This window comes from Aquarana catesbeiana, linkage group LG09, assembly GCF_042186555.1.
Source record: "Aquarana catesbeiana isolate 2022-GZ linkage group LG09, ASM4218655v1, whole genome shotgun sequence".
In the NCBI taxonomy this organism is placed as follows: Eukaryota; Metazoa; Chordata; class Amphibia; order Anura; family Ranidae; genus Aquarana; species Aquarana catesbeiana.
Genome location: NC_133332.1, coordinates 197,822,920 through 197,877,919, shown reverse-complemented (window position 1 = coordinate 197,877,919; position 55,000 = coordinate 197,822,920). Strand labels below are relative to the sequence as shown.

General features: G+C 45.0%; 2 protein-coding genes across 2 annotated transcripts in view; both read left to right on the top strand.

Moving 5' to 3' along the window:
- Nucleotides 1-10,174, top strand: part of MED22 (mediator complex subunit 22) — a 106,700-nt gene extending 96,526 nt beyond the window's left edge. The window contains exon 6 of the mRNA XM_073599504.1: nt 9,728-10,174. Within this exon, the coding sequence (XP_073455605.1) occupies nt 9,728-9,818 (91 nt within the window). The 3' untranslated portion in view covers nt 9,819-10,174. The remainder of the gene's footprint in view (nt 1-9,727) is intronic.
- Nucleotides 10,175-19,660: 9,486 nt separating this feature from the next.
- SURF6 (surfeit 6) lies at nt 19,661-53,767 on the top strand. The gene is given in 6 exon segments (XM_073599501.1): nt 19,661-19,685; nt 33,301-33,400; nt 34,170-34,310; nt 39,596-39,675; nt 52,925-53,171; nt 53,174-53,767. Coding segments are annotated over 5 exon segments (999 nt in total). The 5' UTR covers nt 19,661-19,685; the 3' UTR covers nt 53,605-53,767.
- The last annotated feature ends 1,233 nt before the right edge of the window (nt 53,768-55,000 follow it).

Genomic DNA, 55,000 nt, shown 5'->3' with positions numbered 1-55,000 from the left:
AGCAGGATTTAGCAGCTCACCCAGACCCTCTGTAACGGGGGGTCATGGGTCTCTGGTAAGCGGCCAGGCATTCTATCTATGGTGGTGGACCCAAGCACTTATGTTTCCATATAATTGGACCTTCACTGGATTCTTATATCTGGACTCTTTAAATATATTTGGGTGTTCTTATATGGACTAATATTCACTATTTTTAAAATATTTTGCACAACTTATTGCAGCCTTTGTTGCTTACACTTTTTGTATAATATTTTATTATTATATGTTTTGGATATATGACTATATGCATATTTGTATTTTGGTTAAGGTGATGTGGATCACCTTCATAATTATATTTACTGTGTTCTGTCCAAAGCGCGAGTCACCAGTTTTTACATGGCCAACTCTGACACCCTTCTGACTGAGGTTATAGCCACCAAAAAGACCAATTTCCTAGTTAATAGGATCAAAAGAATACGCCTAATAGGTTCAAAGGGTTGACTCTGTAGAGCTGAAAGCACTAAGTTTAAGTCCCAGGAGCATAAGGGCGGCTTAATTGGCGGCCTTAAATGCAGCACTCCTTTGACAAAGGCTCGTACTAAAGAATGAGATGCGATTGGCCTCTGGAAAAAAACCGATAAGGCTGAAATTTGTCCATTAATGGTCCCTAGGGATAAGTTTAAATCAATTCCTGTTTGAAGAAAAGCAAGGATACTCCCGATCGTACACTTGCGAGGGTGCCATCTTCTCCTCTCACACCATGAGATGTACGACTTCCAGACCCTATGGTAAATACTTCTAGAAACTGGCTTTCTAGCATTTATTAAAGTAGACAGGACAGATCCTCTGATACCACGGTCCCTTAGTACCCTGGTCTCAATAACCATGCCATCAAATTCAGCGACCGTAAAGAAGGATGGTATATGGGACCTTGGGACAACAGGTCTGGACGGAATGGGAGGCACAATGGGTCCCTTACTGCCATCCTCACAATCTGTGAGTACCAAGACCTCCTGGGCCACCGTGGGGCCACCAGAATTACTGTTTTCCGTTCCTCCTGTATCCTGCGTAACAGGTACGGCAGCATCAGGATCAGAGGAAAAACGTAAATTAGAGAATACTGATCCCAGGGAATCACCAATGCATCCATCCCCACGGCAAGTGGATCCCTGGTCCTGAACACAAAGATGTCCACCTTGGCATTGAACCTGGATGCAAGGAGATCCACATCTGGCATCCCCCAACGCTGGCAGATTTGAAGGATAACTTTGGGGTGAAGGGACCATTCCCCCGGTAACAATTGCTGACGACTTAGGTAGTCTGCCCGCCAATTGTCTACCCCTGGAATATAGACTGCGGACAAAAACGGCACGTGTCTCTCTGCCCAAGTCAATATGTGATTTATTTCTCTTTGGGCTGCCCGGCTCCGGGTGCCCCCTTGGTGGTTGATGTATGTCACCACCGTGGAGTTGTCGGACTGGACTCTGACCGGAGACCCCCGCAACCTGGACGTCCAGAATATGAGAGCCAAGCGAGCTGCTCGAATTTCCAGCAGACTGATGGACAAGGTCTTCTCTACTTGGGACCATCTTCCCTGTATGGAAGCCTCTTCCATTACTGCTCCCCAGCCGAGACGACTGGCGTCCGTAGTTACCACTTTCCAGGTTACCGGCGGAAAGGACTTCCCGCTTTTCAAGTTGCTGGTCTTTGACCACCAAGAGAGGTCCTGTTTCACCCTTGGGGATAGAGACATTGGATGATCCAGGGTGAACAAACTTGTTCCAAGCCTCCAGGATAGCCTTCTGGAACAACCTGGAGTGAAACTGCGCATAAGGAGCTGCGCTCCAAGACGACACCATCTTGCCCAGCAGTCTCATGCACAGTCAAATTGAGGGTCTTTCTACCCTTTTGACTTCTCTGACCAGCTCCACTATTGAGCTGACTTTTAAGGGAGGTAAAAACGCCCTTTCCTGGGTTGTATCCAGGATCAGGCCTAGATATGTCAAGATTTGAACTGGATGAAGGGCTGACTTGTCCATATTCAGAATCCAGCCTAGGCATCTCAGATAATGAACGGTAGTTGAAACGTTTTCTACCAAGGTGGAATAGGACTTGTCCCTTAACAGAAGGTCGACCAGATATCCTACCACCGAGATCTTTTGGCAGAGGTGGGGGACTTGAGTCACATGACTTGATTTGAGTCAGACTTGAGTCACCTGTTTGAGGACTTGCGACTTGCTTGACAAAATTAAATAAATGACTCGACTTTGACTTGTCACTAATGACTTGCGACTTGACTTTGACTTGGGCTATTTGACTTGCAATGACTTGGCACCACCCCCCCCCCCCGAAAATATTACCCACACACTCCGCCCGCCACCGCCTCTGAGCCAATCAGCATTTGCCAAATGCCATTGGAGCTGTTCAGGGTAGCGGTAAGAGTTATGTCAGTCCCTGCATCAAGCGCACCTGTTGGACGTGTGTTCAGCCATGGTGGGGTGATAATGCGACCCCATCGCTCACAACTGAGCGAGAAAGTACTTTCCAATTTAATTTTTTGCAAATGCAATGCATTTTAAGTGGCTATTCTCATCACCATTCAAGTGTCCAGATGTTGGCATTGTGTCAAATTCAAACTTTGAGCTTTGTTATTTTCCCCCTCAGCAAGGACTACATTTTTTCAGGCTTGTTGGCCATTTAATTGCTGAGTGTTCTGCTCCTTGTCTGCTGTTTGGGCATTCAAAGTGTTTCTTTAATATGCCAAGAAAAAAGCACTAAGCAGTTTTGTTAATGTTGAAAATAAAACAAAACCTTTCCTGAAAACTGACTTTTAACTCATTTAAAGGTGGAAATGGGGTAGATCAGTATTTTGACTTAATTTGTGACTTGACCAAAATAAATGACTTGACTTGACTTGCTTGTCTTCTAGCAGGGACTCGGCTTGACTTACTTGCTTTTCGCCACAGTAACTTGGGACTTGCTTGTGACTTGAATGTTAAGACTTGAGACTTGCTTGTGACTTGCACATGTGTTGCTTACTCCCATGTGTGTCTTTTGGGACCTTAAAAAAGCCAACACTGAAGCCAACACCTTTGTGAAGACTCGAGGGGCGGTGACTAGACCGAATGGAAGTGCTACAAACTGGAAATGACACCCCTCTACTGCGAAGCACAGAAATCTTTGATGTGGACCAAAAATCGGCACATGTAGGTACGCATCCTTGATGTCTATGGATGCTAAAAAATCCCCTTTTTCTTAAGGATGCGATTACTGAACGAACCGACTCCATACGGAAGGTTGGGACATTTAGAAAGGAATTGAGAGACTTGAGGTCCAGAATGGGCCTTACCTCCCCATTCGGGTTTGGCACTGTAAATAGGTTCGAATAGAACCCTTTGAATTTTTCTTTGTGCGGAACTTCGATAATCACCCCCTGCCTTTCTAGCTGTTCTAAGGCTAGGAATAGGCTTTTCTTTTTCTCTGGGTCCGATGGGACTCTTGATACCAGAAACCGATTTGGGGGAAAATCCTGGAATTCTATTTTGTAACCTTGTGTTATAGTGGAAATGACCCACCTGTCCTGAATCAATTTTACCCAAGCATCTGCGAACCGCCACAGTCTGCCCCCCACCCGTAAGAGTGGGGGTGCCCCTTCACAAGGAGGACTTGGAATTGGTTTTGGCCGGTTTCTGAATCCAAGGTCTCTTTTGACCCTGAGGTTTCTTAAAGGCAGGTGGTTGAGGCCATCGATACTTCTTGGGAGAAGAGGCGCCTGGCCCAGGAGCGTTAGGAAGTTTAAAAGGAGGGCTGCTTATTCCTTCTTTTAACAGGAAGCAAGGAGCTCCTGAGATTTTTTGGATATACTTATCCAGATCTTCTCCAAACAAACGCTCCCCATGAAAGGGAAAAGCCGCGAGTAGACTTTTGCATGGCATCTCGGCTGACCAGCTCTTTACCTACAAGACTCTGCGCATATGTATTGAGAGTAGCGCAAAACGAGCCATCTGCTGGATTGAGTCCTTTAATGCGTCTACTGCAAAACATAAAGCGCGAGGACAATTTGTCAGAATATTCCTCCTGAACAGGCAGGTTCCTGACCAATCTTTTAAAACTGTCCATCAGGGATTGACAAATACCAATAGTGGCAACTGCCGGTTGCACTGCTGACCCAGCCACTGCAAAGGAGGCCTTTAGTAAGGATTCCAGCTTTTTATCCGCTGGGTCTTTAACAACTTGACCACTGGGCACTTAAACCCCCTTCCTAACCAGACCAATTTTCAGCTTTCGGTGCTCTCACATTTTGAATGACAATTACTCAGTCATACAACACTGTACCCATATGAAATTTTTGTCCATTTTTTCACACAAATAGAGCTTTCTTTTGGTGGTATTTAATCACCGTTGGAATTTTTATTTTTTGCGCTATAAAAGAAAAAAGACTGAAAATTTGGTAAAAAAAAATGAATTTTTCTTTGTTTCTGTTATAAAATTTAGCAAATTAGTAATTTTTCTTTGTAAATTTTGGCCAAAATTTATACTGCTACATATCTTTGGTAAAAATAAGTACAACTTGGTGTATATTATTTGGTCTTTGTGAATGTTAGAGAGTCCAAAAGCTATGGTGCCAATATCTGAAAATTGATCACACCTGAAGTACTGACGGCCTGTCTAATTTCTTGAGACCCTAACATGCCAGAAAAGTATAAATACCCCCCAAATGACCCCTTTTTGGAAAGAAGACATTCCAAGGTATTTGAAAAGATGCATGGTGAGTTTTTTTGAAATTTGTCATTTTTTCCCACAATTCTTTGCAAAATCAAGATTTTTTTTTTTCTTTTTTCTTTTTTTCACAAAATTGTCATATTAAAAGGTTATTTCTCACACACAGCATATGCATACAACAAATTACACCCCAAAACACATTCTGCTATTACTCCCGAGTATGGCGATACCACATGTGTGAGACTTTTACACAGCGTGGCCACATACAGAGACCCAACATGCAGGGAGCACTTCCAGGCGTTCTGGAGCACCCAGGCCAATTCTGACATTTCTCTCCTACATGTAAAAATAATCATTTATTTGCTAGAAAACTACATAGAACCCCAAAACATTATAGATATATTTTTTTGAGCAAAGACCCTAGAGAATACAATGGCGGTTGTTGCAACTTTTTATCTCGCACGGTATTTGCGCAGCAATTTTTCGAACACGTTTTTTTTTTTTTAAAAACAGTTGGGTGCTTTAAAAAAAAAAAAACAGTAAAGTTTGCCCAATGTTTTTGCATAATGTGAAAGATGAAGTTACGCCGAGTAAATAGATACCTAACATGTCACCCTTCAAAATTGCACACGCTCGTGGAATGGCGCCAAACTTCACTACTTAAAAATCTCCATATGTGACGCTTTAAAATTTTTTACTGGTTACATGTTTTGAGTTACAGAGGAAGTCTAGGGCCAAAATTATTTCTCTCGCTCCAACGTTCGCAGTGATACCTCACATGTGTGGTTTGAACACCGTTTTCATATGTGGGCGGGACTTACGTATGTGTTCGCTTCTGCATGCGAGCACACGGACAGGGGCGCTTTAAATTTTTTTTTTTTTTATTGTTCATTTTACTTTATTTATTTTAGTTTGACACTTTTTCCCCCCAAAAAATTTTTTGATCACTTTTATTCCTATTACAAGGAATGTAAACATCCCTTGTAATAGGAATATGGCATGACAGGTCCTCTTTACAGTGAGATATGGGGTCAATAAGACCCCACATCTCACCTCTAGGCTGGGAAGCCTGAAATTCCCCTCTCGCCTCCCATAAGAATGATCAAGCAGTGGAACAGTCGCTATGATCATTCTTATGGTGTAGGGAATCGCCGGCTGAAAAAGCTGATATCTGAATGATGCCTGTAGCTGCGGGCATCATTCAGATATTCCCGCACAAAGTCAAGGACGTCATATGATGGCGGGCGGGAACTGGTTAAAAATTGCAGGGTGTATTGCAGGGTGTATTGCAGAGTATTGCAGGGTATATTGCTGTGTATTGCAGAGTGTATTGCAGGGTATATTGCAGAGTATATTGCAGGGTATATTGCAGGGATGGCTGAGCATGGAGGGATGGATGGATGTGACTGCAATTGTCACTGAGCAGCGCTGTGGGCACTAGACATCCAGCCCACAGCGGTGCTACCATCCGATCCCTCCCCCTCTCCCCTCGCACTGTACCGATCGGTACAGAGAGGGGAGGGAGGAACCAGTGTCATATGATTGGTTTGTTTACATGTGATCGCTCCGTCATTTGACAGAGCGATCACATGGTAAACGGCCGCGATCAGGTGCGTGCCCCAGGGGGCGTGCAAGAGCAGGTTTCTGGGATGACGTCCATGGACGTCCACCCAGAACTAGCCGACCACGCTGCAGCCGTCTTTCGGCTATGGCCCGGTTGGCAAGTGGTTAAACCCTTGGGTATTATCCACTGGACAGGTTAAGCTTTTATTCACTGATGAAATAGCAGCATCCACCAAAGGCGTATCCCACCTTTTTTTGAACTTTTCCTCCATAGGGTATAAAAAAAGAAAACCTCTTTGGAGGCAAGTATATCCTGTCCGTGTGGTCCCAGTCAGCGTAAATCAGCTGTTCCAATAATGGATGCACAGGAAACGCCTGGGAACTTTGCTGAGGTCGCAAGGATCCCAATGTAGAACAGGAAAGTCCCGGTCCCTGTACGGGGGTAACTTAAATCCTGCTCTCACCATCTCAGCCAAAGACTGGATAAACAATTTTTGGGATTGTGAAGCCGACAATGGTTCCTCAGAACCTGAGTCCCCCCGCTGAGGATTCTTCAGCCTCTGTTTCCTCCTTATCCCTTATGGCCACCTCCTCAAAATCCTCTGCCCATTCTGGATCCAAATCATAAGGACCCAACTGGCTAAGGGAGTCCTGGTGCTCAAGTGACTCTGCACTGAGACCAGGCTCAGGAGAGGGAGATCTATGCCGTTTTTTTCCCCTCCCTGTGTTACTGAGGCAATCATACCCGCTATTTTGCCTTCCAGGCCAGCGAGGGCTGTGTTAAGTCATCCTTAGTAACATAAGCCGATGCAGGGATATTGGTGGTGGCCACTAGGCCTGACAAATGCAATGGCTCAGCCAGGCCAAATGCCGCAGGTCTTTCAGGGGAGATTGATGCTACAGTAGCCTAAGGTTGATCTCCTGTTTTTCAAGGAGTCATTTTAACCCCTGGACTAGCCCTACTCCCTGTACCTCGTTTTCTGTAAGACATTGCTTACAAGGTTTTGAGGAAAATACTCTTTGTGCTATATGGCTGTATCAGTTATAGCAATTACCACGGCCTTCCTTTAAAGCGTTGCAAATGCCCAACTCACGTGTCCAGCTCTGTGTCCCACTGCAACAGGCTCCTGGCTCTCACGAGCCAAATCTGCCAAGCACTGACACACGCAGGCGTCCGACTTCCCTCTATATGCGTGCGCCGTCACATGACGTACGCACACCCGGGAACCTTACTGCGCACGCCCGCGGGGGACACGCGGCAAGCAGACACTCCGCAATGCACGCTGCGCCGCCACCCACACACGCCAAGGCGCACGCGGGTGGAAGCAGGCGCACAGGCATGCAGCGCCTACATCCAATGCACGGGCACGCTTCCCACGTGCGCGCGCCACCAGTCAACATGGCCCCCATGTGGGAACATCTGCCTGAGTGTATCTTGCAGCCTATCTGAGACTATTACAGTGGGCAAAACAGAAACGAAAATCTGGCCATAACATATATTTAGCAACAATGTAATAAATTAGGCCTCCAGAGGAAGCACTTACCGATCCTCGCAGCAGGGCCTGAGATAGGCCCAATCTTCCCCCATCACCGCGGGTAGCGTCACTGAGGACCTTCAAGGACTGGGTCCCCCTTTGTTCAGGGTCCACACCCTTGGACCTGTAAGGCACCCTTTAGGTTTCCTTGGGCAAGTGAAAAGACCAGGAATACCATATCACAAGGGTCCAGCGCCATAAGGACACGTTACAGGCAAAACCTTGTTCTTGAACCAAGGCTCGGGTACCATCCACTTTAGCATAATGTGCCCTCCGAATGGATCTGATTATAACATCCTCACTGGGACATTATTTGAAGAATTTGAAGAGCTTCCACAGCCGTGACCATCACCTTCAAGACACTGGCAAAAAACTAAAGGTACTTCCTGTATGGGAGGGGTTATATGGGAGGAACTTTCTTACTATTGGTTGCCAGTGTCCAATCACCTAAAGGTAGCATATAACCCAGATAGTCATTACTATGGTGCTCTGTGTCCCATGATGTACGATAAAGAAAAAAAAATATATATATATATATATATATATATATAAGGTTAATGAGTTTCTGGAGTCCTGACAGACCCTTGCATCTTTCATCCAGTGCTGCACTGACATTGCACTGACATTTCTGGATTGTGAGTCATGGGGAAAGAAAAAGAATTGTCAAAGGATCTGCGGGAAAAGGTAGTTGAACTGTATAAAACAGGAAAGGGATATAAAAAGATATCCAAGGAAGATATCCAGGAAAATTGTTCGGGATGCAAAGAAAAACCCACAAATAACTTCCGGAGAAATACAGGACTCTCTGAAAACATTTGGTGTGGCTGTTTCAAGATGCACAATAAGGTGGCACTTGAAGAAAGATGGGCTGCATGGTCGAGTCGCCAGAAGAAAGCCATTACTACGCAAATGCCACAAAGTATTCCGCTTACAATACACCAAACAGCACAGAGACAGGCCTCAAACCTTCTGGCACAAAGTAATTTGGAGTAATAAGACAAAAATTGAGCTTTTCGGCCACAACCATAAACACTACATTTGGAGAGGAATCAACAAGGCCTATGATGAAAGGTACACCATTCCTACTGTGAAACACGGAGGTGGATCGCTGATGTTTTGGGAATGTGTGAGCTACAAAGGCACAGGAAATTTGGTCAAAATTGTTGGCAAGATGAATGCAGTATGTTATCAAAAAATACTGGAGGAACATTTGCATTCATCAGCTCAGAAGCTGCGCATGGGACGTACTTGGACATTCTAACATGACAAGGAAAAAGAGAGACCTCCCCCATGTCTGATATAGAGTATGGTGGTCCCATCCCTGGTGCAATAGAACAAAAGGAAATACCCCCTAAAATGGGACTTTGAAAGATCACCAACTCTGAAGCATAAAAAAAAAAGGCACTGACACCGATGAGGACCGCTGCACACAGGACCCCTATATTCACAGGACACATTGAACCAGAGATGTTTGGATATTATCCGTCCTCTATGCAGTCCACACTTAAAGCTCTAGCATTATTTTGTCCTAAGTACTTTTTATAAGCACTTACTGTTTATTGGTGGAGCCACATAGACGTTGGAAACGCATTGTATTTCAAGTCTTCTACTACCTCGGCCTGGCGTTCTCTTGACACTTCCTTTGGTTTAACTGCTTCTCTTGTTCTTTGAACATGGAATCATTCCAATGGAATTAAAACATATGTAAATATACTCAACTCTCAACCCTTGATGAAGGTATCAATATACTGGAAACGCGTTGGGTATTAGGGTACATCACCCTTCGGAGAGTACATATGTCAATTTGTTTTTCATTCTTTATATTGGTGTTTTGTTTTTTGTTTAATGTATTTATGTAATGTGTAGACGGCATACGTCTTTTTATCCTAGATCATATCCATATTGAAAGATATTTTTTTATATTTCAGAGTTGGTGGTCTTTCAAAGTCCCCTTTTGTTTCTAACATGACAATGATCCAAAAAGGCCAAGTCAACCTGTCATTGATTACAGCAGAATAAAGTGAAGGTTCTGGAATGGCCATCTCAGTCTCCTGACCTCAACATCATTGAGCCACTCTGGGGAGATCTCAAACGTGCAGTTCATGCAAGACAACCCAAGAATTTACAGGAACTGGAGGCTTTTTGCCAAGAGAAATGGGCAGCTTTACCATCTGAGAGGATAGCGCCTCATCCACAAATACCACAAAAGACTTCAAGCTGTCATTGATGTTAAAGGGAGCAATACACGGTATTAAGAACTGGGGTATGTAAACTTTTGATCAGGGTCATTTGGGTAGTTTCTGTTGTGATTATGATTTAAAAAGAGTAAACACAGTTGATTGATAATAAATGGCTTCAGCCAAACACTAACCATGAGCGAAAGAAAAGTTGTGTTATCATTCATGTTCTCTGAAAAATGGCCAAGAAATCATAAATGTCAGAGGGTATGTAAACTTATGAGCACAACTGTATCTTGGTCATGATTCGGAGGGCAGAAGTTGGATGGATTGGGGGGGGGGGGAACATGAAAGATCTTTAGCATACAAAACAATACATGTAAAAAAAACTCTAATAATCTTATAGCACAAAGGGTCCTTTCTGTCGATATAAAAAAACTTCCAGTCTGGGAAGTCTTGATCATGTGAATTCGAGGTATCAACTACCCATGTGCAGGACGGGCTGAACTTCACATAATGCAGCTGCTTCTAGCCCTCTCCCTGCTCCAGCTGAGCTCAGTAGCGACCACTCTGGGCCATTCAGACTGCACTTGTGGTCATCGCTCTCTCCTCTTGCTGAGCTCAGCTGCCTCTGTACCTCAAGACCAAAGGAACTGGTTATCTAAAATGTGACTTTACATGTAAGCTGTGTCCAAACTCCTGGAGGGCCAGGGTATTGTTCTTAATCTAGCCGGGCCACCATAAAATTGGTGGAGATAGGAACGCCCTGCCAAAGCTCTTGCCAGAATTGCTCCAAGGGTCATTTGGGCATGCAAGCCATTCCACCTCGACAAGGAATGGAGAAAATTGGGGGGGAATTGTCCTAGCGAGAGTGATTCCTGCATCATCATTTGCATTGCTTTATGTCCAAACCTAAAGTGGCATTAATCCTAAAGACAGAAATGTAATATGTTGCAGCTTAACAGTCCCTAGATGTGGTGACTGCATTTGTTTTTTTTTGGTTAAATGTATTTTTATTGAAAATATATCGTAAAAGATGACACGGCATGAGGTAGAGCAATAAATCCAAAGAAACATGACCATAATAATATTGCTTAACAAATGTCCCACCGTCATCTTACACAGATGAGACCAGTAGTAGTTCCTCACATTTGAGGAGGTCACAACTACTCTCAAGAAGTCATACCTTCACAAAGTGTAAATCATGTCACTAAGCCCTGGTTCACACTGATGCCATGCCAACGTACAAGATTCGCTGCATTTCTCTGCATCGCACTGCTTGGCAATCGCATGGAGTCCATGCAATCTGCTGCTGGTGTCAATGTTCGATTAACGACACCCCAAATAGATGGCAGAATGCAGTGCGATTGCCAGAATCGCCTCGCATGAGTGTTCACATCCATGCAAGGCGATTCAGGTGCGGGGAAAAAAAGGGTCCTGCACCATTTTGGTGTGGATGCAATTTAAACCATACAAAATGTTTGTCTCAAATCGCACCACACAGACATGTGATGTGCACAGGAATGCGGTACGATTCCTGTGCGAATCACATGGTGTTTTCCACACACCAGTGTGAATCTAGGCTAAGCCCAGGTTCACACTGCCCACGACTTTGAAGTCAGACCCCACCTGTTCACATCTGAGTGTTTTGTCTCCTGAAGCAAAATGCCTTGGGCTCAAAAAAGAACATGAGCTTCTTTTGGGGCAGATTACAGGCATTTTTCTGCTTTTTACATTGGTGACTTGTACAAAATCACTGTAAAAACATGCAACTTTAAAACGCTCAGGTGTGAATGCAGCCTAAGGCCCCTTTCACACTCGTGCGACTTGTCCTGCGACTTGGGATTGCAAAGACTACTTTGCTGTAGGCGCACTCTGAAGGTAGGAGGAGGCAGAAAAGTCAGTGGGGGACCCCAGAAGAGGAGAATCAGGGCTGCTCTGTGCAAAACCATTACACAGAGCAGGTAATTAAACATGCTTGGTGTTTTAAAAAAAAAAATCACTTTAAAGACTCTGTGCAGCATACCTCCCAACTTGTTGAGATGGGAATGAGGGACACCTATTAGCAAAAGTATGTAGGCATAGGACACACCCCCTTAAAGGAAAATAACCCCCCCCAAAAAAAATATTAGTTAAACCCAACAGTATTTTATTTTACCATTACTATTCCTTTATACTGGCTTTTGAAATTTACAAATGCAGAAATTTGGAAATTGGATGAAAGGTTTAGCACTGGGAAACACTTTTTTGAAAGAGAAAATGTATATTTTATATACAACTATATAGATCAGACCAAAATGAGGGACAGATGGGAAGGAAAGTGGGACAGAGGGACATTGTTCCAAATCAGGGACAGTCCCTCGAAATCAGGGACAGTTGGGAGCTATGATGCATCGAAGATCAGCAGCTGGACCCAGAGAAGGCAGAGGCTGATAGACTAGAGGTAATAACGGAAAATTTATATCAAATACCATATTTTTCCTTTCCTGATAGGCTCCACGGCAGCATACGTGTGGGTTGACCCCACCTCCATAATTACCCAATAGGACCCCTCCCTATAAATTTCAGCTGTGAGCTCCTAGCCATGTTTCATAACTAGCCTATTCCAAGCATTGGGAGGGACTCCTGCTGCCATGGAGCCTATCAAGAAAGGAAAATTACGGTAAGTATTTGATATCAATTTTCCATTTTCCTGACAGGCTCCATGGCAGCATATGTGTGGGAAATAACTCGCCAAACACACCCGGGTGGGCACAATGCTGAGCAAAGAAAATAAATTCATTTAACACTGTCAACTGACAGCACTTTCAAACCGAAATTAACGGATGATAAGGCGGCTGGTTCAACACAATAGTGGGAAACAAAAAGTATTAAGAGATGACCAAGAAGCCACTCTACATATAACTTCAGGTGCGACATAACGAGAAGCCGCCCAAGAGGTTGAGATACTCCGAGTTGAGTGTGCAGTCACTGCCTCTGGAGGTGCCAAGCCCTTCGCTTTATAAGCCCTTTGAATGGTCTGTACTATCCAAGCAGAAATGGATCTAATTGAGGCCCGTTTTCCTTTATTTTTTCCATGTAGAGGAATGAAAAGAAAGTCTGTTTAACTAAACGATTCTGTAACTTCCAAATATTGACTCAAAGTATGTCCCGCATTAAGGGGATGGACATCTTGACCCTATGTTGTGTCAAAGGTAAGCAACACAATTTCTTGATTTTTGTGAAAAATAGATGTTACTTTAGGGTTTGAGCCCAGCATGGGAATTAACACTGCTCTATCTGGGAAAAAAAGGTCAGGAAAGGCTCTTTAGAACCTAAGTTTCTGATTTCAGACACTCTTTTGGCTGAAGTTACTGCCACCAGGAAGACGGTCTTGAGTGTGAGGTCTTTGACTGATAGAGGTTTCTCAGGATCTGTTCCAAGTGTGGAAAGAAAATATAGAACAAGGGGAAGATCCCATTTAGGAAACCTTGGTTTTCTTTGAGGTCTTAACCTGATAGTACCCTTGAAAAATTGGCAAACCAGGGAGTGGTTGGCCCATGAAATTCCTGTAAATGCCAAGATGGCTGATATTTGTACACGAAGGGAACTCACTGCTAGAGGCAATCCAACCCTGTTTGCAGAAAGCTGAGGATATCCTGGACTTCTGGAGAACCACAAGGATTAGGTCTAGAGGACATGTGTTCTGTGATACGCTCATAAACTCTATGAGTGCTGTTCCGTCTGGCATTAAGAAGAGTCGAAATTGGCTTCTTCTGGACAATCTAAGGCTTCAAACCTTCCCCTCTCAAAACCAGACCCTGAGATGTAGATGAGCAGGGCATGGATGCAGGATTGTGCCTTGGGACAGAAGATCCGGCCTGAAAGGCAGAGGAATTGCATCCCGAAAACTGAGAAGTGTTAAGAGGGGAAACCATGGCCTGTTGGGCCAAAACAGTTTTACTGCTATGACTTCCACCTCCTCTGTTCTGAGCCTGCGGAGAAACTGGAGTATCACAGGTACCGGAGGGAAGGCATACGCCTTGTTGAACCTCCACCGATCCATGAGGGCATCTATCCCATAGGCTTGGGGATCCCGGAACCTTGAATAATACTTAGTCAGCTTGTAATTGCATGGGGATGCAAAAAGATCCACTTCTGGAGACACTCCCAGTGTCAGGAGCCATTTGAACACCTCTTTGTGTAGGGACCACTCATTGTTGTCCATTTGAACACGAGATAGAAAGTCCACCTGTACATTCTAAACCCCTGGAATGTAGACTGCCGAAATGTTGGACAGATTCTTCTGAGCCCAGATCATGATTGGCTCCACCTCTCGTAGGAGAGACCAGCTGCGAGTTCCACCTTGCTTCCTTATGTAGACCACCGCAGTTGTATTGTCCAACCGGAGCATCACTGAGGAGTTTTCTATCAGATGGTGTAAGGATCTGAGCGCCTGAAAAGCTGCCCGCAGTTCCAGTATATTGGATACAATCCCCTGAAATGGTGAGTTCCATCTGCCGTGAGCCACTTCCGATAGGCAATGAGTGCCCCGGCCCCGATTGCTGGCATCTGAGGTTATTGTAACCCATGTGATGGGAAGAATCGAGTGGCAGTTGCGGAGATTTTTCCCTTGGAGCCATCTGAGGTTATTGTAACCCATGTGATGGGAAGAATCGAGTGGCAGTTGCGGAGATTTTTCCCTTGGAGCCACCAAAGGAGAGACTCTCATGTAAGGAGTGAGGAGGATGCGCTGACTCTTGCTGAGGGAATCCCATTGTTGGAGAAACCCTTTCTGGAATGGGCGAGTGTGCCATTGCGCCCATTTCACCATGGGAATGGTGGCTGCTATTGTGCCAATCACCTTCAGACATTGAAGAGCGGACAGGTGAGATGAAGCAAGTGTTGAGCGGATCCTGTCCCGGATCACCACAATCTTCTCCACGGGTAGCGAGATGGTGCCTTCTAGCGTGTTGAAATGAGCACCTAGAAATATGAGAGACTGAGATGGATTCAGGTGACTTTTCTCCAAATTCAGGAGCCACCCAAACTCTTGGAGAGTGGCAGTTATTAGGCCTCTGTGCTCTAGAAGTTGACCCTTGTCCTGGGCTAGAAGGAGGAGGTCGTCTAGATAGTGGTGAAGACGAACTCCTTTGACTCGGAGCAGAGCAACGACAGCTAACAGAAACTCGGAGAACACCCGAGCTGATGTCGTGAGACCAAAATGGAAGGCAGGTAAACTGTAATACCCCGTACACACGGTCGGACTTTGTTCGGACATTCCGACAACAAAATCCTAGGATTTTTTCCGATGGATGTTGGCTCACACTTGTCTTGCATACACACGGTCACACAAAGTTGTCGGAAAATCCGATCGTTCTAAACGCGGTGACGTAAAACACATATGTCGGGACTATAAATGGGGCAGCGGCCAATAGCTTTTATCTCTTTATTTATTCTGAGCATGCGTGGCACTTTGTCCGTTGGATTTGTGTACACACGATCGGAATTTCCGACAACGGATTTTGTTGTCGGAAAATTTTATAGCCTGCTCTCAAACTTTGTGTGTCGGAAAATCCGATGGAAAATGTGTGATGGAGCCTACACACGGTCGGAATTTCCGACAACAAGGTCCTATCACACATTTTCCGTCGGAAAATCCGACCGTGTGTACGGGGCATAAGTGTTGTTCGAACTTTGGAAGTCTGCCGCCGCTGGAACGTGGAAGTAGGCATCTTTCACGTCTATTGACACCAACCAATCCCCTAGATGAACCGACTGTTGAATCGTTAATAGTGATTTCATCTTGAATTTTTCCTTTCGGATAAACCGGTTGAGATGAGTCAAGTCTATGACTGGCCTCCATGTGCCATTCATTTTCTGCACCAAGAATAGAGGGGAATACGTGCCTTTGCCTCGTTCGCCATTTGGAACAGGAATGCTTATCAGATGTATGTAAATTAAAGTGAATAAACAACAACCACCGGATAGTTGGATAGTAGGGGTATCACAACATGCAGCAAACCACACCAATTTCCTGCTTACCTGGGGTAGGCTCTGCAGAAGCTCAGGGAAGTCGCCGCTATGCCCACGATCATTCCCGAGATCAACAGGCTTCCCCAGGCTTTTAAATTTGGCGCTGTGTGACATCATGGCCGCGCCAGACCCGTGATCTTCGCGATCATGCGCGAAACCAGGCCTCGCTTTCGTTCCGACCCCGCGCAATGCGCAGAGCGCAGATGGAACCCGGAAGAGGGAGCGGCAGCTGGAACGCACAGGGAACCAGCCGCTGCATAGGCATAATATAAAAAGGAAAGGCAATGCAAGAAAAAACAAACTACAAACATAAACACTGCTGCCATGAAGGCGATACATGCTTACCACCACCTACGATCGATTCGGCCAGGAACGTCCGTACACACACACCGGGCTTTCAGGCAGATAATGGCCACCTGCATACTGCTAGGCAAACAGGCCTGTGCGCGCTTGTCATTCCAACGACTCCAGCTCTTCAGCGCTTACTCTGCAATACACTCCATACCCTGCTAACAGTCAAGGCTTATCGGAGGGACGTAACATCACATTGTTCAGCCGATACGATCGCAGGACATCGTCTTCAGGTAAGAGAACCAAACATATGGTCCTACGGAGGAGGACAAAAAAGGAACATGGCTAGGAGCTCACAGCTGAAATTTATAGGGAGGGGTCCTATTGGGTAATTATGGAGGCGGGGTCACCCACACGTATGCTGCCATGGAGCCTGTCAGGAAAGAAGGCATTACAATTACATTTAAAGTAAACTTTTACCAGTATTGTGCATTATATTTAAAATGATCATATCCATGAAAAAAAAAGTCTCAGCTTTTAGTACTACTCTAATATAAAAGATTTATATCTCCCTTCCACCCTTCATAGCTTCATGTCTGACTCCTAGTTAAACTGCCCATATATCCTACTTCTGGGTGTATTTATTATTATATCCAGGGCTTTTTTTCTGCCGGAACTCACCACCTCAGGCAGCCCTCTCCTCTGCAGTCTGTCACATAGAACAGAAGCCAGTAGAAGAAGTTTTCTATACCATTCACTTCCTCCACCAGCTTCTGTAATATGCTAGGCATCCAGGGAATGTGCTCCACAGCTGAATGATCAGGTTGCAGAGGCATCTCTCCCCGCCTGCTGTCAGATCAGTTTCGCACGCAGGGGCGGATCCAGAGTCTAGTCTCGGGAGGGGCACTGCCAGAAAATACGTTTTTTTGTGTGTAATTTATTGAGGAAATGGCTGGTGTTGGCGCTTCAATTATCCCAGCACCATGGTTGTTATTTCTATTAATATAAAAAGAAAAAAAACTGCGCTGAAAATAAGTGGATATGCTGCGGTTATAAGTGGGGTACACCAAATAATAATATAGAAAACAAAAAAACGCGCTTAACCTATTACATGTGAATACCACTGTAGTATAAAAAGAATGTATAACCCCTTCCCGCCGACCGAACGCATATATGCGTACTCGGCTTTCCGGGGTTATACCGGGATGATGCCCGCAGCTGCAGGCATCATCCCGGTACCGTTGTTTTCAGCGGGCGATCGGCTACCTGAGTATAACAACCGATGCGGCTAAAAGCCGCTCGGTTGTTATACCGGAGGAGCGGGAGGGGACATCCCCCCCCTCCCGCCGCCTCCCGCCGCTGTTACCGGGCCTCCCGTGCGATCGGGAGGCCCGGTGTCCGTTCCGCTGCCTTCGGCGGCTGGGGGCGGACTGGAACGAAGCTGCGAGCGGCTTCGTTCCAGCCTTCTTCTTGTAAATGCGGAAGCGATGTCATGACGTCACTTCCCGTTTACTCGGCTGCCAATGGCGCCGAATTTAAAAAAGTACACAGTATTCAGAATCGCCGTTTTCGGCGATCTGAATACTTTGAAATGTAAAGGAGGGATGGGGGGTCTTTTAGACCCCCCATCCCTCCATAAAGAGTACCTGTCACCACATATTACTGTCACAAGGGATGTTTACATTGCTTGTGACAGCAATAAAAGTAAAAAAAAAAAAAAAAAATTTTAAACACAATTTATAAAGTACAAAAATAAATAAAATAAATAAAAAAAATAAAAAAAATTTTTTTAAAGTGCCCCTGTCCCCGCGAGCTCGCGCAGCGAAGAAAACGCATACGGAAGTCGCGCCCGCATATGTAAACGGTGTTCAAACCACACATGTGAGGTATCGCCGCGATCGTCAGAGCGAGAGCAATAATTCTAGCCCTAGACCTCCTCTGTAGCTCAAACCTGGTAACCGTAAAAAATTTTTAAAGCGTCGCCTATGGAAATTCAAAGGTACCGTAGTTCGTCGCCATTCCACGAGTGCGTGCAATTATAAAGGGTGACATGTTTGGTATCTATTTACTCGGCGTAACATCATCTTTCACATTATACAAAAAAATTGGGGTAACTTTACTGTTTGGATTTTTTAAAATTCATGAAAGTGTCACTTTTCCAAAAATTTGCGTTTAAAACACCGCTGCACAAATACCGTGTGATAAAAAATATTGCAACAATCGTCATTTTATTCTCTAGATTCTCTGCTAAAAAAATATATATAATGTTTGGGGGTTCTAAGTAATTTTCTAGCAAAAAATACGGATTTTAACTTGTAAACACCAAATTTCAAAAATAGGCTTAGTCATGAAAGGGATAAACAGTCCTTTAAGGTGCATATAAAGTCCAAAAATAAGTGAATTCAAATCTTCAGTGATAAGTCAAAATTGATGGATGACCGGATGGATCAAATAGAACAGCAAATAGTAAGTAGAATGCTTACCAGATGGCAAGCCAAATCAAACAAGTGGCTTAAACCCAGCCTGGGCCTTTAGGAACCAGTCCCGGTGCATATGAGCAAAACTTCCACTCGTATAGGATAAACGTGGGTTCATACGAATTCATCCCAAAAAAAATTGAATAAAAAACATAGTGTAATATTGTCAACAAAATATAAAAAAAGGGAGAGAGAAGCCCTTACGCAGTGGTGAATCATAAAGGATCATACAAAACGCCCAGTGCCCATAGATACACAAGGTCTCTGTGCAAGTGACAAACATAAATGTGGAAATAAACCCAGTGATGAGTATATACAAAAAACTTGCAGGGTTACTGCTTATCAGATGTATGTAAATTAAAGTGAATAAACAACAACCACCGGATAGTTGGATAGTAGGGGTATCACAACATGCAGCAAACCACACCAATTTCCTGCTTACCAGATGGAAGCCTTGGATAGGCACACTGACACAGCTTGGGAAACAGCCTCATTACACCAGACAATGTACGCCAATCACGTCCGTCTTAGCCAAAGCTGGCCCTGTTGAGTGTTGGGGTCCACCCCCGGGCGGGTGGGAGGTGGAGTCAGTCCAGAGGTTGAGTCATTTCACTCGACCCTAACTGTCCTTACAACATCTGGCTCTGACTGATAAGAGGGATGAGAGGTCCGGTAACAGTGTTTCTGGGAAGTCTTCCAGGATGGCACCCTGAGAGATGACTGGTCCACCTGAACCAGTCAACAGTTAGGGTCGAGTGAAATGACTCAACCTCTGGACTGACTCCACCGCCCACCCGCCCAGGGGTGGACCCCAACACTTAACAGGGCCAGCTTTGGCTAAGACGGACGTGATTGGCGTACATTGTCTGGTGTAATGAGGCTGTTTCCCAAGCTGTGTCAGTGTGCCTATCCAAGGCTTCCATCTGGTAAGCAGGAAATTGGTGTGGTTTGCTGCACGTTGTGATACCCCTACTATCCAACTATCCGGTGGTTGTTGTTTATTCACTTTAATTTACATACATCTGGTAAGCAGTAACCCTGCAAGTTTTTTGTATATACTCATCACTGGGTTTATTTCCACATTTATTTTTGTCACTTGCACAGAGACCTTGTGTATCTATGGGCACTGGGTGTTTTGTATGATCCTTTATGATTCACCACTGTGTAAGGGCTTCTCTCTCCCTTTTTTTATATTTTGTTGACAATATTACACTATGTTTTTTATTCAATTTTTTTTGGGATGAATTCGTATGAACCCACGTTTATCCTATACGAGTGGAAGTTTTGCTCATATGCACCGGGACTGGTTCCTAAAGGCCCAGGCTGGGTTTAAGCCACTTGTTTGATTTGGCTTTCCATCTGGTAAGCATTCTACTTACTATTTGCTGTTCTATTTGATCCATCCGGTCATCCATCAATTTTGACTTATCATTGAAGATTTGAATTCACTTATTTTTGGACTTTATATGCACTTTAAAGGACTGTTTATATATTCTTTTTATACCACAGTGGTATTCACATGTAAAAGGTTAAGCGCGGTTTTTTGTTTTCTATATTTCTATTAATATATTGTAATATAAAATTTAATGGTTCAACTCACCATAATGCAGAATCAGTGGGAGCCCTGAGCGTGTCACTTACCACCGTCGCCTGGCACACATTGCGGATTGTCACTTGCCACGTCACCTGCCACATGTTGCAGATTGTCACTTGCCACGTCACCTGCCACATGTTGCAGATTGTCACTTGCCACGTCACCTGCCACACGTTGCAGATTGTCACTTGCCACGTCACCTGCCACACGTTACAGATTGTCACTTGCCACATTACTGGCCACACATTGCGGATTGTCACTTGCCACGTCACCTGCCACCAGATGCAGATTGTCACTTGCCACATCACCGGCCACACATTGCGGATTGTCACTTGCCACGTCACCTGCCACACATTTCGGATTGTCACTTGCCTGCCACCAGATGCAGATTGTTACCTGCCACATGTTGCGGATTGTCACTTGCCACGTCACCTGCCACCAGATGTGGATTGTCACTTGCCACGTCACCTGCCACACATTGCAGATTGTCACATCACCTGCCACCAGATGCAGATTGTCACTTGCCACGTCACCTGACACCTTGCGGATTGTCACATAGCTGCTAAGGTGGTGTTTTGCTTGCTTCTTTCTTCTTTGTCCCAGACCAGGCAGCAGAGAGATAATGTAATCTCTCTGCTGCCCACACTGCCTGAACAGTGAGGGCAGAAGTTACTGCAGGGATGCGGGGCAGTGAGAGATGATGTCATCTCTCTGCTCCCCTGCACGCCGGCTCGCTGATTGGCCAGCCGCCCCCACTCACACCTAGCCTGCTCTCACCAAGCTGCCCGCTCCCTCATCCGCTCGGGGTGCCGCCCGCTCCCTCATCCGCTCGGGGTGCCGCCCGCTCCCTCATCCGCTCGGGGAGCCGCCCGCTCCCTCATCCGCTCGGGGAGCCGCCCGCTCCCTCATCCGCTCGGGGAGCCGCCCGCTCCCTCATCCGCTGGGGGAACCGCCCGCTCCCTCATCCACTCGGGGAGCTGCCCGATCTCTCATCCGCCCGCTCTCTCACCTGCCCGCCCGGCCCGCAACAAATTCTCGGGGGTGGCAATTGCCCCGTTGCCCCCCCCCGGATCCGCCCCTGGTAGCACGGAGCCGAGCTCTCTGAAACGGAGGAGGCTGCACAGTAAGCTGAGGGGGGAGCCTGATTTGACAGAACAGAAATCTGCTGCACGGTGTCTTGCCGAGAAAGTTCCCCCGGCGGATAAGGTCCCCCCTGTACTGCGCAGGCGCAGCACGAACGACTAGGAGCTGCCAAGAATAGCCGAAGATGAAAAACTTCAATCAGCTGTACACAGCGCCTCCGCCCTGGGTCCAGGCTGAAGCCCCACCATCCAAGTGGACCTAGAGGGGGAATAAAAAAGTGCCGAGCGAAGCGAGGCCATGCCTGAAGCGTGGCGAGCGAAGCGAGCCCGCGAGGGGCCCTCTTACAGGCGCCATGTACAGCTGATTTCTCTTCTATTCGCCTTCGGCTATTTACGCCGCCTCCTACTGCGCAAGCGCTGCGCCTGCGCAGTAGAGGGGGGTCCTTATCCACCGAGAGGAACTTTCTCAGCAGAACAACGGCTCTAATGAAGGTGAGAAAGCTGTGGAGGGAAAGGGGCAGGAAGGGGGGCTGGTTGTGCAGAGAGTAGAGACTGAAGTTGTGGATCTTCTGCAGAGGTCAGAGCTGGGGGGTTAGATTGTGCAAAGAGAGTTGTGAGGAGGGGAAATGTATACAGGGTCAAGAGTGCTGGGGGGGGGGGGGCTTGGGGTGCAGAGGTGAAAGATGGGGGGTTGTAGAGAGAGCTGTAGATGGGGGCACAGAAGTGAAACGTGGAGGGGGGACATAGGCTGTGGATGGGAGTGCAGAGGTGATTGTGGACTGGAGGTGTAAGCAGTGGATGGGGGGTGTGCAGAGGTGATATGTTGACAGAGGTTAAAAGGGGAATTGTGGATGGGGGGAGGGGACTGGCATGGTAATGTGAATTGTGAAATGTAGGGGTGGAGGGGGTGAGCTGGTTGTGGATGGAGGGGGGGTGAACTGTGGAGAGGGGGGAGAGGGTGAGCTGTGGGGGGAAGTGAACTGTGGAGAGGGTGAGCTGTGGGGGGGGTAAACAGTGGAGAGGGTGAGCTGTGGGGGGGAGGTAAACTGTGGAGAGGGTGAACTGTGAGGGGGGGAGGTGAGCTGTGGGGGGGGGTGAACTGTGGAGAGGGGGGTGAGGGTGAGCTGTGGGGGGGGGTGAACTGTGGAGAGGGTGAGCTGTGGGGGGGGTGAACTGTGGAGAGGGTGAGATGGGGGAGGTGAACTGTGGAGAGGGTGAGCTGTAGGGGGGGTGAACTGTGGACAAGAGAAGAGAAGGTAACCTGTGGGTGGAGGGAGGGGGGGTGAACTGTAGAGAGAGGGGGCGAGAGGGTGAGCTGGCGGGGAACTGTGGAGAGGGGGTAGAGGGTGAGCTGTGGGGGGGACTGTGGAGAGGGCGAGCTGTGGGGGGTGAACTGTGGAGGGGGAGCTGTGGGGGGAGGTGAACTGTGGAGAGGGGGGAGAGGGTGAGCTGTGGGGGGGAGGTGAACTGTGGAGAGGAAGGGGGAGAGGGTGAGTTGTGGGGGGTGAACTGTGGAGAGGAAGGGGGAGAGGGTGAGCTGTGGGGGGGGGGTAACTGTGGAGAAGGGGGAGAACTGTGGAGAGGGGGTAGAGGGTGAGCTGTGGGGGGTGAACTGTGGAGAGGAAGGGGTAGAGGGTGAGCTGTGGGGGGTGAACTGTGGAGAGGAAGGGGGAGAGGGTGAGCTGTGGGGGGGGGGTTAACTGTGGAGAAGGGGGAGAACTGTGGAGAGGGTGAGCTGTGGGGGGGGGGGGTGAACTGTGGACGAGAGAAGAGAAGGTAACCAGAAGGAGGAGGGGGTGAGCTGTGGAGAGGGGAGGGGGTAAACTGAGAAGAGAAGGTAAGCTGTGCATGGAGGGAAAGGTAACCTGTGTGTGTGTGTGTGTGTGTGTGGAGGGGGTGAGCTGTGGACGAGAGAAGAGAAGGTAACCTGTGGATGGGGTGGTGAGCTGTGGACAGGGAGGGAGAAGGTAAAGAACACTTTACTTCTCTTTCCCAAGGAATGGCGGTATTGGGGGCGGGAATAGGGGGGGGGGGTTAGGGGGCGGAGAATTGACTGGGGAGGGTGGGTTCCTGCACCTATTCTCTGAGCAAAAAAGCCCTGATTATATCTACGATATAAGTAATATATACTATTACTTTCATTGTTTCACAGTATAAATGAACCCCTTATAGTAGAGATTATCTGTTCTTTTTGTACTAAAGGGCTAATTTTCTTTTTTTTTTTAACCCCACAATGACAGGTGATACAAAAAAAAGCATGCTGCTGCTACTACTACTAAACATCTTAGGCCTGGTTCACACCTATGCGTTTTTTTGATGCTTTTTGCAGAAACACACTGCAGTTCATATAACATGGTTTCCTATGGGACGCGTTCACATCTATGCTTTTTTTCAGCCACTACATATTTGAAAGAGGTCAAGGAGTTTTTTCAATGCAAAACGGTGCTTTTTTTTTGCTTTTTTGGTTCCATAGACTTCAATGGAGAAGCTGCAGAAAAGCATGTAGTGCGTTTTTGCCCCAATTTGCGTTTTTTTTTAATCTGCCCAACAGCAAATTGGCCAAAAAAAGTATAAAAAATGCAAAACACAAATCGCAGCAAAATCAAGTGTGCAAAAATGCACTGCAGAAACAGATCAAAAGGAAACTGCATAGGTGTGAACTGAGCCTTAGGCTCGATTCACATCTATGCATGTTGTTTTTGAGCGTTACTGCAGTGCTTTTTATGGTGCTTGCCGCATTTTTGGACACGCATTTTTACAGCGATTTGCATTTTTTTTTACATTGTATATAGCTGGTTGCTAAGGAGGGGACTGGGAAGCTGGCCACCACGTATTTAACAACCAATGAGTCGTCAGTTGTCAGCGGGCTTCCCCGCTGAATGTAAAAAAAAAAAAACTGCCGGCTAAAAAAAAATTGTGAAAAAAAAAAAAGCAGCGTGGGGTCCCTCCCCCAAGGTCCATACCAGGCCCTTGGGATTTAAAAAAAAAATGGCATGGGGCCCCACCAAAATCCATACCAGACCCTTATTCCAGCATGCAGTCCGGCAGGTCAGGAAAGGGAGGGGACAAGCAAGCTCTCCTCCTCAGAACCATACCAGGCCGCATGCCCTCAACATGGGGGGGTGGGCCCTGCCCCTCCCCCACCCCAAAGCACCTTGCCCCAATGTTGATGGTGACAAGGGCCTCTTCCCGACAACCCTTGCCCGGTGGTTGTCGGGGATCTGCGGGCGGGGGGCTTATCGGAATCTGAAGCCCCCTTTAACAAGTGGGGGCCACCAGATCCTGTTCTCCTCCGCCATGTAAATGAGTATGGGGTACATTCTACCCCTACCCATTCACCAAAAAAAAGTAGCGTAGTGTGAAAAAATACAGTAGACCGTTTTTGACAAATCTTTTATTAAAAATATCTTCTTCTCCGCTTCTTCCACCTTCTTTTTCCTGTCTTCTTTGTCCGGTGTTCTTCTTCCTCTGCTGCCACTGACCCTCCTCCGTGGCCGTGTCCTGATCTGTCTGCACTGATGTCAAGCATTTCTTAGATAACGATGGAGGCGTGGCCATCGGATTATGTCATTCGGAGGCCCCACCCCTTGTGATGTCACCGCCTGGGGCATAATGGATCCCTGACGTCACAAGGGGGCGGGGCCTCCATATGATGTAATCCGATGACCACACCCCCATCATTATCTAGGAAATGCTTGACATCGGCACGGACAGATCAGCGGGACGCAGCATCGGAGGAGGGTCAGCGACAGCAGAGGAAGAAGAACACAGGAGAAAGAAGAAGAGCAGAAGGAGAAGACTGGAGGAGCAAGATGCGGGAGAAGATGGAGGAAGACCGGAGGAAGAAGTGGAGAAAATATTTTTAACAGAAGATTTGTCAAAAACTGTCTACTGTATTCTTTCACACTACACTATTTTTTTTGGTGAATCGGTAGGGGTAGAATGTACCCCATACTCATTCACATGGGGGGAGGCCGGGATTTTTTTTTTTTTTAAGTCAGCAGCTACAAATACTGCAGCTGCTGACTTTTAAAACAAGGACACTTACCTGTCCAGGGCACCCGCGATGTCCTCACCCGAAGCCGACCCGTCCCTTGGCTCCGGGTGCAGGTGGAGGCATCTTCAGTAAGGGAATCAGGAAGTGAAGCCTTGCAGCTTCACAGCGTGGTTCCCTACTGCGCAAGTCGCAGGGCGCGTTCTGAATGGTCCCTGCTGTCTTCTGGGACCTCTGTGTCTCCCAGAAGACAGCGGGGGGACATGGCATAGTTCACCGCGGATTCTTTGGTGCTCTTTTGCTGGAAGTGGGAGCAAATACCTGAATTAGATAGGTATCTGCTCCCCCCTTTTTCAATTTTTTGAAGAAAGACATTGTTTTGTATGGCCAGTATAAGTGACAGCAGGCGCAGGAAGCTTTTATCAAGCCATCTGCCTATGACAAGGGAGTCTGTCATACATAATAGATGCAAATAGATTTGCAAAAACACATCTGAAGTCTCCCAAAAGCATGTGGGAAAATGTGTTATGGTCTGATGAACCAAGGTTGAACTTTATGGCCATAATTCCAAAAGATATGTTTGGCTCAAAAACACTGCACATCACCAAAAGAACACCATACCCACAGTGAAGCATGGTGGTGGCAGCATCATGCTTTGGGGCTGTTTTTCTTAAGCTGGAGCAGGGGCCTTTGTTGAGGTAGAGGGAATTATGAATAGTTCCAAATACCAGTCAATATTGTCACAAAACCTTTAGGCTTCTGCTAGAAAGCTGAACATGAAGAGGAACTTCATCTTTTAGTATGACAACGACCGAAAGCATACATCCAAATCAACAAAGGAATGGCTTCACCAGAAGAAGATTAAAGTTTTGGAATAGCCCAGCCAGAGCCCAGACCAATGGGAAATCTGTGGGGGTGACCTGAAGAGGACTGTGCACAGGAGATGCCCTCGCAATCTGACAGATTTTGAGTGTTTTTGCAAAGAAGAGTGGGCAAATATTGCCAAGTCAAGATGTGCCATGCTGATAGACTCATACCCAAAAAGACTGAGTGCTGTAATAAAATCATACACACGGTACGATTGTTGGCAGGGGATTGTCTGTTGACAGACTGTTGTCCTAAAATCCTACCATTAGAATGCTCATTTTGACAATTGTTATCCAACTTTCGGCCAACAAATGTTGGATGACAGGCTAGTAAATTTTCAGCGGACAACGGTTTGACGTCAGAATTTCGTATGGTCAGTACACAAATCCGTCACAAACATGCATGCTCGGAATCTATGCTCACCAAACATGAAATTAGCAGAAGAGGCCAAAAGGATGGCGCTCAAGAGCCTAAATTCCTCGTAGTACGTCACTACGTTCGTGTTTGTGACACGACAATTGTGTATATGCAAGACAAGATCCTGGAGCACGCCCTTTTGACAAAAGTCAGAGGCTCAGTTGGCCAACAATCATACCGTGTGTATGAGGCTTAAGGCCGTGCACACTTATGCAACCATATTATTTTTGTTTTTTATTTTTACTTCCCTCCACCTAAAATATTTCAGTTTGTTGTTCAATTGAGTTGTATAGTTTATTGGTCACACTAAAGGTGGAAGACGTTCTGAAATTATTTATCTTTCTAATTTTTTTTACATAAATAAACCTGACATTTTAACAGGGGTGTGTATACTTTTTATATCCACTGTATATATTTAAGAATAAATTGCCTTTTTTTTAACCTTAGATATTAACTATATTATACACCACCCTTTTTTTAAGGTTATTATCTGATTAGGCGAAACAATAATCGGCCAACTGATCGATTATGAAAATAATCATTAGTTGCAGCCCAACACAAGTGCATATAGAACACTGCATGTGACTCACACAAGAATCACACCGCATTCCTGTGTGCATGTCTGTGCGGTTCGATTTGAGCCATACATTTTGTAAGGCTCAAATAGTTTTGCATATGCACCAAAATGGTGCAGGCCCCCCCCCCCCCTCATTTGAATCGCATTGCATAGATGTTCAAACCCATACTATGCAATTCTAGCAATCACACTGTGTTTTGCAATCTGTTTCAGGGTGTCGTCAATCTAAAATTGTCACCCGCAGCAGATCGCATGGACTCTGTGCTATTACTATGTAGGGAAAGGCAGTGAATCTTGTGTGTTTCCTGCATTCCATCAGTTTGAACCAGGGCTTAAAGCGGAACTGCAGTCTGCTCACATAATTTTGGAATAAAAACATCTTTGCCATTCTGAAGCTTCCCTCCAACCACTTTGCATATTATATTATATATGCTGTGATTCTGTACTTGCCAAATATGCTGCAGAAATCTCCCTCCACCAAATCTGGCTGCATCCATTTTAACTGTGGGCAGCTGAAGCTGCTGCCTGTTCACTTCCTGGATTTACACAGAGGTACACCGCCAGCCCTGCAGCTCTCATTGGCCCTCTTAGGACTCATCCCCCCCCCCCACCTTGCAAACTCTCACAAGAGTGAGAGAGCTGTGCATGATGTCATAAGCCTAGGCTTTTTACCAGACAAGAAACAGGAAGTGGGCTGTGTAAGGTATTTACTGACAGAAAAAAATGATTAACTATCCAAAGATAAAACAAGGGCAGAAGATTTAATAGATGGAAAGATGAAAAAATGACTGAAGGTCCACTTTAAGGCTCATGAGAGTTCTTCACTACACAAGCCAAACTGCACTGTCTCCATAGCAACCACACAACTTAGGGCCTGGGTTCATGTCGGATGGGTTTTTTATACCCACACAAATCTAAGGAGATACAAACCCACCTGGCGCAGAAGAAATGCAGGTCAAGTACACCTGTCAATGAGTTCTGATCACACTGAGGGCTCTTTCAGGCACTTACTGCACTCTAAAAAGCATTGGTGGATTGCTTTTCAAAGGGGCAGCAGCAGCACTCAGAAAGTGCAACTGCCACCTCCTGGGGAAAGTTTTTTCCACATTAAAAAATTGCCAGATGACAATCAAAATCGCAGAGCATTCCAGCCATGGCGTGTCTAGCTGGTTGGCAAAACCACAGTCTAAAGCCTGTTTTTCCTGCCCCCTGGTGGCAATGTGAAAGTGCCCTAATGCCACTGACATGCCCACACCCCTCTCATACCACCCAACTGTCTCTGATTTCAAGGGACTGTCCCTGATTTGGAGTAATGTCCCTCTGTCCCTCCTCATTTTGGTCTGATCTATATAATTGTATATAAAATGCACTTTTTATCTTTCAAAAAGTGTTTCCCAGTGCTAAACCTTTTCATCCAAATTCTAAGACCCCTTTCACACTGGGGTGGTTTGCAGGCGGTATTGCGCTAAAAATACCGCCTGCAAACCGCCCCTAAACAGCCTCCGCTGTTTGTTCAGTGTGAAAGCCCGAGGGCTTTCACACTGAAGCGGTGCGCAGGCAGGGCGGTGAAAAAAGTCCTGCAAACCGCTCTTTTGGAGCGGTGTATTCACCGCTCCTGCCCATTGAAATCAATGGGACAGCGCGGCTATACCGCGGCTATAGCCGCGCTGTACGAGGGATTTTAACCCTTTTTCGGCCGCCAGCGGGGGTTAAAACCGCACCGCTAGCGGCCGAATACCGCTGCAAGAACGACGGTACAGCAGCGCTAAAAATAGCGCTGTTGTACCGCCGACGCCCCCACCGCCCGAGTGTGAAAGGGGCCTAAATTACTGCATTTGTACATATTAAAACCCAATATAAAGGAATAGTAGTGCTAAAAAAAGCACTTGAGGAATTGATTAACCTTTTTTGGGGGTTAATTCTCCTTTAAGGGGTGTGGCAGGGGCATGTCCTATGCCTACATACATTTACTAGTAGGTGTCCCTCATTCCCATCTCACAATTAGAGCCCTTTCACACTGGGGCGGTTTGCAGGCGCTATTGCGCTAATAATAGCGCCTGCAAACCGACCCGAAAGTGCCGCTACTTTCATTCCAGTGTGAAAGCCCCGAGGGCTTTCACACTGGAGCGATGCGCTGGCAGGACGGTAAAAAAAGTCCTGCTAGCAGCATCTTCGGAGCGGTGAAGGAGCGGTGTGTATACCGCTCCTTTACCGCTCCTGCCCATTGAAATCAATGGGACGGCGCAGCTATACCGCCGGCAAAGCTTTGCGGTGGTATTTAACCCTTTCTCGGCTGCTAGCGGGTAAAACCGCCCCGCTAGCGGCCGCATACCGACGGTAAAACGCCGCTAATAATAGCGGCGTTTTACTGCCGACGCCGCCCGAAAGGGCTCTTAAGGATGATCTCCGGCGTGTTCGCACAGCCCACGTACAGAGCCCGCCAGGAAGTTGGCACTGTGCTGTGCTAATCACAGGCAGTGAGACATTTCCCGATCTCTGCAGCCGCACATCGGGACAATGTCTTCCTGCCTGTGATTAGCGCAGCACCGTGCTGACTTTCTGGCGAGCTCTACACGTGGCCTGTGCAAACACGCCAGAGATCATCCTTACTCACAATGTTGGAAGGTATGCCCTCCATACAGGCCCCCTTGACCTCCTCTAGAAACTGGTTATCTGGCTGTCACGCTGATCCTCCAATACAGAACAAGGCTTGAAGCTCATGGACATGACGCCTCCTAATCTGCATATTAATCCAAATTCTCAGAACTGAAGCCAAAGGACAGGGGTGACAACCAGGAGCCAGCACTGGATCTGCGTCCTCACACACCACACAGCCCTATACTGCAAGCTTCGCTCTGACCTCTACTTATCCTGCCTGAGCCTGAGACAGACACGTCACTACATGGCGGAAGGTGGAGGTAGGGGGCGCACTGACACAGCCGTACACCACTCCCCCCTCGGGCAGATCGGCGCTCCGATAGTTGGGTCTGGCAGTCCATGTGCGGCGCAGAGGGGGGACCGGAAGTGAATGCACACAGCAGGCGATGAGGGCTGGAAGTATCGGGTTCTGCTTGTAGCGTGTGGGGTGATGATTCCTCAGAGATATCTATAGAAGGGGGCTGTGATCCGTCACACGGTATGATCCCGGTAGATCGCTGATTGTAAATACCTGTACATTGGACTCCACTCTATCATGTTCCTCTCCTGACACCTCCAGTACCATGTGGTCACAGCTACCATCATCTGAGGAGAATTAGGAGGAACGTCTACACAGGTTTCAAGAGGAAAATGCAGCGTGCAAAGTGCCTTCCATGTGACACATAGGAGGGGGGTCACAGTGTAGGTTTTTTGAGGGGAACCTTTTTTTTTTTCCATTTACTTGACCACATTTTATACAGAATCAGGCTAGGGAGTACACGACCGACAAAGAGACCCCATGTCCTGGATATCGGTGGGATCAAATAATCCTCAGACAGATTAAAGTGGTTGTAAACCTTGTACTACCACTTTTACCTATAATAAGGCTTACCTGTATGTACCGTGAGAATATATCCTAAATGTGCACCCTTTAAGAGATATTCAGTGTATCCACATGTGCCAACATCATCAGCACAAGCGCACTGAACAAACATCTCGCTTATGCTGTTTCTTCAGTAGCCGTGCCGTGACCAGTGGCTCCTGGGAGTGACGTCATCGCGGCCAATCACAGTGTCGGAGCCCACGAACCTGGAAGTAACTGCGGGGCCGCTGCAACAGCTTCCATCTAAGGTAAATATTTTCTGAGTTTACAACCACTTTAAGCCGTCATGCACATTGAATGCGGCTTTGAAATCGGGCGACTTCCTCTAATCGCATGTTTTCGAAGCTGCATTTCAGTGCGACTTGCAAGATATTTACATTGGAGCAACTTGTCAGGCGATTTGACAATGCACAGCCTATTGCCGGCAATGACACCGTCGCAATCGGTGTGACGCCGACTTTACAGCACTGCACCAACTAATTTTGAAAACCGGAACTACGTTTGGAAATCGATGCAGCGCCGCAAAATCGGTGTTGCGCGGATTGGAACAGTGCCATTGCCTCCAATAGGTTGAGACTTGTCATGTGATTTGATCTCTCAAATTGCATGATAAATCGCTCCAATGTGAACCTAGGCTAAGACTTCCTTGCTCTGGATGAAGGGGGGGGGGTGTTAGATGTACTAGCAGATTTAAATATACTAACAAACTCCATCTCATACTTTTCCTTTTTTTTTTTTTTCCCAACAGAAAGGCATTTCTGTGTTAGCAGGACAATAATAAAGAAACAGTGGTATACCAGTAAACAAGACATAGGTACATCTAAGCAATAAGTAGAATCGGCAAAATGTAACAATAAGCATTTAGGTTGCACCTATGAGATATAAGTAACACTCTATGTCCGTATAGGACTAGGAATGATTGTAAAACTGGATACCCTGGGAATCGGGGACTAACCAACTCATTTTAAGTATGTTTTAGAGGGAGTGCAGAAAGATAGGCGAGGTAGACCAGCCAGTCTAGAGGAAGAGGAGGGTAAAGCCCCGTACACACAATCAGATTTTCAGACGTACGTTCTTCCGTTTTTTTGTTGCATGCTAGTCTCATGTCGATAGTGAAGAGGTTACTCCCCATACAAAAATTCTCATATGACAGAATTCAACTTCAGAAGTGACATCATGTTTTGAATAGTTTTGTATGTATTCTTTCAATTCTGAGCAGGCGTAGTCTTGCTCTTACGATATTTATTTTTTTTTTTTGGACGAAAACTACTAATGAAACAAAAATCGGACGTTGACTTCACGTACGACAAATTTATAGTCTGTACATCCAGCTTTTGTCTGACAAAAAAAACATCTGCATGACAGCTTGTTCTGTTGAAAGATAACAGATTTACTGCCAGGATTACTTTAATGTTATTCTAGTACCCTATCCTTATTACATCTAGGGGTATATTTATAAAGGAGAAAATGTGGTATTCCCGACATCCTTAGCTTGTAGTTTTCAATGAACTACCATGGTGCTGTGGTAGTTAATTGATTCTTCCTGTCAGAATGTATTGGCTTCCTCGTACAAATTACGAACAAGCAGATACACTGACAAGTCTGCAAGAGACCTGCATGGCATCAGCATTTACAGGCTCCTGAAACAAAAAATATTCAATGCACATTTTTTACCTGCAATAAATTGTGCATTTATTGTTTTTTCTTTTTTTAAATGGGCACTATGGATGTAGTGCCCTCTAAAGAGCGATCCACATTGAATTGCTCTTCAGAGGGTATTTGACAGGTGGTAAGACATTATATCGCCTCCTCACCACCTCAGTTGAATGGGCTGTGTTCAGCAGGTGGTACTAGAGCTCAGTGAAAGCTGATGGGGGGGACACCCGCCTTCACACAGAAGCAGAGCTGAAGCTATCAATCACAGGCTGTGTGTTGGAGCTCCCTCCCCTGTCACCGTTTTATCTCTTGGTGTCAAAAATGTCTTGTGCAGATAGCAGAAGAACCAGGCAGCAGACTTGGTGCTCTGAATTGAGACAAGAAGACACTTTAGAGGGATATGCTTTGCTCCTCGGTTGAATGGGCTGTGTTCAGCAGGTAGTACCGCACACCAAACATGACAACAGGGAGTAAATCTTGCTGCCTTTGCAGCTTAATGGGGAGCAGTTGGGGCATAAAAACATGGCTCAACCGCACATTTTAGCCACACCGAGCCACAAATGTAAACTAGGCCTTCTAAATAGATTATGTCAGCTGGTATAAGTGATTGTTATTCCCATATCAGATCCTTATAAAGCCTAGCTATATCATCCTGTATAGGTAAATGTTATCTCTGTATTATATCGTTCAGTATTAGTGATTGCTACTCCTGTATCATTACACCTAGGTATATCATCCTGTATAAATGATTGCTCCTGTTGTGTCCACAATGATGCTGTTTTACAGACAATCCTGTATCATATCATATCATGACAATATTACCTTTATTTTCAGATGGCAATGTCTTCTCTGGCCAGTAAGGATTCCTACCTACAAAGTCTGGGCAGAAAGGTTTGTGCACAGGAAGCTACAGAACATCGCAAACGCAAAATAGGTGAGTCAACCCACCATACATGAGCAGACATGGCCTAGGCCATTGTGAGCAGCCAACTGCTGTTAGAGATGGAACATCCAACCCATTACAGAGGACAATAGACTCTTCTCCATGTCCGTGCTACTACCACAATGGTGGGGAAATTACAGTTTATATCATTAAATATAAGGCAGCCCATACACCAGTCAATTTTTTTTATTTCATTGAATGGAAAAAAATGACCTGATTCCCCATCCACACACTCGAGGTGAATGGGTGAAACACTCCCACTAAGCTATTGTGTTCCAGCACCCCTTCTGTTTATAATATATAATCACTGGCCCCTCCACAAACAGCAGGATGGGCTGGACATCGACTCGGGGCCATTCAAATTCTGCGTATGCACAGTGCGCTTTTCCAGCGTCAGCTGAGCTCAGCTAGAGGAGGAGAGCGCACCGCACAAGCGTACAGTTTGAACAACCCGGAGTGGGGAGAGCGCACTGTACAGGCACAAGGGCCCAGAGTGGCCGCAGGGGGACGCACAATTGTAATGTCCTGCAGACAGCAGGATGAGAAGAATTGAGGGGCCAGCGGTTTTTGTGGAGTAGCTCCTCCAACAGCTGCATGTGTAATGGGAGGATGTCCTGGTATGTACAGTACTGTTTAAGAGCATATGGAATTGCATAGGGTGAATTGGGGGAAATCTTGTAAAGTTGGGGATATAAAGCAATGCTGAAGGATGTGTTTTAGCAGGCAGTGTGCTATAATATGTCTCCCACCTCTCCTACAGCAGTTGATGGCACTGAGAAGCATACTACTGGGAAGAAGAAAAAGAGGAATAGAAAGCCACAGAACCTGAGACATGATAGCCGCATGCAGAGATTTCCTCCCAAAATGTCTAATCCCGTCTTTCCAAAATCCCAGAGGAAAGGTGAGCAATAAAAGGAATTATGCCAGGCCTCCCTCATCTCTCCCCTGTGACTGTAGCTTTTATTGAAGGGAACCTATCATTGCTGGAGTTTTTCTGGAAATGCTTTTTTGCTGACTGATCCAGATCACGCATGCTATGAATTAGAGCTGCATGGTTAATCATTAAAAAATAGTGATCTTGATTCAACTCCCCTCCCGATTCGATTTGTTCATGTAACAAGTGCAGAGCTGTTCTCTGCTCACTCACAGCTGTCAAAAAAAAATGCAAATGTTTATCAACATTCCTAAGCCCTGAGATAAAAGAAAACATTGTATCATTTGGTTCTTTTAGCTCAAAGGGATGAACTTCGGTCTGTAAATGAGGTCAACTTAAAGACTAAGCCTTTTTCTGGCACTTGTTGCTTACAAGTTAAAATCAGTGCTAGAAAATTACTTAGGACCCCAAACATATATAATACACATTTTTTTTAGCAGAGACCCTAGAAAATGGCGTTTGTTGCAATATTTTATGTCACACTGTATTTGCGTGGCGGTCTTTCAAGCGCAATTTTTGGGGAAAAAATACAATTCAATTAATTAAAAAACGACGAAACAGTAAAGTTAGCCCAATTTTATGTATAATGTGAAAAATGATGTTACGCCGCGAGAATTGTGTTCTTTATTCTAAACAAAAAGATTGTGATTCTCATTTTTTCCAGAATCGTGCAGCTCTAATATGAATGAGTGTCAGAGATACAGTGGGTATAGAAAAGAACGACCCTCTTTTAACCACTTAAGTCCCGGTGTCTTGCCGAGAAAGTTCCCCCGGTGGATAAGGACCCCCTGTACTGCGCATGCGCTGCGCTTGCGCAGTACGGCTGCCGAAAGACTCCAAAGTTGAACAGCTGATCGTCAGCTCTACACGGCGCCTGCGCACTGAGTCCAGGTTCAAGCCCCACCATCCAAGTGGACATAAAGTCTGAATAAAACTATGCCGAGCGGAGCGAGGCCACGAGGGGCCCAGTTACAGGCTCCGTGTACAGCTGACTTTCACCTGTACAGCTTTGGCTATTTTCGGATGCTTGTACTGCGCAAGCGATGCGTCTGCGCAGTGCAGGGGAGTCCTTATCCGCCGGGGGGAACTTTCTTGGCAGAACACCGGACCATTTAGCTGGCCAAAGACCAGAGCACTTTTTGCGATTCGGCACTGCGTCGCTTTAACTGACAATTTGCGCGGTCGTGTGACGTGGCTTCCAAACACAATTGGCGTCTTTTTTTTCCCCACAAATAGAGCTTTCTTTTGGTGGTATTTGATCACCTCTGCGGTTTTTATTTTTTGCGCTATAAACAAAAAAATAGCGACAATTTTGAAAAAAACGCATTATTTTTGCTATAATATCCCCCAAAAAAATATATATATAAAAAATTTTTTTTTCCTCAGTTTAGGCCGATACGTATTCTAAATATTTTTGGTAAAAAAAATCGCAATAAGCATTTATTGATTGGTTTGCGCAAAAGTTTTATAGCGTCTACAAAATAGGGGATAGTTTTATGGCATTTTTATTAATATTTTTTTTTTTTTTTTTTTTTACTAGTAATGGCGGCAAACGGCGATCTTTATCGTGACTGCAACATTATGGCGGACAGATCGGACACTTTTGGCGCTATTTTGGGACCATTGACATTTATACAGCGATCAGTGCGATTATAAATGCATTGATTAATGTGTAAATGTGACTGGCAGTGAAGGGGTTAAGTGTGTCCTAGGGAGTGATTCTAACTATGGAGGGGAGGGGCTACGTGTGATATGACACTGATGACTGATCCCAATTACAGGGAGCTGTGATCAGTGTCACTAGGCAGAACGGAAAAATGCTTGTTTACATCAGCATTTCCCCGTTCTTTCTCTCCGTGAGACGATCGCGGGTATCCCCGCAGATATCGAGTCCGCGGGACCCCCAAACATCACTCGCAGGAGCCTGTTTGTGCCATTCTGCCAACGTATATGTAAATGCAAAGATGATTTAAAAAAAAACGCGCTAGACTTCTAAATGAAAAGGACAAGACCAAGGCAGCAACTCAATTGTGGGATATACACAAATAACAGGATGGAGAAGAGCTGCGCCCATAACCTTAAATACATAAATTGTGAAATTAGTCCATAAATTGATAAATCAATAGTCCATGGATTCAATTCAGGTAACCAAATTGAAAGAAGTGCCCGACCACCATATAAATTGCCTGCTTACCAGATAGTAGGCAACAAGAAGCGATCGGCTGTAACCCAGCCACGGCCTTTATCTTGGAAAGACGGCTGCTGGACACACACAGGAATACACCTGGTATTGGACCTGGTAGTAACCCCCTAAGCGTCCCGCTGGATCATGGCTATGCTGAGATGTACTCCGAGGAAGCTCAGAGAAGAGAGAAACTGACCCTAGCGTAATACAGTACACCATTTATTAAGGAAAAAAAAGATATATTGCACTTACATAGGATAAAAAAAAATGCATAAAAACAAGTGCCGGCCGGCGAACACAGGAGCCCGTCCTCCTCACAGACAGCGTGGTGACGTCAGTGCGTGCGCTTAGGGGGTTGTTACTACCAGGTCCAATACCAGGTGTATTCCTGTGTGTGTCCAGCAGCCGTCTTTGCAAGATAAAGGCTGTGGCTGGGTTATAGCCGATCGCTTCTTGTTGCCTACTATCTGGTAAGCAGTCTATTTTTACGTTGGTCGGGCACTTCTTTCAATTTGTGTGAAGTCACTGTGGTGGTTACCTGAATTGAATCCATGGACTATTGATTTATCAATTTATGGACTAATTTCACCATTTATGTATTTAATGTTATGGGCGCAGCTCTTCTCCATCGTATATATACATGTGGCGGTCGGGGAGTGGTTAAAATAATATTTTGTTGCTTTGCAGCCTGAAATGAGGACAGACACAGTTTTTGTTTTATCCAGCTGTATTTACTCATTGCAACTTACATTGTATTCTTATGGAGAATTTGGGTCCTTGGTAGTGCAACTGAAGCAAACCGTCTATTATGGGTGGAAAGGTGCTGTCTCCAGCATTTCTGGGATAAAGTTGTGGACAAGCACAAGTCAGGAGATGGATGCAAAAAAAAAAAAAAAAAAAAGTCAAAGGCTTTATCCATGCCTAGAAGCAAGAGTGAAATTATTAACCACTTCAATACTGGGCACTTTCACCCCTTTCCTTCCCAGGCCAGCTTTCAGCGCTCTCGCTCTTTCAATGAGAATTGCGCGGTCATGCAACACTGTACCCAGATTAAATTTTTATCATTTTGTTCACACAAATAGAGCTTTATTTTGGTGGTATTTATTCACAACTCAGTTTTTTATTTTTCGCAATATAAACAAAAAAAAGAGCGAAAATTTTGAAAAAAAAAATATTTTCTATTTTAAAAGAAATCCAATAAAATCTAATTTTGTCATAAAATTAAGCCAAAATATATTCTGCTACATGTCTTTGGTAAAAAAAAAAATCCCGTTAAGTGTATAATAATTGGTTTGTGTGGTCATGGACATATGTACGCAGATGACCATGTACAGATGTGCGCAGATGATCCCGGTCATATGTGTGCAGATTATATTTGGGATGTGTGTGTTTGGTGACATTGTTGTGGGGACACTTTTTTGGGGACGTTGTGTGGGGACACTAGGCCGGTGATCAGTGAGTAAAAAGCTGTAAAAAACATCTCATACTCACTGATCACTGGCCGGCTGCAACGATCCGCTCTCCTCACTGACAACTTCCGTGTGAGGAGAAGAGAGCTGATCGCCTAGCAACCGGCTATCTATGTATGTCACATGATGGCTGTGATTGGACACAGTCATCATGTGATCAGGAGGGCCAGTCACAGAGCCCTCCTGCCGTTCTGAGATGCGCTGTGTCCGGGGGACTCGAGTGCATCGGGATTGTGCTGCTGCACGCGCGATTTCTCCTTCTGAAGGACGTTCCTGAATGTCCACTCAGAAGGAGGAAGCGCCCACCCGGCCGCATATGTGCAGTGGCCGGCTGGGAGGTGGTTAAGAAGTGGAAAGTATTTGGTACAACACAGACTCTCCCAGGATCAGACTGTCTGTCCAAACTGGATGAAAGAGCCAGGAGGAAACTTGTCAGAGAGTCTAGCAAAAGGCCTACAGCAACTCTGAAGCAGTTGCAGGAATTTGACAGAGGGGTCATTGTGTACATTTGACAACAGTATCACAAATTCTCCACAAATGTAGCTTGTACAGTATGGGAAGGTTGCAAGAAAAAAGCTGCTCCTCAAGAAAGGCCGTACACAGTCAGGACTGAGCTTTGGCAAAACGCACCTTGAAGATTCTAAGGCCACATGGAAAAAGGTGTTCTGGTCAGAGGAGACTAAAATTGAATTATTTTGTCTCCACACCAAACGTTCTGTCTGGTGGAAATCCAATACAGCTCACCATCCAAATGATACTATTTCTACGGTAAAGCATGAAGGTGGTCATATCCTTTTATGGGGAGGTTTTTCTGCAGCAGGGACTGCAGCGCTTGTCAGGATAGAAGAAAAATGGATGGGGCAAAATACAATTAAATTCTTGAGGAAAAACTGCCCTCTGCCAGAAAGTTGGGAAGAAGGTTTACCTTCCAACATGACAATGACCCAAAGCACACAGCAAGAATGAGTACACCGTGATTGAAGGAGAAAAAGGTGAATATCCATGGCTTAGTCAGAGCCCATTGAAAATCTGTGGAATGACTTTAAGACTGCACTCCACAAACAGTCATCATCAAATTTAATTGAACTTGAGCAGATTAGCAAAGAAGAGTGGGCAAATATTTCAAAGTCTAGATGTGAAAAGTTAGTAGAGACATATCCCAACAGACTAAAGGCTTTAATTAAAGCAAAAAGTGGTTCAACAAAATACTGGCACAAAGGGGTGAACCTTTTTCCAACTCTTCAATTCTTGATTTTTAAAAAAAAAAATTTTTCTTACATCATGTTGTTGTATGTGTCACTTCCATAGTAAATACAGCTGAATAACACAAAAATGGTGTCTTCATTTCAGGCTGCAAAGCAACAAAATGTCATTATTTTAAAGGGGGTGATTCTTTTCTATACCCACTGTAAATGTAAAACTCTGCAGCAAGAGGGGTTGCCCTGTCATTTGCAGTTTTTGTGGTAAAAAAAATATCAAGCCAATGTATTTAGTTTTGGATAGAGTATGGAAGAGTTCAAATCTATTAGAATTAAAAAAAAAAAAAAAATTCATTGTTGACCTGTAATTTTTTTGTCATACTTGTTTTTCCTTTGTAGAAACCCCTCTGAGCTCCTTTTCCACAGTTGATATATTAAAGAAAAGATTACATGAAAAGATTGAGGAGTCACGTGGACAGGTGAGGGCACTGTACAGACAGCATCCATATAACTATGTTTTTGTAATGGGTTATTATATGGAAACTGAATTCATTTTAATGTCAATGGCTTTAGTTTTTTGCTTTCTTTTGGTTTGAATGATCCTACAGCAGAAACACAGCACTGCCATTGCAGGAATTAAAGTGATATTAATCTTGTTGTGTGCTTTGTTATTTTTAAACGAAAAAAAAAGATCTTCTACTTCCCTGCTCTGTGTAGTGGTTTTCCACTGAGTAACTCAGGTTCTCCTCTTCTTGGGTCCCTCGGCGGCACTCCTGGCCCCTCCCTCCTGCCCCCCGCAGCAAGAATCTTGCAATGGGGGCACCTGAGCCGCTGCCCTGTGTGTCCATTTAGACATGGAGCTGCGGCTCAGCCAACCCCCTCTTTCTCCTCATTTGCTCACTAACTTTGACAGCAGCGGGAGCCAATGGCGCTTGCTGCTGTGTCTCAGCCAATCAGGAGGGCGAGTCCCAGACTGCTGATGCTCTCCTGCAACATCGCTGGATCAACATGGAGCTCAGGTAAGTATGAGGGGGGCTGCTGCACACAGTTTTTTTTATCTTAATGCATTAAGATAAAACACCTTCTGCCTTTACGACCACTTTAAAGTAGAACCATAGGCAAAACTTTTCTTTTCATTTTGGATAGAGTAAGGGAGGGTTAATAACCCCTGTCAGATGATTTTTTTTTTTTTTTTTTTTTTTTTTTTTTTTTTTTCACCATCTGTGTCCCATTGCGGAGATTTGCCTTAATTTCCTTTCCCATAGCCAAACAGGAAGTGGGAGGAAATCCCTGAAAATTTAATGTAATTCCTTGGGGACCCCCTGGTCACCAGAACTAGTGTACTTATTGGAAGATTTCCTCCTATTACTTTTATGGGGACAACCCAACATTTGGGATTTTCTTTTATTTTTATTTTCAATGATAATGGTAAACAGGGCAAATAGAGAGTGTCAATATCCTTAACGGGGGGCACAGACAGCAATAAAAACCTGACACATTTTATAATTCCTTTCCACCCTATCCTAAAACGTTTTACCTTTTAGTTATGCTTTAACATTGACCACAGAGAAAAACCTCTCCAGAACAGTGGAAACATGAGAGCAAAAGTTTTGGCTGCAGTTGCACTTTGCTTTGAAAGCTCTGCTCTTGTAAGTCAAGCTCTGCAATGGACTAATGCTGCAATATCGGTCTATCAAACTGCGGCTAATTGAACTAGGGAAATTTAATAAGTAGGATCCTGTATTCCAGAATCAAGTTCTGGCGGAACACTTGCAAAGTTTGCCTTCTACTCTAATTTTACTTCCCCTATGATCTAAAATTTCTAGACTGACTCATTTCTGTCCATTTGTTCAGACGCTTATGGCTAAAAAGCCTGGACAGCTAAAGCTGCCTGTAAAAAAAAAAACACCTCAAATTTTCTTTTCATAAATCAGGAGACACAGAGCCATAGTAGTTACTATGTGGGTTATAGGCCACCTTCAGGTGATGGACACTGGCACGCCCTAAATTAAAAAGTGCACTCCCTATATAACCCCTTCCACTGGTGGGAGTACCTCAGTTTTTTCGCCAGTGTCTAAGGTGTTGGTCATGAATGAAGTTGTGCTGTGCTGAGCCCCACTGGAGCAATCCTTGCTGGGGCTAGCCATGCCGACCAGATCCATTCAAAGTGTCTTTTTTTGGCCAAATTGAATGGTACCCTGGCCTCGTATCCGAAGAAAGGAGGTTTTGCCTGTGAATGCTTCTCTTTTTAGAGAGCTGGACCCTGGGAATTCAGTACTTTTGGTAGTAGGGCCATAAAGTTTTACTGGCAGGGTGCTGTTGCAGGTCCAGAATAGCGAGTTCCCTCTGGTCCCCAGCTCCTGAAGGTTTAATGGAACCCACCGTGAAGGGTGAAGATTGGGTCTGTTGGTTTACCACAGAAAACCCTGCGTCGGGAAAAGGTCTTTGAATTTTCTTATGAATGTCTCCTTTAAGAAATAATAATGTTGTCATGCCTATGTGTCACCACTGGGGGCTGTATTGAGCACTCGCTGCCTCACGCTGAGAGAGCATGCTGTGTCAGGAGAGCTAAGATGCTTCTTCCTCCAGGCAGACAACGGGACCTCTGGTAAGCTTGGGGGGGGGGGGGGGGGTTTCTTCTCCCCACCAATTGCCCCCCTGTGATTGTCTTTAGGTTTTCTTTAAAAAGAAAAACTGGAGCGATCAGCACGCCGCTAGGTGGCTTACAAGACCCCCCTGCACCATGCTGCTTCATCCCGTGGGTCCCAGGGACCGGGAGCACGCCGCTCGCGCAGGAAATTCTGCTTTTTGGAAAAAAAAAAGAGGTAATGGGAATGCCGTGGCTAACGCGGGGTTGGCGTCCTCGGACGTCCAAACATGAGGAGGCATGGTTTAAAGGCATCATATCTATTGTTACAGCTGTGGAGGGACACAGGAGCAAAGTGTCGTTAGAGGTTGGTGACATAAGCATTCTTTTGGCACATTTACTATTGGCTGGGCATTGATAAACAGCAGCAGAGCTGGATTATCGCTCAAGCAGTGCATGCGATTTCTTCTGACGGTACCTCTGCTTTGTGCATCGGGCTAAGGTCAGAAGGGGGGTTAAAACACCCCCCAGAAATAGAGCTAAAGGAGTCCCCCTCTAGCTCTGGTAAGCCTACTCATCTCTACAGATGGCATCCTCCCCTGAGAGGGAGTGACTGGTTAGAGTGAGCATCAGGGGCATGAAATGTTTACAATTGTTTTCAACAGTACAGCCCTTGTGTATTTTACCAAAGGTTCTTTTTTCCCTCAGCTATGATGGGTTTAATAAAGAAAAAAAAACTGTAATCGCACAGATTCTCTTTCATTGCCCAGGACCCTCAAACGGGGGAACTAGGGGTGGGAAAAGACGAATCCCCTCAGGGGACAGTGGTGAGGCTGATGACTCCTCTTCTGAGGTGTCAAATGTGGGAGAACCAGCTGGTTTCAATATCTTGCTGAATGGTCCACTCCATATTTATGCTCCCTTAACTAAGTGTTTGGGTTCGTTGAAGCCTCCTCAGACTGTGCATGCTTTTTCCTGTCCATTTATTGTTGGAAAAGCCTTTTTTTTGTATCTGAGAAGATTTCCCAGATGAACGTTATTTTCCTCCTAGTTACGTTTTACACTTTATCCTATGGTGGAGGAAATGCACTAAGTACGGTATACTAGCAATTATCGCAGTATATCCTCTGTGAATAAGAGCTGTTATTTGGCAGACAATACTCAAATGCATCCGATAAATAAAGTTGGAATTCCTGTTAAAAAGGAAAGAAAAAAAACTTTTTTCTCTGGCAGATTGAGCAGGCTGGCTTGACAGTAATTGCTTAATCGTTGTGAGGCCACTTTAACAGGTGTTCTAGGATCCTGCTCAGCAAGTCCAGAATTTCGGCAGCTTTATGCTTGCAATAATGGCTTGTGAGTTCCTTTTATAGAACTTCCACAAGGTTCTCAGGCAGGTGCTGGCTTATAAACTAGTGAAACGCACAACTGCTGAGATGCCTATGACAGTTTGTACCTGTACAGCCTGGGAATACCAGGTGCTATACACGGTTCTGTGCACATTGTTGCTAAACACAAACAGCTAAATGCATGAGTGCAGGAACGCACATCAGCGGAGGATAAACTCCCTTTCACCATGCAGAAACTCCTAGCTAGTCTTCCTTTTTTGCGGTAGAACAGCTATTTGAGGTTGTTTGGATAATTCATCCAAAGAAATTCTAGTGTGAAAAGTACCCCCTTTTTTCCATTTAACTAAAGGAGTAAATATATTTTCATTTTTAAAAGCTCCTTCTTTTGTGCCAGGGGCATCAGCCTCCAGGCAGTCATGATGGCTTCTGCCATCAGGTTCAGTAGTTAATCCTCAGAGTTCTAGAAAAATTGGTTGGAGATCAATACTCACTATTAGTAAACACAACACTGGGTGTTCAATAGTGCGGTCTCTGTGCCTAAAATACTATAGAGAGAAAAAAAAATTTCAGGGGAAAGGCTCCCACTGAGAAGAGACACAGGCAGACCATGCTGCTTAATAAGGGATAAATTTGATTAGAAAAATATATTTAATACAAAAGGGGCCAAGACCAGGTACCCACCACCAACACCAAGATCATATTAAAAATAGACAACGTTGTCTGTTTAAGAGCAGCTGCATCACGCTTCAACCATGCATGCACACACCTGTAACAAGGCTATTGTTAATGGGATTAATTAATATTTGTGGATCAGACTAATGATTTCAGTGACATGCACCATAGTCCGTCCAGTCACTGTATTTAAATAGAAACCCTTGGTTGTCCAACCTGGGACCTGTCCCTGGTGCTTCAAACTCTGGTAGAATTCCCTATGATCTTGGTGTTGGTGGTGGGTACCTGGTCTTGGCCCCTTTTGTATTAAATATATTTTTCTAATCAAATTTATCCCTTATTAAGCAGCATGGTCTGCCTGTGTCTCTTCTCAGTGGGAGCCTTTCCCCTGAATTTTTTTTTTTTTTTTTATCCTCGGAGTTAACCCCAGGGACAAAAAGAGGTCTTGGGGAGGAAAACCTACAAGATACTGTAGCCTCCTTATCAGGAGGTGCCCCGCTAGCTCAATAGGGGGAACTCTTCTGCAGTTCTCATGGATCTGACAGGAAGACAAATGAGGGACTTCCTCAATAGCTCCAATCTGGAGTTCCAAGAGTTCCCGTCTCCTCGTTTTTTCTCAGATCAAACGTTCCTAAGGATCCAGAGAAAAAGAAGTCTTTCTCTCCGCATGGAATTTATCCGATCAGTAGTCTCCTTCCTTAAGGGAGAGAACTTCTGGCGTCTATCGACATCAAGGATGCTTATCTCCATGTGCCAATCTTCCCCGCTCACCAGAAATTTCTACGCTTCGAGGTAGAAAATCTTCATTTCCAGTTTATAGCTCTACCTTTTCGTGCTAGCTACTGCACTTCGAGTGTGTATAAAGATCCTGGCTCCTCCTTTAGCCAGGTTAAGGGTTAAAAGTATAACGATACTAGCCTACTTAGACGATCTACTCTTGATTGGTCAATCGGTAGCCCGTTTAAACCAAGGTCTGGTTACCGCAGTCAGCTACCTGGAATACTTGGGTTGGATCCTCAACCTGGTAAGATCCTCCTTTAAAACCATCAAGGAGATTGCAGTACTTGGGGCTGATTATAGATACAGCCCACTAAAGGGTATTTTTACCCCAGGAAAGAATTGGTTCCTTTTAAAGGAACTGATTTGATGGGTCAAAACAAAGAAAAATCATTCTATTTATCTTTGCATGTGTACTGCAAAACAGTATCCTGTCAACTTGGAACAAGAAGATCCAAACTCTGAAATTCCCGTTGTGTTTATCCGCCAAAGTGCGTCAGAGCCTCAAATGATGGTCAGTATCCAAGAATCTTCAAAAAGGAAGATCCTTTCTACCGGTTACCTGGAAAGTGGTAACAGATGCCAGCCCTTTGGGCTGGGGAGCAGTCCTGGAAGAAGCTTGCCCATCAATATTCTAGAAGATTCGGGCAGTACACCTGGCCCTGGAGGCCTGGACGCTCAGACTATAAAATTATCCTGTCAGGATCCAATCCGACAATGCCACAGCTGTGGCTTATATCCATCACAAAGGGGGCCTGAGAAGTCGTGTGGCCCACAAAGAGGTGAATTATTTGTCTGTCTTGGGCAGAAAGCAACATTCCTTGTCTGTCACCAATTTTCATTCCAGGAAAAGAAATGATTTGCTTCTCCACTAACCAAAGTGCTGCCAGAAGTGCCATCTCATCACTATCATCCCTCTGACCAGCTACCCACCTCCACCAGAGCGCTTTTATCTCCTCTCAATTTTCATTCCAGGAATGGAGAATTGGCAGGCAGACTACTTATGTCGCCAACTATTGTTTCTGGGAGTATGGTTCTTCACCCCAGCATTGTTCTGTCGATATGCCAAGGATGGGGAGTTCCGGACGTGGGTCTATTGGCGTCCGGGTTCAACAACAAGATCGACAACTTTGTGTCAAGGACAAGGGATCCGATGACATACGAAACAGATGCCTTGGTATTTCCATGGGATTAGTTTTCACTGATCTATGCTTTCCCTCCTGTTCTCCTTCCGCACCTTTTTCGCAGGATCAAGCAAGAATGGAAGGAGGTGATTCTTGTGGCCCAGGAGATCTTGGTTTGCCGAGATCATAAAGATGGTGGTAGGGGACCCTTGGTCCCTACCACTGTGGCCAGACCTTCTTTCACAAGGTCCGGTATTCCATCCTTCCTTACAAACGCTAAGTTTAACGCTTTGGCTATTGAGACCCACATTCTAAAATAAGACCGTGGGCTGTCAGCTTCAGTAGTTTCTACTTTGGTTAATGCTAGGAAGCCAGCCTCCAGTGTCATGTACTAATGAATCTGGAAGGCATATGTCTCCTGGTGTGAATCCAGGGATTGGCACCCCAGGAAATATGTCATAGGTAGGATCCTTGAATTCCTATAGTTAGGATTAAAAATAAAGCTGGCCTTGAGTACTATCAAAGGCCAGATGTCGGCCTTATCGGTCTTTCTTTTCAACGTCCGCTTGCTTCTCACTCTCTGGTTCGTAACTTTATTCAGGGGGTAACGCGGATTAATCCTCCCAGTTTGGTCACCCCTGAACCATTAGGACTTAATTTTAGTCCTGTCGGCTTACAGAAGCATAAAAACACATGAATCGCGCTAATAAATAAGCATGGATATTAGAACTGAATAAATTAATAATCACAGCACAAATTATGTGATCTATAGTGACCAAACTGGATTGTATGGTACACAAAATCAAACCATGAAAATGTGAAATAAACAATGTAAAGCCTCTGTGATCACCAATTAGGCGATCTATAATAACCAAACTGGATATAGGTGATACACAGAATAAAACTATAAAGTCTCTATAATCACTAATAGCAGATATCATCCACCCGTGCAAAACAGAAGAAAAACAGTAAAGTCTGCATGAGACAGTCTTCAGCTACTGTGTAACGTAGAAATGTGATCCACCACCGGTATAGAAGGGGTTACTCCTTACCAGACAGACGTGATCCCCCATTACAGAGGATCGTGAAAAGCATGTCAGTCATGAATAAGAGTGTCTCTCGTGCTGGTCTGCTGCTGGAGTTTCGGATGATCACATTTAAACAGATCGGCTCAGATGGAATGTATAGCATGTAACAAAAATTTGGAAAACTCCGATCATGTAAAACCTTCTAAATTTATTCGATAAAAGAGACAAAAACACACTTAAAGAAGTTCCTTCGTAAACAAGCCTGAAGTCCGTTGTGTCGTCCGAACACACTCGGACAGACCCGTCCTGCTGGAAGTAGGAGCAATGACTGGAGGTGACGTCAGCGCGTCATCCTGCTCCGTCACTATAGATCACATAATTTGTGCTGTGATTATTAATTTATTCAGTTCTAATATCCATGCTTATTAGCGCGATTCATGTGTTTTTATATTTGTATTGTTATATGGATGTCATATATTTTGAATTGCTGCTTTCTACAGTCATCAGCTTATGATTTACATTTTTGAGCTATTCACTTCCGTACACCTTAGTGCAGTTTTTTTTTTTGGCTTACAGAAGCAGCCTTTTGAGCCAATACAGAGATATTCCCTTGGTTCTCTTGACGGGGAAAAATTATTTTCTTGATTGCCATATCTTCTGCAAGAAGAGTATCAGAGTTGGCTGCTTTTTCTTGTAAAGAGCCATATTGGTTGTTCATATGAGATTGTATTGCGGCCTCATCCTGAATCCACCAGGGGAGTAGGCTTGTGGCTGCTGTCCCTGCTTCTCAGTGCATGGGGAATGCCAGCACCGAGGTGTACGTTGGAGCTCCGAGCCGCATGGCGGCAGTCGGCTGTTCTCTCCCTGTTAAACAGTGTGGCTGGAGTGTGCAGGGAAAGAGAGGAAGCCGCGCGTGAAGGGGCGGAACTTAAAGCTGGCCCACACCTCCGGTCTCTAAACCGTTCGATCAGCTACAAGCATTTTCGTATGGAGACGGTGTTCTCAATCAAAAACCTGCTTTACCCAAACTGCTTCATGGCCACTTTAGATTTTAGGGATGCTTATCTGCACATTGCTATCCATCCAGCCTTCCAAAGATTCTTGATCCTTGATCCTTCAGTCTGTCTTCAGCCCCACGCATATTTACAAAGGTGTTGGGGGAGGCGCTGGCTCCGCTAAGGTTAAAGGCGATAACTATTATCCCTTACCTGGGCGACCTCCTAGTGGTGGTGGAGTCATACCAAAAGTTGTTAGTGGATCTCCAGACTGTACAGGACTTCCTTCAATCTCCAGGCTGGTTAATAAACTAAGAGAAGTCTTCCTTAATTCTGGCCCAGAAAGCGACACATCTGGGGTACGAATTTTGCTCAGTAGACCAAAAAGTTTTTCTCCCGCAGGAGAAGGTCTCAAGAATGATGCAATGTCAGCCTTACAGACCAATCAGTCGGTCTCGCTGAGAGAGGTTTCAAGAGCAGTGGGTCTGATGACCTCTTGCTTTCCCGCAGGTCCATGGGCAAGATTTCATCAAAGCCCATTATAGCTGTATCTACAAAGGAACTGGGACGGAGACGCAAGTTCCTTGGAATCAAGGGTCTTGTTACCCTCCAGGGTAAAAAGAAGCTTGTGGTAGTGGAGGATGCACCTGCACCTAATAAGAGGTCTACTATGGTCCATTCCTATATCCCAGAGGATCACAACGGATGCGAGTTCCTGGGGATGGGGAGCCCACCTCAGGAACACAATGGCACAGGGAGAATGGTCCTTAAGGGAAGCAAGAGCTTCATCGAATCAGAGAGAGCTTCTAGCAGTTCAGAGAGCTTTGCAGGCATTTCAGACGGAAATCGGGGGTCACAATCTCCTCCATATTATATCCAACAATATCGCTATGGTTGCGTACCTCAACAAATGGAGGTACGAGGACTCGGATACTTCAATCTATAACCTAGGAGATTTTATCATGGGCAGAAGGGAATCTAGCCTCAATTACAGCAATGCGCCTGAAGGGGAGACATAAAGCCCCTACCCGGTATGTCGAGACAATTGGTCCTTTCATCCCGAAATCTTTGCGGGTCTCACCGACTTGGGATGTTCCGAAGCGGACCTGTTAGCAGATCAGAACAATCGCAAGACAGAGAAGTTCTTTTCTCTGAACCCAGTGGAATTTTTTCAAGAGGGTGTCGACAAAGGTCTTTCAGTTAGTACCTTAAAGGTACAGGCAGCAGCTATCCGTGTTTTTCTCCAATTTTCTCTCTTCTCCCACTATAGCTATATTCTTCAAATCAATTTCTAGGTCCAGGCCAGTAGTGGTTAGAAGTTGTCCAACCTGGGACCTGTCCCTGGTGCTTCAAACTCTGGTAGAATTCCCTTTTGAGCCCCTAGAGGATAGTTCAGTTAAGTTACTTGCCTTTTAAAAACTATTTTTCTTGTGGCAATTGCCTCAGCTCATAGGGTGAGTTACAGGCCCTATCGGCGAGGGAGCCTTTCCTCACAATTTTTGAGGATCGGGTTGTTTTAAAAACTGATCCAGGATTTCTGCCTAAAATGGCCAGTACATTCCATAGATCCCAAGACATTGTACTGCCAACCTTTTGTAGTTTGCCAAATGGCGACCATGAAAGAAAATTTTGTTTTTTAGACTTGAGAAGAATTCTTCTCGTCTACCTTTAAGTCACCAAGACCTTTAGAAAAACAGACGCCTTGTTTGTCCTCTTTTCAGGAGCACACAAGGGAAAGAGTGCATCTAAAGCCACCTTGGCTAGATGGATAAAGCAAGCTATTTCTGAAACTTACAAAATTAGGGAAGTTCTTCCGCCTTTTGTCACTGCGTACTCAACAAGAGCTCTGTCTGCGTCTTGGGCTGAGAGGGCTGGAGCCTCACCGGAACAAATGTGCAAGGCTGCCACATGGACCAGTTTTTCAACCTTCATTAAACATTATCTCCTGGATCTCCTTTCTGCTGAGGAGCTGGCATTTGATCGTAAGGTCCTTCAGGCAGTTGTCCCTCCCTGGACTGGTAAGTTCTGGCTCATCGTCCTGTAGGCTGTTCTGGAAGACGCTTAGAGAAAAGCTGAGTTGGACTTACCCGGTAACTCCTTTTTCTGAGCGTCTTCCAGTACAGCCGGATTCCCACCTGGTTTTGTCTTGAAGTTATGTGTATTATGCATATGTTTTACAGGGATGTCCTACATCTCTAGAGAATACTGAAATGGGGCCTGGAGGACCACCCTTTTATCTGGTGGGGGTTAACGTGTTTCCTGTCCTGGTGGGGGGAGCCCTAGGTCTCATGGGCTGTCCTGTAAGACTCTCAGAAAAGGAGTTACCGGGAAGTCTAACTCAGTTTTTCTTTTATTTTCACCTGCTGATCTGGCCATTGACGCATTTCCTGTCTTTAGGAGCAATGAAGACACCTTTGGACAGTGACATTGTCAGTCTAGGAAGAGGTTAGCGTTACATGCACTTGAAAGGAATGGAGATTTCCCCATGGGGCTTTTTAGCAGCAAAAATGAGTCAAAGGAGTTCGTAAAAAATCACTGGTTTTATTAACAAAAGATATTTAGACAATAATTGATTGCGAAAGTAAAAATATGAGCCCTGGTGTATACAATGCGAGATTGTTGAACATGGAAAGAAAGGGCAATTTAGTCTATAGTGAATACTAGATGTATTTATAACAATGGGTATTAACCCACGGTAGTAGATTATACCATCCAATGTAAAGAAAAGCCCCAATGCATTTCAACCTTAGAAATTCTAGTCTTCTTCAGGGTGTTCTTACATTTCTATAAAAACATCAAAGGTACAAATTACAATATTTCATGACATGTAGATACATTTCATAATATACAGTCATGTTCAATGTTAATAATCGCAATATATTTACCCCTTCCATTCAGTTATCTCGCATTATCCAGAGACTTTGTTTAAAAAAATAAAAAGATAGAAGATTCCCCCCAAGAAAGAATCCCAAGCCCCGCTAGGGAACTGACCCCATCTTCCTCGCCAACGTCGGAGGAAGAGGCGGTCAGTTCCCTAGCGGGGCTTGGGATTCTTTCTTGGGGGGAATCTTCTATCTTATTTTTTAAACAAAGTCTCTATAATGCGAGCTAACTGAATGGAAGGGGTAAATATATAGCGATTAAAGTTGAACACATGACTGTATATTATGAAATGTCTACATGTCACAAAATATTGTAATTTGTACCTTTGATGTTTTTATAGAAATGTAAGAACCCCCTGAAGAAGACTAGAATTTTTAAGGTTGAAATGCATTGGGGCTTTTCTTTACATTGGATGGTATAATCTACTACCGTGGGTTAATACCCATTGTCCTATATACATCTAGTATTTCACTATAGAATAAATTGCCCTTTCTTTTCATTTTCAACAATCCTTGCATTGTATACACCAGAGCTCATATTTTAATTTAATTTAATAATTTAATTTTTTCGCATTCAATTATTGTCTAATTATCTTTTGTTAATAAAACCAGTGATTTTTTTACGAACTCCTTTGACTCATTTTTGCTGCTAAAAAGCCCCATGGGGAAATCTCCATTCCTTTCAAATATTTGTTTCGGGGTGTGCAGCCTCATCAGACTCACTTATGTGTCGCTCTATGTTATAGCGTTACATGCACTAGCAGATGTAGATAAACTTAACTTAAAAAAAAATAAAGCTGAACTTCAGCTAAAACTTTTTAAGCTGTTACAGAAAGGTGTTTTTTTTTTTTTTTTCTTTTGGGATAAATGAATGAATAAAACACTGACCGTTGTAAGTACCCCTGTCAGTATTAAATGTAAGGAAAAAACTGGGAGGGAGGCGCCGACCTGAGTGTAGTATTAAAATTATGACTTTAATAGCATAAGATTAAAAACACTTACAAGATGATAGATGCATGCTCGTCAAAGTAAAGTGCAGTCCTGGCATTCCACATGGCTCTGTGGGTCCCACCTCTGTTACGGATAGCTGGAAAAGATTGAGCAGCTGGCTGGAATGGATCACAGTGTTTCTCCAGGAACAAAGGAACCAAGCATCTCCACACGGACCAGCATGGACCGTGGAACAGGAAGTGATGTCACCGGCGTCTGATTGGACCTAGGCAGGGCTGCAATCTTTTCAATCAGGGCTGCAGTGATAAAAGGCTGCGTGCTCGGAGCTGACTGCTCCTTCTAATTGGCCTCCGCCGGTGACATCACTTCCTGTTCCACGGTCCATGCTGGTCTGTGTGGAGATGCTTGGTTCCTTTGCTCCTTGAGAAACATTGTGATCCATTCCAGCCAGCTGCTGAATCCTTTCCAGCTATCCGGAACAGCGGTGGGACCCACAGAGCCATGTGGAATGACAGGACTGCACTTTACTTTGACGCGCATGCATCTTCTATCATCTTGTTAGAGTTTTTAATCTTATCCTATTAAAGTCATCATTTTAATACTACACTCAGGTCAGCGCCTCCCCTCCCTGTTTTTTTCCTTACATGTCTTGCAGAGTTATGGACACACTCTGAAGGATGGCTACCTTCCTTTTTAACCCTTAATACCCCTTTCTATGGATATGTCACCATCCAGCTATTACAGACACAGACTATACCTCCTAAGGATTATTCCATCTGGAGCGCCAGATAAACACTGACTCTACTGCTAACTGCAGGGTTAAATTTTTTTTTTCCAGCCCTCTAACTGCCACTTTGCTGGACAGCTTGGTCTGTTAATGGAAGTTGAAAAATAACAGACTTGCTGGCTGCATCACCAGGTGAAAATAAAGAAGAAAAAAAGTCTAAAAATGTAGCCACCACATCTAATTGGTAACCTGCAATATTTTTTGAGTTTACTTTAAAATAACTCATCCATCTTAGTTAAATGAGCATGCTGGGTGCAATAAATGTGGCCCAGAGCCTGTCCTACCACAGGCTGAAAATGAGATTTTTGTCTGATTAGTGTCCTTTAGGGGCAATATATGACGAGCTTTGCACATCACAGCCTTTTGGCTGTAGCTCTGGACACTGTGGAAACCGCACAGGGATGTAGAGCCTTACTTTTAGTAGGATAGGAGGGAGCAGGAGGTATGAGGCTTGTTGCTTCTATAACAGAACTATAGTAAGTTATCATAGTCAAGTTGGTTAGTCTCTTATTCTTTCTATAAACAGAACCCTTCTACCTACTGATGACAATTATCCAATCTAACTTTATTTTTCTACAGTTTTCCAACAAATCTCTTTCAGTAGATGAAATTGAAAGAAGACGCCAGAGGAGGAAACATGAGAGAGAAAGGAAGAAGAGAAAAAGGAAGGAGCTGAAACTTAAAGCTTTGCAGGAGACAGAAGAGGGTGAAGCCGCTAAAGTGGAGCAGACTGTAGAAAAACATGTAGAAGAGACTCATCAGGTCCCACTAGTTTTCAACAAGGTGGAAGTCCATGACGAACCTCTCAATAAAATCATGCAGAAAAAGAGAAAAAAGAAAGGGTGAAGGGGCAAATAACGCCCATGACTGGCAAAAACTACAAACAGCTGCTGAGCCGCCTAGAGGCGCAAAAGAGTAAGTTGGAAGAACTAAGGTCCAAAGACCAGGCGAAAGCCAATGAGTATGAATCTAAAATTAAATGGACTAATGTGTTGTATAAAGCTGAAGGACTGAAGATCAAAGATGATGAAGGGATGTTAAAAACTGCCCTGAAGCGCAAGGAAAAGCAGCGGGAGCAGAGGAAGAAGCGCTGGGACAATCGAATGCTGCAGACTACGGAGAGAATGCAACAGCGGCAGGAGAAGAGGAAACGCAATATCAAAAAGAAGAAAATGGCCAAGGTAGAGAAGAAGAAAAGCAGAGCACGCAAGAAAGGGCGTATCATGCCCGAGGACTTGGCCAAAGCTAATGTCAAGTGATTTTTCTATTACAAAGGTTTTATAATGTCTTGTGTGTAAATAGTCCATGCTTTGTAATATGTACTATGTGAAAGCCCTGAGAGTCCAGAAAATTGGATTTTATTATTATGAAAGGTGACTCTGTAAACCAAGCCCTGCTTTGAAAATAAACGGAATTACAGAAGCCTTTTGTGTGTAGAATAGCTACTTACAGTATACCTGTGTCTTTAACATATCAAATCTTTAGAGTATACAACGTAAAGTGATTGTAAAGGTAAATATTATTTTTTTATTTGTTTTATTTTTTATAATACCAAACATGTCTATACTTACCTGCTCTGTGGGCGCGAATCTCCTCTTTTTGGGTCTCCCATCAACGCTGCTGGCTCCTCCGTCCAGTGTTCACACCCGAGCTCCGCTGCATTGGCACAGACAGCAGGACTCGGCCCTGCTCCCTCGTCACTGGCTTTGATAGCACTGCGAACCAATGGCTCCCGGTGCCCCAACAAAGCCAGTGAGACCAGGAAGTGAGGGGAGAGAAGAGCTGCAAATGTGCACGGCGCTGGATCAAATGAGGGCTCGGGTAAGTAAAAAGGGGGGGGGGGGGGGATGCTGACACCTAAACATTTTTTACAGTTGATTTTACGTCACTTGATTTTTATTCGCTGTTTTTCACAGAAGATCTCTATAGATCTATTGTGGACCAAAGCACTTTGTATGCTGGTCAATTCATCATCGCTAATCCCCATTTGACCCTTGCCAGAGAATGGAAACCTATTACGGTTTCTGAATTTAAGACCTTTCTGGGCCCATACTTCCTCATGGCATAACTAAAAAGAGTGAGTTGCGGTAATATTGGTCCTCTGACCCAATTTCATCATATGCCAGTGTTCCCTGCCTCCATGGCCAGGGCACAATACGAGCAGATCTTGCAGTTAATGCATTTTAATGACAATGAACTCTGTCATCCTCGGGGTGACCCTGAATACGACTGGCTCCACAAAAGTCGGCCCCTCGTAAACCACTTCAACCAACAGTTTGCCTTGTTTACTCCTGATCAAGTTGTCTGCGTTGACGAGTCCCTCATTACATTTTCTGGGCGCTTGTCTTTCAAACCGTATCTTCCCAGCAAGCGTGCCAGATATGGGGTCAAGATGTATAAACTCTGTGACGGGCCACAGGCTATACATGTAGTGTTATGGTTTACAAGGGAAAAGATAGTCACGTGGAGCCAGAGAACTGCCCAGACTACATAGGGAGCGCTGGTAAGATTGTGTGGGACTTGGTGTCAACCTTATTCGGAAAGGGGTACCACTTGTACGCGGACAATTATTACACGAGCGTGCCACTTTTTAGTCACTTGTTTGATCATGGAATTGGTGCATGTGGCACCATGCAATCTAATCGCCAGGGCTTA